We start from the raw sequence: 72,089 nt of genomic DNA, 5'->3' as shown, positions 1-72,089 counted from the left end.
ATGGGCAGAAGACATGAACAGACATTTTTCCAAAGAAGACATCCAAATGGCCAACGGACACATGAAAAAGTGCTCAACATCGCTCGGCATTAGGGAAGTCCAAATCAAAACCTCAATGAGATACCACCTCACACCCGTCAGAATGGCTAAAATTAACAAGTCAGGAAACGACAGATGTTGGCGGGGATGAGGAGAAAGGAGAATCCTCCTACACTGTTGGTAGGAAGGCAAGCTGGTGCAACCACTCAGGAAAACAGTATGGAGGTTCCTCAAACAGTTGAAAATAGAGCTACCATACGATCCAGCAATTGCACTACTGGGCATAAACCCCAAAGATACAAATGTAGAGATCTGAAGGGGTACGTGCACCCCGATGTTTATAGCAGCAATGTCCACAATAGCCAAACTGTGGAAAGAGCCAAGATGTCCATCGACAGATGAATGGATAAAGAATATGTGGTATATATATATACAATGGAATATTATGCAGCCATCAAAAGCCATGACATCTTGCCATTTGCAACAACATGGATGGAATTGGAGGGTATTATGCTGAGCAAAATAAGTCAATCAGAGAAAGACATGTATCATATGACCTCACTGATATGAGGAATTCTTAATCTCAGGAAACAAACTGAAGGTTGCTGGAGTGGGGGGGGTGGGAGAGATGGGGTGGCTGGGTGATTGACATTGGGGAGGGCATGTGCTATGGTGGGCACTGTGAATTGTGCAAGACTGTTGAATAACAGATCTGTACCTCTTAAATAAATAATACAATATATGTTAAGAAAAAAAAAGAAGAAGAAGAAGATAGCAGGCGGGGCAGAATGAAGGGAGAGAAATGGGAAGGGGAGACGAACCATGAGAGACAATGGACTCTGAAAAAAAAACGACGGTTCTAGAGGGGCAGGGGGTGGGAGGATGGGTTAGCCTGGTGATGGGTATTAAAGAGGGCACGTTCTGTGTGGAGCACTGGGTGTTATACACAAACAATGAATCATGGAACACTACATCAAAAAGCTAATGATGTAATGTATGGTGATTAACATTACAATTAAAATTTAAAAAAATAAGTGCCTTTAAGACATAGGAAAAAATAAAAATAAAAAAATAAAAGTATAGGTTTGGTCATGAACAACTGTATATAATTTTTTGATATAGTGAATTACTGAGATCTATTTTTAAGAGCCAGCTTTGTATCAAGAGCCATTCATATAGTAGATCTAATTAATAAAGATCAGGGCCTTTTAGAGTCAGAGACACCGGAGCGGGAAAATGTCATCTTTATCACCACATCCAGATGTCAGATTAGGCAAATTAATTTAAATCTGTGAGCTTCAGTTTCTATTTCTGTAAAGTGGGTTTAATTTGTACCCCATAGGGCTGTTGTGAAGTATTAAGCATTGATGATAATGTCTGGTCCTTGACAAGTACTGTTTATTTGCAATTATTTTAGTCTCACTAAATGGTTTTTCTATTTTGATTATGTATTTGTATTGGGGCATAATTTATATTCAGTAAAATCCATCCTTTTTAGTGAATAGTTCTACAAATTTTGACAAATATATATAGCCTTAGAAGCACCACCACAAATGTAAAACATTTTCATCATCTCCAAAACTCCCTTGTAGTGAATGCTTCCCTGTCACCACCAGATTCTGGAAACTCTAATTTTTGTCCTTGTAAAGCTGGGCATTTTCTAGAACAGCGTACTAATGGAATCACATGCCATGTCTCCTTTTGAGTCTGGATTCTTTTACCCAGCATAATGCCTTTGAGGTAATCTCATTTAATTTGCATACACATTACCATTCTCAGAGAAGGAAAATTACATTCAGAAAGTTAAATAACTTCCTCAAAATTATAGTTAGACAGAAATCTGGTTCCAGCTTTTTTGTTTCAAGCTGTGTGTTTCGTGTATACGATGCCATATTGCCTTCTGTTAGCCTATAGCTTATTACACTCTCACTACCAGTTCTGGAATTTATCTTCACATCCAGCCATTATTGCTCTACCTTGCCATAAGCAAAGACTAGGAAAGCTGAGGAGCCAGAAGACATCAGGACCAAAAGAAGAGTTCTGAGCAAACTGCTTGCCAGGTTCTGCCATGCTGACATTCAGAACAGGCTACCTTTTTTATCTTAATACAGTTACTATTCAGTTCTTATGTGTATATATCACACAGTTCAGGGAACGTTTCACATGTACTCTTTCATCTAATTCCTACAATGGTCTGGAAGGCTATCATTAATTCTGTGTACAGATGAGGAAGTTAAGATGCAGAAAAGACAAGCAGCAGCTATGTTAGGAGAGCCAGGAGTTATAGGCAGATGTATCTCCCTCCAAAGTCTGGGCTCTGCTTACCAGGCTTTCTGCCACCCACAGTGGAAGCTGCCATTTATTATTAGACAGTGTGCTGGGCAGTTTTATATATACTATGGTTTTTAATTCTGACAAAACTTCTGCACATAAATGGTATCAGCTCATTTCATATAGGAGGAAATTGATGTTCAAAAGGTTTAAGTAGTCTATGCAAGAGTCAGGATTCCATTCTAAGTGTCCGTGCCACTCTTCACTAGTCCATGGAGCATTGTGTAGAGAAAAAGGGAAACAGGGAAGGGAAGAATGTAACTATGTGTGCTCCCTGTATAGTTCAATAGAATGAGCTTCACTAAGTGTTTCTCTACTAAATAGTTAGAAAATATATGCAAATAAACTAAGGTCCTAATATTAAAAGTTAGTATTTCAGGGGGCGCCTGGGTGGCTCAGTTGGTTGAGTGCCCGACTCCATCTCAGCTCAGGTCTTGATCGCAGGGTCACGAGTTCAAGCCCCACGTTAATATTTTTGTAGTGCTTCCATCGCATAAGGCACTACTCTAAGCAGTTTACATATATTGACACGTTTACATTTCAGAAAACCTTACAAGGTAGTCACTAGTATTATTTCTATTTTACAGACATGAAAACTGCTAAGATTCGAACCCCACCTCTGATTCCAGAGTCTAAGCACTTAAAGCATTCTGCAGTATGAAGATTATTTTGTACTTTTCCTAAGTGTTAGAAGTAATGACCACTGAAAATCTTCATTTAAAGTAGTATTTCCCTGGGGTGCCTGGGTGGCTAAGTCGGTTAAACCTCTGATCCTTGATCTCAGCTCAGGTCTTGATGTCACGGTCCTGAGTTCAAGCCCTGCATTGGGCTCCATGCTGGTATGGCCTACTTAAATAAATAAATAAATAAATAAATAAATAAATAAATAAATAAATAAACAGTGTTTCCCTTTAAATGGGTATCATTTGGTTGTAAGATTACAAACAAGGCTCAACACGAAGTATATTCATACTGCATGTAGCTGTTAAAAAAATAAGGTAAATCTATGTCTCTCAACATAGAAAGATCTTCAAAATATTAAGGGAAGAAAAACCAAATTGCACAAGGATGTGTATAATATGATACTGTTTAATCAATATTCATAAGTTTTTCTATGGGCATATGTGCGTGTGTCTGTGTGTGTGTAAATGCTTAGTACGTTTTATAACAAGTTGGATCATTGGGACGCTGGGTGGCTCAGCTGGTTAAGCATCTGCCTTCAGCTCACATCATGATCCCAGGATCCTGGGATCGAGTCCCACATCGGGCTCCTTGCTCGGCAGGGAGTCTGCTTCTCCCTCTACCTGCCACTCCCCCTGCTTGTGTTCTCTCTCTCTCTCTCTCTAACAAATAAATAAAATCTTAAAAAAAAATGAACCTTAATGACATTAGTTGCTTCTGAGGAGAAGGCAAGGAGCCATGATCAGGACATGGTCAGAGTTTCAGCTTCATCTCTAATATTTCAGTATTCACAAAGACTGGGTATTCACATCTGATTAAAAATTTATTGAAAATATTGTTTCCCAATCTTCTTTCTATTTTCTTCATTCTGATAAATGTCTCTCTCTTGCTTTCTCTCTCCTTATATATATGCATATATACATATTGAGAGAAAATATACTTGTAATTTATATTACATAAGTATAAATTGTAGCATGTGTATTTATTATATTAAGTGATTTTGGGAAAAAATCTGGTTTGATATGAACTTATTTGTATGTACTCTCAAAAGTAAGTATTTTTTAAAGGAAAAATAATTACATATACTAATAAATTCACTATACCCCCATGATACATGAAGATAACTTGTTCAACAAAAAATTAAAGACTATTTCTTGAATTATATTATGACTCTAGGTTTTAAGATACCTGATTGTTCTTATTAAGAGCTCTTATGTGCAGGTTTCTTTAAGGTATTTGTATATCTACCAATAATCTTCTTTAAACTCTTAATCCTTGCAAATTCCTAAGGTATTTCTCATTCAAATCCTTGAAACCAGTTTCTTTTCCTTTAACAAAATTAGTCAATACCAAAAACATATGTTGCTTTCTTGTTGGGACTACGCTATCTCTGGGCTGTTTTCTTCAAACCATTCTATGCTTTGAGGCTTCTCTGTCCAGACTTGTTGAACTAGTTTCATTTCAACTATTTGTAATTTGTTTAATTTCTTTCAGCCTTAGACCTCTAATACATCTAGAGATGGCATGCAGTTGATTAGAAAGTCGAGCTCAGGAGGCTCAGATCTTCAAGAACATATTCTTCCTCCTGAAGATAATGTATAGGTAAGTTCAGTTTTGTTTAGCAAATGATTGGTTTGCTCTACTGTCTGCCAGTGGTTAGATTCTCAGAGCAATGTCAGAGCATTGCCTATGAAATGTCCTCAGTGGATTCAATCTGGTGGATCTTGTGAGATTTCTGGAATTATAGCAGCTGCATTAATCTCTGTAGTTGAAATCAATATTTTTGTATTAAAAACCATTCTTAGCATTATTTCGTGTTGCCAAGTTCAACAGATGGGATTTTAGAAGTTAATGAAAAACTGTATTACCTTATGCTCTGACTGATTCTGGTTTTGGGAGGTTGGGGAAGGTGTTCAATTGTTTTAAGGAAAGCCTCCTTTAAGCAATCTGACTGAACTTAGCTTCTAAAGCATTTCTCTTTTGCTGCTTTTCTTTATACTTTATAGTCAGTCCTGGGAACTAATGTGGATTGGGAGTTCCATAGCTGCAGAGACACCCACCTTCCTCATAGAAATCCTAGGACTCCTGTGGGAAGAAGGGAAACAGGAGATCCAGATTGGGGAAAGCCTGTCTACTTCCTAAAATTTCCCTTTTAAATATTAAAGAAAAAAAAACAATTATTTCAAGGTCTTTTTTTCCAAAAGGGGGTTTGCCACATGCAAAGGAGAGGAAAAAATAAGATTCTTTGGGATAACTTTATATGCAGTTAAAATAGCAATTTTAAACATCCATGATGTTTACTTCACCATTGCTTAGATTTATGCCACTTTCAAAACATTTTTACATATGTTATTTCATTTAATATGTCATTTCATTTACATATTTCAGAATAGGTATCATTAACTCCCATTTTAAAATGAGGACTCTGAGGGAAACAGAAATTAAGGGCCTTCTTCGAATCTATGGAGCTGTATGATGACCCAGTCCAAGAGCTGCCATCCACGACTCCTAAGTCCAGACTTCTCAGACTTTTTCAGCCTCTCTAGGTGACAAAGATTCCACCTGGGGAATTTCAGAGATGAGAATTTAACACTAGCTCAGCCACTAAGTTAATGGACTTCACTGGGCTGCCTTCCCCACTAATAAAATACACATTTGTATTAGTCCTTTAGTGAGCACACAGTAATTATAAAAAGGTTTCAGAGGCTTCACACATAATCAGCACTCCATAAATATTTGTTGAACAAATGAATGAGTACACAAATGTAAATACCTAGTATAATATTTTTGCTAGACAAAATGAATATTTAAAATGAATATTAAGTCATTGAATTCAAAAATGCATATTTTATGTTTATGGAAATCATGATATAAAACTATAAAGCAATAGTTCCAAGATTTCATATTACACATTCCCCAAATTATTCTTTTAAAAATATCAAGTCTCATGATTATAGACTACCAAAAGTCCTCTTTTCTAATGAATATTTGTGTGTTTATAGAAATGTTTTCAGTTTGGGACACCTGGGTGGCTCAGTCGGTTAAGCATCTGCCTTCGGCTCAGGTCATGATCTCAGGGTCCTGGGATCGAGTCCCACATCCGGCTCCATGCTCATCGGGGAGCCTGCTTCTCTCCCTGCCTGCCACTCCCCCTGCTTGTGCTCTCTCTCTCTCTGATGAATAAATAAATAAAATCTTTTAAAAAATGTTTTCAGTTTAAGGGAAACAATTTTAGGAGTAATATTAAGGGTCAGTGCTATTGTTCAGGGTATCCATGACACTTGGTAAAGAAAGGGGACAGTGGGAAACACTGAAGGTGTATGGTATCTTTAAGGTAACTTCACAGAACACTCATCCAGGATTTGGAGGATTTGCAGGAGAGAGCAGGTCACACTAATAGGAAGGCTTAAGGACTGGAAAAAAGCAAATGCCCAATAATAACTATGACACCCTGTGTTTTACCTACAGTATTTTTACAATATATTTTACAGCCATGCTCACCATTTTTCTCTAATAAGAAATACAATGTGTAAGCCTTCTCAAAATATATTTGATTCATATCTTCACTGTTTCTCCTACATTGAACCTGGGATCCCTTCTCTATGAGGTTTGGGACCATCTCTACATTTCAGAGATAGTCCTTGGTGCTCAGACTTTGCTGTGAATACCCATTTGCATTTGCCTTTAGCAGTATCCATACCCCTACTCTTACCTATAAATTAATTGGATGATTCATTCACTTAAAATCTCAATTATTTCTCTTATAGAAGATAAAATACCAAATGACTTCATCTGAGATTACTGTCCTGTTCCCAGAAATCTGGCATTGTTCTCTTCCTACAGCTCATTATTTTCAGCATTGCTTATCAATAAATTCAAAAATTAAGTTCCTCCTCTTCATTATCATCCTTTAGAGAAAAAGATAGTCCTGGGCAAACCTTTACAAATATTGATGATTTAAATTTTAATTTCATTTTAAATACTCATTTCAATCAACTTGTTAATTTGCCAAGTTTATTCTCTAATATATTAAAAAAAAAACTCTACAGTTTTAAAACCAAAATAATACTCCAAGTTACCTACCGATCACGAAACTTTGTATAAATTATCAACTAAATTTTATTGTTTGGTTCTTTTCAACAACTCACAGTGCCATATACTGGCTACATATTAGCTTATTTAATTCTCACAACAATCCTATGATTAGGTGCCACTATTATCTCCACTGTATAGATGAAAAGGTAGTTGGCCCTACATCACAGCTAAGGAATGAAAGAGTAGGGATTTGTGACAATCTGGAGCCAGAATCTGAGCTTAACTATTAAGATGTCCTGCTTTTCCTTCTTTTTGATAATTCTCAAGAGAAAACGTTTTGATCTTAATGTAAAAACTGAGTAAAAGATTTATAGTGCTAAAAAAGATTCACTCCATAGGGCTTTATCTAGAGTCAATAAATTGAAATATATATTCATATCATTGAGAGTTAAAGGCTATTTATAGCATCTTGTTTGTTCTGCTTTCCCTCTTTTCCAATTGTGTGGCATATAGGGAATAATATACTTGTAGATAAAGTAGGCAGGCTGGCAGATATGTATATAAAGTACTTGGAAACCCAGACGTTAGGAGTGTATGATCAGATAAGCATATTAATCCTTACTGGGTGGTAATTTATTTTTAACTATTATAATAACATCTGTCATTTATTATCTATTTATAAAATGCGAATCGTTTTCCACACATTATCTCATTTATTATTTACAATCCTCATATGAGTTAGCTAATAGGGTAATAGCTATTATCCTATTTTAAAGAAAAAGAAAGTTGCCCCGGATCATGGTTACTGACTTTAAACTCAAGCTATCCACATCATCTAATCGCCAATACATTCACAGTTGGGCCTGTGAAATATCTTGGGCAATGACAACAGATTGACCCACTGGGGCTATAAAAGTAAGCAACGTTTGAATGGTACAAAAGGCTTTCACGTTCATTATCACTGCGGTCTGGTTACAAATGGGACAGATAGCCTTGAAGTCAAACTGGTCAGGCCTTCCCTTAGCTCTGTTACCTGTGTTGTTCTGCCTCTCTGATCTTTAATTTTCTTATGGCTGAGCTGGTGATAAGGTGGTAAGGCCCACTCCACGAAACTGTGACAACTATCGTATCAGAAAACTATGAGAACTCCTGACCCGGAGTAGGAATTTGATTGTGCTAGAGTATTTAATTTTCTCTTTATTGCCTCATGTCTCTGGGTAGTATTTACTATCACCACTTTACAAGCATAAAAACTGAAATTCAGAGAGGTTTCATAAACTTCTCAAGATACATGTCAAAGAATTACAAGCAGGCACTAAAACCAAAGTCTTATAACCCTAAGAGGTAGAGCATATCCGTAATACCAGGATGCTTGGAGACGATTTGTCCAGGCAGGTGAAGACTTAAAGGAATTTTTTTAAATCTTTGTCAAAGAAAAATTCCCTGTGTTTTCCTTTACTAAACTACTAAACTCCTTTCTTACGCCACTACTGCACTCATAACACTTCTGACACCAGGTAGGTGGGGTTTTCCTCCAAGCAATTCTCCAGCACCAGCTGGGTGTCCTACAATTCAATTCCGGCATTAACTGGAGTTAGCACAGACCCCACAGGTTAAGGGCTCAGTCCCATAAGTCTGCTCCTGCCCCACTGCAGAAAGAGATCACAAGTCCAGGTTGTTGTTACCTGAGTTCCTCACAACTGGCTATAAATTGGAGCTTCCCAAAATCCTCTCCTCTGTTTTAATTAATATGCTAGGGTGGTTTCACAGAACTCAAGAAAACAGTTTACCTATTAGATTACCAGTTTATTCTAAATGATATTAAAGTATATGTATAAACAGCCAAATGACGAGGTCCAGAAGTGTCCCCAGCGCAGGAGATTTTGTCTTTGTAGAACTGGGGTGCACCACCCTCCCAGCGCATACTACACTAACCCAGAAGGTCTCCAAAACCCATACAATTGGGATTTTTATGGAGGTTTCATCATATAGGCATAATCAATTATGAACTTAATCTTCAGCCCCTCTCCCCTTCCCAGAGAGGATTATGGCAGGTGGGGGTGGAGAGAATGAAGCTGAAAGTTCCAAGTTTGTAACCATACCTTGGTCTTTCTGGTGACTAGTCCCCATCCTGAAGCTATCTGGGAGCCCACTGAGAGTTACCCCATTGGAACAAAAGACACTGCTATCAACCAGGAAATTCCAAGGGATGTAAGGGCTCTCTGTCAGGAACTGAGGTTAAAGACCAAGTATCAGAACAAAAGATGCTCCTAGGACTCTTATCACGTAGGAAATTACAAGGGTTTTAGGAGCTCTGTGTCAGGAACTAGGGCCAGAGACCAATATATAATTTTTTCTATTATTTCACAATTTTTAATGTTCATTTTTGTTACCTTAATGGAAATTTATTATTTGTGCTGTTTTAAATATTTATAGAAAAGAAGTTTACAATGCTTCATTCTTTTCAATCATATGGCACAGGTTGAGACAAAAGCATTACAGGTTGTACCATGAGCTACATGAGGGTAGAATCCATGTCTTATTCATCCATGCCTTTCTAAGCCCTGCATGATGCCTTAAAACAAAATAGAGGCTCAATAAAAGATTGTGAAAAAGAAAAATAGGTGGATAGATGGACGAACAGATGGATAATTGAATGGATAGACAGATGGACAAAGAAAAGGACAAAGGAGGAATAAGAAATATTATAATAACTAATCAATTCTTAGAAGTAGTTAGGACATATTTATGGTATACAAGGCTCTGACCTAGGCATTTGAATACAGTTTATTTTTCACACATATATAGCACCTCAGCCTGGACCTTAACCCCTAATGTGATACATATTTTACAAACTTTAATAGGTGGGACTGCATCTTGTGCTAAAAACATGTTAGGACTAAACCAAACATACACACATACAAATACACATGCACACACAGCTCCACATAACATTTGGTGCTATCTTTTCCAGTAAAGTACAACATTCTGTAATAAGTTTCTATTTTGTTCCTCAATCCCTTATTCCCCCATTAATATTGTACTTGTAAAACAGCATCTCCATTTTGTTGTCACTCTGGGACACAGTGGAACGCATTTTTTGTTGACTAATACTGCATTAAATAAAAAATATTTGGGGTATTTCCTAGTATCTTTCCAATCTGAGCTCTTTCCTGTTGGGCTTCTCTAAGATGATGCTAAAATCTAAAATGCTACTGGTCTCAAAATTACCTACCATAAATATTCTAAAATTAAATGCCCATTTTCTCAGCATGGCTGATTTCTATCAGGTGTGTAACAATAATAACAACAACAAAAATAGTGATTATAGTTCACATTTAGGGAAACCTGAGTGGCTCAGTTGGTTAAGTGCCTACCTTCAACTCAGGTCATGGTCCCAAGGTCCTGGGATCAAGCCCCACGTCGGGCTTCCTGCTTCTCCCTCTCCTTCCTGCTTATGCTCACTCTCACTATTTCTGTCTCTCTCTCTCAAATAAATAAATAAAATCTTTAAAAAAATAATTCACATTTATATAGTATTTACTATGTGCTGGTCACTTGACATGGATTAATGACTTACTGTTCATATAAATCCTATGAGGTAGGTATTAATGTCATATCCTTTTTACAAATGGGAAGACTAAACCACAAAAGAGCCAAATACCTTGCTTCATATTGCAGAGCTAGCAAATGGCAGGGCTAGGACTTGAACACAGGTAGTCTGGCTCCGGAGATTGGTTTCTTATCATTAAAGCTATACCACTCTCAGTTGGAAGTCAGTTCAATTATGTTGCATTAATTTAAACTAACATGTGATGGTGCTGTACCACTAACACAAAGTGCAAGTTCAAAACTATTTAAGGAAGGCTTTGTAGCTATAAACTAGCACCATATAAGTTCATATTTTGCTGATATCTGAAGGTAGAAGAGAGTTAAATACCTATCCTATCTTAGAATACAGCCAGAGAAGGCACTTTTACTAAATCAAGACAGGAAGATCTAGAATGGACAAGAATCTGAAATTAATTCACTCATTAGGGTTGGGTAGAAAAAAAGATAGGGCTGCAAGACTGGAGTAAATCCAGCTCAGTAAGGCAGACGTGATTAAGCGGTGAGTAACAGCGCAAGGAAGTAGCAGGAGGTGGGAGTTTCACTCCATGGGGATGAAGTATCCATGTGGAATCCAGGGAAGGTGTTCTCAATCCCCTTAGTTCATGCTTCCCCCTTCCAGCCTCAAAATTCTTTTTTTTTTTTTAAGAGAGGGAGAAATGGGGAGAGGGGCAGAAGGAGAGGAAGAGAGAGAATCTTAAGCAAGCTCCACACCCAGAACAGAGCCTGACTCAGGGCTCAATCTCACAACCCTGAGATCATGACCCGAGCTGAAATCAAGAGTTGGTCACTTAACCAACTGAGCCACCCAGGCGCTCCTTGCCTCAAAATTCTCAGTTATGCTCCTTTTTTTGCCAGTGTGCCAAATTTCCATCCCTGGGACCAGGGTGAAGACATTTCCTTAGATAGGGGAAGAAATAGAGTCTTTTCTTTTCTAGGGTCCTCATTTTCCTTTTGTGAGTCCCCTGAATTCAGCTCAGCTTGAATTTTCCACAGAAAATTTGCACTAGACTCACAATGGTATATTATTCAATTTTGCCCATCCTCCCATTGCCCCACCTTTCACTCCTACCCATAACTGGGAGCTAAACACAGAAGGAATATCAAAGTTTTCTTTGTTTCTTCTTTTTTTTCTGGAAGTTTTTTTAAAGTTATTATTTAAATTCTTGGGGCACCTAGGTGGCTCAGTCAGTAGGTGTCTGCCTTTGGCTCAGTCAGTGTCTGCCTTCGGCTCAGGTCATGATGATCAAGCCCTGCATCAGGATCCCTGCTCAGCAGGAAGCCTGCTTCTCCCTCTCCCACTCCCCCTGCTTGTGTTCCATCTCTTGCTGCTTCTCTCTCTGTCAAATAAATAAAATCTTTAAAAAAAATAAAAAATAAATTCTTATTAGTTAACATATGCAGTAATACTGGTTTTAGGAGTAGAATTTAGTGATTCCTCACTTACATATAACACCCAGTGCTCAACACAAGTTCCTTCCTTAACACCCATCATCTTTTTAACCCATCCCCCACCCACCTTCCTCCATCAAGCCTCAGTTTGTTCTCTATAGTTAAGAGTCGCTTATGGTTTGCCGTCCTCTTTTTTTACTCCCCTTCCACTACATTCACCTGTTTTGTTTCTTAAATTCCACATGTGAAAGAGATCATATGGTATTTGTCCTTCTCTGACTTATTTGTCTTAGCATAATACACTCTAGCACCATCCATCTTGTTATAAATGACGAGACTTCATTCCTTTTGATGGCTGAGTAATATTCCAACCCGCATATATACTACATCTTCTTTAGCCATTCATCAGTCAATGGACGTTTGGGCTCTTTTCATAATATGGCTATTGTTCATAATGCTGCTATAAACATCAGGGTGCATGTGCCCCTTTGAATCAGTATTTTTGTATCCTTTGGATAAATACCTAGTAGTGTAATTGCTGGTAGTAAAGTGGTTCTATTTTTAACTTTCTGAGGAACCTCCATACTGTTTTCCAGAGTGGCTGGACCAGCCTGCATTCCCACCAACAGTGTCAAAGGGTTCCCCTTTCTCTGCATCCTTACCAACATCTGTCATTTCCTGACTTGTTAATTTTAGCTATTCTGACTGGTGTGAGGTGATATCTCAGAGTAGTTTTGATTTGTATTTCCCTGATGATGAGCAATGTTGAGCATCTTTTCATGTGTCTGTTAACCATCTGTATGTCTTCTTAGGAAAAAATATCTATTCACGTCTTCTGCCCATTTCTTAACTGGATATTTTGGGTTTGGGGCATTTAGTTTGATAAGTTCTTTATAGATTTTGGATACTAGCCCTTTACCTGATAAGACATTTGCAAATATCTTCTCCCATTCTGTAGGTTGCCTTTTAGTCTTGTTGATTGTTTCCTTCACTATGCAGAAGCTTTTTATCTTGATGAAGTCCCAATAGAACATATTTGCCTTTTCTCCCTTGCCTCTAGAGACATCTAGGAAGAAGGTGCTACGGCTAAGGTCAAAGAAGTTACTGCCTGTGTTCTCCTCTAGGATTTTGATGGATTCCTATCTCACATTTAGGTCTTTCATCCATTTTGAGTCTATTTTTGTGTATGGTGTAAGGAAGTTGTCCAGTTTCGTTCTTTTGCATGTGGCTGTCCAATTTTCCCAACACATTTGTTAAAGAGACTGTTTTCCATTAGATATTCTTTCCCACTTTGTCAAAGATTAGTTGCCACACAGTTGTGGGTCCATTTCAGGGTTCTCTATCCTGTTCCATTGATCTCTGTGTCTGTTTTTGTGCCAGTACCATACTCGATGATTGCAGCTTTGTAATACAACTTGAAGTCCGGAATTGTGATGTCTCCAGCTTTGGTTTTCTTTATCAACATTACTTTGGCTATTGTGATTCCATACAAATTTTAAAATTGTTTGTTCCAGCTCTGTGAAAAATGCTGGTGTTATTTTGATAAGGATTGCAGAGAATGTGTAGATTACTTTGCATAATATCGACATTTTAACAGTATTTGTTCTTCCAATCCATGAATGAAATGCTCTTCCATTTTTTTGTGTCATTTTCAATTTCTTTCATAAGTGTTCTATAATTTTCAGAGTCCAGATCTTTTACCTTTTTGGCTAGGTTTATTTCTAGGTCTCTTAGGGGTTTTGGTGCAATCGTAAATAAGATCAATTCCTTGATTTCTCTTTCTGCTGATTCATTATTGGTATATAGAAATGCAACAGATTTCTCTACATTGATTTTGTATCCTGCAACTTTGCTGAATTTGTTTATCAGTTCTAGCAATTTTTTGGTGGAGTCTTTTGGGTTTTCTACATGGAATATCATGCCATCGGCAAATAATGAAAGTTTGACTTTTTTCCTTGCCATTTGGATACCTTTTATTTTTTTGTTGTCTGATTGCTGTGGCTAGGACTTCCATTATTATGTTAAATAATAATGGTGAGAGTGGACATCCCTGCTTTGTTCCTGACCATAGAAGCAACGCTCTCAGTTTTTCCCCATTGAGGGGGATGATATTCACTGTGGGTCTTTCATACATGGCCTTTCTGATGTTGCGGTATGTTCCATCCATCCCTACTTTGTTGAGGGTTTTTATCGAGAATGGATTCTGTACTCTGTCAAATGATTTTTCTGCATCTGTTGAGAGGATCATATTGTTCTTATTCTTTCTTTTATTAATGTGGTGTTTCATGTTGATTGATTTGCAAAGATTGAACTACACTTGCAGCCCAGAAATAACTTACACTTGATTGTACTGAATAATTCTTTTATTGTACTGTTGGATTAGATTTGCTAGTATCTTGTTGAGAATTTTTGCATCCATGTTCATCAGGGATATTGGTCTGTAATTCTCCTTTTTAATGGAGTCTTTGTCTGATTTTGGAATCAAGGTAATACTGCCTCAGAGAATGAGTTTTCCTTCCATTTCTATTTTTTGGAACAGTTTGAAAAGAATAGGTATTAATTCTTCTTTAAATGTCTGGTAGAATTCTCCTGAGAAGCCATCTGGCCCTGACTTTTGTTTGTTTGGAGATTGATTACTGATTCAATTTCTTTGCTGGCTATGGCTCTGTTCAAATTTTCTGTTTCTTCTTGTTTCAGTTTTGGTAGTTTGTATGTTTCTAGGAATTTATCCATTTCTTTCATATTCCTCAATTAGTTGGCATATAACTTTTCGTAATTTTCTCTTATAGGTTGTTTATATTTCTGTGGTGTTTGTTGTGTTGTGTTCTCTCCTCTTTCATTCATGATTTTGTTTATTTGGGTCCTTTCTCTTTTCTTTTTGGTAAGTCTGGCTAGAGTTTGTCGATTTTATTAATTCTTTCAAGGAATCAACTCCTAGTTTCATTGATCTGTTCTACTGTTTTTTTGTTTCTATATCATTTATTTCTGCTCTAATCTTTATTATTTCCCTTCCTCTGCTGGCTTTAGGCTTTATTTGCTGCTCCTTTTCTAGCTCCTTTAGGTGTAAGGTTAGATTGTGTATTTGAGACTTTTCTTGCTTCTTGAGGTAAGCCTGCACTGCAATATATTTCCCTCTTAGGACTGACTTTGCTGCATCCCAAAGTTTTGAACTGTCATGTTTTCATTTTCATTTGCTTCCCTGTTTTTTTTTTATAACTTCTTTAATCTTCTGGTTAACCCATTCATTCCTTAGCAGGATGTTCTTTAACCTCCATGTATTTGTGGTCTTTCCAAACTTTTTCTTGTAGTTGATTTCAAGTGTCATAGCATTGTGGTCTGAAAATATATTTGGTGTGATCTCAATCTTGTTCTACTTGTTGAAACCTGATTTGTGACCCAGGATGTGATCTATTCTGGAGAATGTCTCATGTGCACTCAAAAAGAATGTCTATTCTGCTGCTTTAGGGTGAAATGTTCTAAATATATCTGTTAAGTCCATCTGGTCCAGTGTATCATTAAAGCCATTGGTTTTCTGTTGATTTTCTGCTTACATTGATTTGTTCATTGATGTAAGTGGGGTGTTAAAGTCCCCTACAATGAGTTTCTTTATGTTTATTATTAACTGATTTATAAATTTGGGTGCTCCCAAGTTGGGGGCAAATGACCATGGCTGTATTCCAATAAAAAAATCAGTGGGGGTGCCTGGGTGGCTCAGTTGGTTAAGCGACTGCCTTTGGCTCAGGTCATGATCCTGGAGTCCCAGGATCGAGTCCCACATCGGGCTCCCTGCTCAGCAGGGAGTCTGCTTCTCCCTCTGACCCTCTTCCCTCTCGTGCTCTCTATCTCTCATTCTCTCTCTCTCAAATAAATAAATAAAATCTTTTAAAAAAATAAATAAATAAAATAAAGTAGTCCCAGAGTACCCAGACAGATATTCACATATCAGAGTATATTAGGTCACCAAAAAAGGTTGCTTTCTATCGCAAATGTCTGACTTAAATGGCTCAAACGGAATGACAATTTTCACTGGTAGAAGGAGAATTTGGTACTTTGGTTCTAGAACAACTTTTTTCCAGGGATAGGCACCATGCTAGGAAAAGATGAGCAAAGTTTTCTGCACCAAAGGGCTTCTAGGAATTTAGTGCACTTAGCACTTTTGTTCAGTTACATTAGGAGTTAAGTAGTCTTATACGTGGGCTGGGAAGCTAACCAATGGAGACAAAACATGAGAAATTCTGGACCCCGGGAAACAAACTGAGGACTGCAGAAGGGAGGGGGATGTGGGAATGGGGTACCTGGGTGATAGGTATTAAGGAGGGCATGTGATGTGAGGAGCACTGGGTATTATATGCAACTAATGAATCATTGAACACTACATCAAAAACTGATGAAGTACTAAATGTTGGTTAATTGAACATAATAAATAAAAAAGTTAAAAATAAAGAGTAAAAAAAATAAATCAGATAGTATATTTTAAACTTCAAGATACTGTCTTTATGAAGATTTATGAGAACATAACTCCTCTGTAAATTAGCATTTGTATAATAACCATGTTTTTACATTTGTACAATGATAACATTTACCTACAAGAAAGCAGAAGACTAATCTTGAAAATGGAAATATTTAGAACTTACAGATAAAATGATAAAGAGCACATGGTTGACTGAGGAGTGAGCCTAAGGTGCTGCCTTCAGGGAAGGCCTTTCTAGAAAAAGGAAAACCATGTGGAGAAAGAGGTCTATAATATCTTTTGTTGACCCAAACCATCTTTGAACTCACATATATAAAAGTTGTCAGCTTAGAGCTTAGTTACTGAAGAAATGAATATCCCAACTCAGATCATTAACAGTTCTACTGCTCTATATATTCCTCAAGGTGTGTATTTTTCAGTCTGCAAGACTGAAGAAAACAAAGTCGCAAAATTATTCACATTATCACCATGTTTTCATTGAAAACATCTTTGGAAATATGTGATGAATATGCCCTTTTAAACACTGAATAACCAAACTTAATGAAGATGAAATGAATATAAATTTCACACAGATTATAGGTTGTGATACTCTGAATAAGTATCACCTGTATTTGCCCTTTTCTTAAAGGAATGCAGAGTGCTAATTAGGTCATAATCAGGGATTACTTTCAGTTTTCTTCCCATTTCAAGTTCTAAGAGTTCACTTTGTATTCCCCCCAATTTTTAGTTGGGTAAAATATCCCTTAGTCTTCTAGCTGTATGTTCAACATAAAATTCCATTTTAATGAAAAGTTCTCTACCACCCCCACAAAAATTAGAAATTTTAAATCTTATATGCTTTCTCTGAAGGCTGTAGAGATTTCTGTCCATTTTCATGAAAGTCATAATATTTCCAGCTGTGAAAAAATTTTAGAAAGAACTCTAAGATTCCCATCCCCTGATGTATAAGTTTCTTCTCCCAGTTATTCAAATCTATGTGCTGCTGTAAGGGAATTTTGTAGATATAATCAAGGTCTCAAGTCAGTGGGCTTTAAGATGAAGAGATTATCCTTGGTGGGCCTACTCTAATCAGGTGACACCTTTGAAAAGGACTAGTTAGTTCTACCTGGAAAGACAGAGAGATTCAAGATGTGAGAGATTTGTTTGAGGGTGATTCTCCATTGCTGGCTGTAGAGATGGAGTGGGCCACATGCAAAGAATGTGGGTGGAATCTAGGAGCTGAGCGAGGTCTGTGACAGCCAACAAGAGGACAGGGACCCCAGTTCAGCTTCAAAGAACTGAGCTCTGGGGCGCCTGGGTGGCTTAGTTTGTTGGGCGCCCAACTCTTGATTTTGGCTCAGGTCATGATCTCAGGGCAGTGAGATTGAGTCCTGTGTTGGGCTCCCCACTCAGTCCCGAGTTGGCTTGAGATTTTCTCTCTCCCTCTCCCTCTGCCTCTCCCCCTGCTCACAAGCATGCTCTCTCTCTCTTAAATAAATAAACAAAAATAAATAAATAAATAAATAAATAAATAAATAAATAAAATCTTCAAAGAACTGAGCTCTACTTATAACCTAAGTGAGCTTGGAATATGATCACAAATGTCAGATCAAATAGCTGCCCCAACCAACACCTTGATTTCAACCTTGTGAGAGCCTGAGCAGAGAACTCAGACATGACACATACAGAATTATGAGCTAGTTCATTTAAGCCGCTAACTTTGTGGCAATTTGTGGCAATAGAAAATTAATACGCCAGTGTTTGTTTTATGATGCAAGCAGAAAAAAATGCATGAGCACCATGGTGCAGTGCATCTCTACTTACAATCAGGCTAGATTCCCAAGGCTCTACAAAGCCTATTTCTTTTCAAATCTAAAATGATATTATGCAAATCACTAGCAGGATCTCTCTAGAATGGAAAGTTGATGATGCATGTTTGCTTTCATGCATTTCTTGTTTGTATTCATAAAAGTGACACTGAGTTGAAAGTTTATTCATATAGGATTAAGTAGCTGCGGTTTTAGCCTATGGCTCCTGAAGCTTTTGTAATTTGGCATTGTACACCTGATACTCCCCAGATGTTTTCTCAAAGGAAGAAACATTAACACTCCTATTCATTGGTCTCCATTCCCCACCCCCATGCTCACAGCTCTTGTATGGGATTTATAGATATGACTGCCACAGCACATGAAGCAGTGTGTCATTGGTTATTGAACCATTCTTCTGTTGAGAGTCCTACCGTTCAGTCTGTAACAGTGTGAGTTTGTGTGCATCTCAGTGGTGGGATATGATCTTCCTGTCATCTGCTTTCTTCATTTGTCCTAATCAGAGGAACTCTGCTGTGATGGGAAGATAGATTTCAAAGCTTATAAATCTCCTTGAGGTCTAGTTTTTCTTCTTTGGTTCTCTTATTGTTTTTGAATGACTTGAAGATATAGTAAGATTCTCGGAGAAAATGATCAAATAAATGAAGAATGAATGAAAGATTGGATAGATGAATCTATAAATAATAAATCAATTGAAGAATTTTAACATGGACTCAGTGGAAAAGCTGTCTGGCACTGCAAAATAATAATAATAATAATAATAATAATAATAATAATAATAATAGTGCCCCAGGGGTTGAAGGCATGAGTTTGAGATGACTGCTAGTTCGGTTGTATCAAAGAAGTCATTTAATCATCTCTGGGCCTCAGTTTTCTCACCTGGGAAATGTGTTGAATTTTACAAGTAGCCTCTAAGTTATCTTTCACTTCTGAATTTAGGTTTGAAGCCACTTAAGAGGCTAAGTAATATTATACTCCATGGAGCTTCTGTTTGTTGTTATATTCTGGCACCTTAGCTTTTGTCCATTGGAAGACATGTTGCCTTTCCACAGCCAGTTGTCTAGATTCTTTTTAATCAGTCAATGCACACATTGTCAATATTTTCTATACTCAGCAGAATTCAGATCTTTCAAGTTCCACTAGTTTTATAAGGTAAATGTATTACTTATGCCAAAACTATCATCTTCTTAACTATTTAGGTCCATAAACTGTATCTTTTGTGCTTGCATTTACATATAAAATATGTTTATATTCAAAAGAAAAAATCCCTATAAATCAACCAATATTTATTTAAAATTAATTCAGTGCGAAACATTGCACTAAATCTTGTGAAGTAAATATGAAAAATACCTTCTGCCCCCAAAGCTAAATTCTAATGAAAGAGATAAATAAAGTTGACTACAATGGCAAGTTGTAGAGAAGGAGCACTACAGAATGAGTTAGACGACCAGGATTTTTTAAGCCACTTGACTCTAATCAAGTATCCTCTCTCTCAGCCTCTGTTATTTCATAGGTAAAGCTGGCATAATATCTGCCTCTCATGGATTTATAAAATTCCTACTCTTTACCAGGCACCTTAATGAATCTTAATAATAAAAATATGAACAACAATAGTCCAGCTCATTGAGGAGTTCACAGTTAAGTTTAGATTAATATACATGCAAACAAATACTTGACACAATATCATTAGTACTATTGTTGATCATAAGGTGCTAAGAAAAAAAGCAAAGAGTTATTTTTCTCCTCCTAAATTGTGGAAATTTCCTCTAACCCTGATGTGATAAAAATATAAAATATACAGCATCACATTTGAAGTAGTCTTGTCAAATGAATTTAACCAAAATCTAATCAAGTCTTTAGATCTGTTTAACTTTACAGGAAATGAGGGAGCTAGAAGAACAAGTTAAGTGATATCATAAGAAAGCATTCAGACAAGCAAGAAGGTGAGATGTTCTAAAGGACAACCGGTTTGATTTCTTCAACAAGTCAATGTCATTAAAATTTTAAAATGAAACAGGACTCTTCTTTAAAAGACTTAAAAGACATAACAACCAAATATATTACATGGTTCTTGATTATGTTCTAACTTGTACAAACCATCAGTAAACATAAGGCAGATAAAAGAGGGAATTTGAAGATGGACTGGATAGTAGGAGATACTGGAGAAATATTGCTACTTTTTCGGAGTGTAATGGTATTATGGTTATGTTGGAAATACCCTGTTTATAATGGTGATTTAGTGAAAAGTCATAATGCCTTATTTCATATTAAAATATGGCAACAAAATGAATGAAGCAAAATGGCAAAAATATTAACAATTGATAAAATGATGTGATAAATACAGAGGTGTTCCACTATACTATTCTTTCTAAATTTCTATGTATCTGAAACACTTCATAATAAAGACTTAGAAGATAAAAAGTAAATAAGATAAGAGATTTGAAATCACTTTGTAAACTCTAAAAGGATAGGCAGAGAAAAGAGGGGGTAAAAAGTGCTGGAGGAAGAATAGTCCTTTTATAAGCATGTGTGCTACTTTGGACCACACTGCTAAGAGAAGTCAGGACTGGCCACCACAGAGAGCCAGTGCCTCCAGAAATATAAACCGGGAGCAACATCATGGATTCTCAGATCCTGATCTTTTTAACACCTCCCTTCATACCAAGATGACCTTGATGAAAATTGAAGACAAATGGCTTCTTGCTGGGAAAGGTAGACACAAGCAACTTGATCTTATCCAAAAGAAAACCAGAAAGGCTGTAACCATTACCATGTAAGAATAACTGGTGAGTTTTCTTTTTCACAGAACAGTAGGATTTGGCACCCAAAACAGAGGTTTGAAACCATGGATGATTGCCCTTCTCATTGTGTTATTACTGACAGTGGTGGCAGTGACTATTGGTGTTCTGACTCACTTGTTAGTCTCTGGTAGGTAAAAATTATGGATTTCATCCAGTTTGTTTTCATTTTTCTGTAAACCTTCATTTGTATATATGTATATGTAATTTCATCCAAAAACAGTTTTGTACTTTTACCAGCAAATGCCCATATTTAGAATTTTTTTAATTTATTCAGTATTTTATTAAGAAATAATTACTGACTGCCTAATTATATATGAGTACTTTTCTGGATGACTCAAGATACAGCATTAAGTAAAGCAGACCAGTTTCCTATCTACTTAGAGATCACAATCTAGTATTCTTTTGAGATTCTATACAAAATATCAAAAATAATAACAAATTTACTAGCAATCATAACTCTAATAACTCAAGTGAAAAAATTTGATAAATTAGTTATTAAATAAGTTGGCTCATTTACTTATCCATCTTATGGATATAAGTTGGCTCATCTTATCCACCAACATTTCAAAGGCAAAAGAAAAACACGTCCAATGAAATAATGAATTTTGAAATAATTGGTAAACTATAGATATGACAGAATGTTGTTACTTATTTTTAGAGAAAATTTTATTCTTTCCAAAATGATATTCAGGTATTTTTAAATTGCCTAAATAAATAAATAAAATTGATATATTTATAATCACACAAATACTGCATTTTAGAATTCTTTCTAAATTGCATCATTCTCTGCACAGACTGCAAACCATTAACATTTTTTGACAAATCTCCACAGTGTCACTCACACAAATGTATATGATAAAACAACTAGCTCAGGTTGCTTCCTTGAATGGTCTCATCTATTGTCATCTTCCACAGATTTGATGGGGAGTGATGAAGACTCTATCAGGAGCTTTAAAAGTTTTAAGGAACACAGTTCTGGGCTTCCTATGACAACCTCACCTGTAGTTAATGCCAATGGCCAAAGATTCTTAGGTCAGTTAATTTGACTGCATAAAAGCCCCTTTATTATGACTATAAGGTTTTATAACAATATGGATTGTATAGATAAATATCAGAGGGGCCAAAAAAGCACTCCTGAGTCCAAGATGTCCCACGTAGAAGATGTACTATCCTGAGATCCCTCTTTCTTTCCTAGGTCCATAACTGGGAAACCCATTTTATCTTCCCTGAGCCAGGCTCCTCAGGGAGAGATATTGTTCTGTGGTTGCTCCATTCTCTATCTTTAGTTCTTTGTAGCTTTCTTGGCCACCGCGCCCCCAACAAGGACATACTCCTAAGATTACCAGATTTCCCAGGAGTCTCCACTGCTTTCTGTTTTCTTACCTTTCCCAGTAGCCAAGCAGAGATCTGTCCGATTCACCCTAGTTACACAGTGTTCTTACCTTCCACCTCTGACAGTTTTTCCCCTTTCTTTTCCTGTCTTTCTTACTGTTCCTGGCTCTCTGATTACAAATCAAAATTCACAAGGACGTTCATTTACATCTACTTCCAGTAGAGTATAAGGTGGTATACATTTCATTGTCCCTCAACAAGGGACAATATAGGAATTAATAGTTCTAGCTCTAGAGTCACACTGTCTAGGTTTAAACTCAGGCCACTTGCTAGTTATATAGCATGGAGCAAATTACTTAAAACCTCTGTGCCTCACTTACTTCACCTATGAAATGGAGGTAACACCAATCTTAGAGAGCTAGAACGAGGACCAAATGAATTAATACATGTAAAGTGCCCAGAACAATATTTGGCAACATAGTCCACACTAAAAAAATATCAGCTATTATTAACATAAAACATTAATCATTATTTTCATTAATATTATTATGAAACTAAATTTTTAAAAAATCTCATCAATAATTTAAGACTCTATATTAGCCCCATTATATTTGTTTGTGCCTTAGATCCTGAAATCTATGCCCATATCATGTAATTTTCTACTTTTCCTTTGTATCACAGGCCAGAAAATGGAGTATTATCACAGCACCTTTAAAATTTCAGATCTACCAGTCAATAGTAATTCTGGACAAAACAGCACATACCAACTTAAGGACTTACGGGAGATGAGCGAGAATTTGGTAAGTCACACAATATCCTTTCTGTTGTAAAATAATGTAGATGGAAGGGATTTGTGGATCATTTCCCTCAATATTTCACAAAAGATGATTTTTCAGACACTTGCATCAAAATCACCTTGAAGATTCCTAAGCGCCGCCCCCCCAGATTCCCTGAATCGGTGTCTAATGAGATGGGTAGGCAGGGCTGAGGGAGTAAGGGAATCTGCATTCTAACAAACAGTGATTCTGACAAGCCACTCTTTCTTACTCATTCATCTCATCTAAAGGTGAGAGAACTGAGGCCGACTGTATCACAGGCTATGGCTTCCCCCATTGCCCCATAATATCACCCAAATGGTAAAGTTTAGCCATATCAGAAATGGTTATCTGTAAACCCACATGCTTTTTTTGTAGGACCACATTTTAAGATTTAAAATATTTTAAAAATATATGAGAGAAGGAAAGATAATCACAAATATTCATTTTATCTCACAAACATGCTAATAAAGATAAAATAGCCAGTGTAATGTTCAAATGCAATATTAATAATTTCGTTAAAACTAAAATACAGGATTGCCCCCAAAAAGGAAAAAGGAAACTCAGTTATATAATAGTTCTCCTCAGTATGTATGTGAACCATCACTCAAAAACTAAGCTCAGTTTAACTTCTTTGACAAGGAAGCATGTCAGTACAGTTATTTCAAAAGGGTAAGAATGGCAGATGTATCGGTTTGTTTTAGTAGTCAAAGAACCTTTTTTCCTTTCTTTCTCAAATCAATTTTCATGTTTTCATATCACCATCTGACCTTTATCCGTATGCATACTCAATTGCAACATACTTGCAATAATATCATGGAGTTTATAACCTATATTTTCAAGCCTCACTAAATGATGCATTTTGTTCCATCTTGCAGTCTTGTCCCTCCAAATTATTAATTAACATTTACAGGCTGAAATATATTCTTCCATTCTTTTGTATCTACAGCACCTTAGAAAACAGCATTTGCAATACTTTCTTGAGGAATACCACAAAAAAAAAAAATCTTGGATACATGCCCTAGTACTTCCTTTATCCCTTTAATCCTGAGTGACTCCACATAACTTCTTCAATATGAAAACAATAATAAAAAAAATCTGTCTTCAATGTACAAATTCTTTGAACTTGGGAAATGTTTACAGTAAGTCGAGAAAGTTTAAAATCTGTTTTCTTTATGTTTTATAGCCAACATTGTTGTTGATGTTTTAGTCTAACCAAGACATTGTCTTTACTGAAGTAAATGGACAGGAATGCAATAGATCTTTTAAAAGGAAGTGAAGAAATGCAGAAGTGCTTTTATAATAGCAAAATTGTGTTTGAAAGTGGACTTTTAGGTTTCAGTAAAGCATGCATCTCTAGAAGTGAAGGAGCCTCAGGTGCAAAGGCTGAGTTAAATAATAACACATCATGAGCACAGGCAAGGCACTTCTCTGGTCATCATTATTTTTCTCATAACACATTCCCATTCACCTCACTTTGCAGGCAACCATTCTTTATTTCATGTGTATTCTTTTGTTTGCATTCATTCATTCATTCAAAAAATGCATTTTGTTGTTTTGTATGCACATGCTTTAAATTTATTCTTTGTGTTATAAATCACTTGTCTTAGTCAGTTTGGGCAACTATATCAAAGTACCCGACACTGAATGGCTTATAAATACCAGAAATTTACTTCTCAAAGTTTTGTAGGCTGGAAGTCTGAGATCAGGGAACAGCATGGTCAGGTTCTGGTGAAGACCCTCTTTCAGGTTGCACATTGCAGATTTCTAGGTATATCCTCACATAGCAGACCTAAAGGGCTCTCTGGGTTTCTTGTTATAAGGGCACTAACCCCACTCATGACCTAATCACCTCTCAAAGGCCCCACCTCCTAATACCATTACCCTGAGGGTTAGCATTTCAACATACGAATTGGGAGGTGGGGGGCAAATATTCAGTCCATGGCATCACTTCTTGTTTCATACTTTTTTACTCAGATGTTTTTAAGTTCTATCCATGTTGCTAAATGTACATTTAATCCATTGCTATTGGCTGCCACAGAATGATTCATAGTGTGTATCTACCATATTTTACCTCCTGCCCATCAACCCAAGAAATGCTATACTAAACTGCCTCCGACTTGTCCCCTATGGACCTGTGGAAAGTTCTTCTGAAGGCAGAAATACTGGGTCATTAGGTGTGCATCCACTTAATTTGACTAATTAGTGCGAGATTGCTCTTCAGAATGGCTGAACCAGTGTACACTCTCATCAGCAGTGCATAAGAATTCCTATGTCATCTTTGCCAGCACGTGGTATTATTTGGCCTGCTGATTTCTGCCAGACTAATAGGTAATAAGTTATATCTTATTTGTGATTTAATTTACATTCTTCTAATTACTAATATGCTTGTGCACTATTAAATATGCTTGTTAGCTGAGTTTTCATTTTCTATTAATTTTATTTTATTATGTTATGTTAGTCACCATACATTACATCATTAGTTTTTGATGTAATGTTCTATGATTCATTGTTGGCATATAACACCCAGTGCTCCATGCAGTATGTGCCCTCTTTAATACCCATCACCAGGCTAACCCATCCCCCCACCCACTTTCCTCTAGAACCCTCAGTTTCTTTCTCAGAGTCCATAGTCTCTCATGGTTTGTCTCCCCCTCCAATTTCCCCCACTTCATTTTTCCCTTCCTATTATCTTCTTCTTTTTTTTTTTAACATATAATGTATTATTTGTTTCAGAGGTACAGGTCTTGATTCATCAGTCCTACACAATTCAAAGGGCTCGCCGTAGCACAAACCCTCCCCAGTGTCCATAACCGAGCCACCCCAACCCTCCCACCCCCCACCACTCCAGCAACCCTCAGTTTGTTCCCTGATATTAGGAGTCTCTTATGGTTTGTCCCCCTCACTGGTTTTATCTTGGCTCATTTTTTCCTCCTTTCCCCTGTGATCCTCTGTCTTATAGATTTTGGATACTAGCCCTTTATCTGATATGTCATACAATTGGTTTTGTTGACTGTTTCCTTTGCTGTGCAAAAGCTTTTCATCTTGATGAAGTCCCAATACTTCATTTTTGCCCTTGCTTCCCTTGCCTTTGGTGCTGTGTCTAGGAAGAAGTTGCTGCAGCTGAGGTCGTAGAGGCTGCTGCCTGTGTTATCCTCAAGGATTTTGATGGATTCCTGTCTCACATTTAGGTCTTTCATCCATTTTGAGCCTATTTTTGTGTGTAGTGTAATGAAATGGTCCAGTTTCATTCTTCTGCATGTGGATGTCCAATTGTCCCATCACAATTTGTTGAAGAGACTGTCTTTTTTCCATTGGACATTCTTTCCTGCTTTGTCAAAGATTAGTTGACTATAGAGATGAGGGTCCATTTCTGGGCTCTCTATTCTGTTCCATTGATCTATGTGTCTGCTTTTGTACCAGTACCATATTGTCTTGATGATTACAGCTTTGTAATAGAGCTTGAAGTCTGGAATTGTGATGCCACCAGGTTTGCTTTTCTTTTTTCAACATTCCTCTGGCTATTCGGGGTCTTTTCTGGTTCCATACAAATTTTAGGATTATTTGTTCCAATTTTTTGAAAAAAGTTGATGGTATTTTGATAGGTATTGCATTGAATGTGTAGATTGCTCTAGGTAACATTGACATCTTCACAATATTTGTTCTTCCAATCCATGAGCATGGAACGTTTTTCCATTTCTTTGTGTCTTCCTCAATTTCTTTCATGAGTATTCTATAGTTTTCTTAGTACAGATCCTTTGCCTCTTTGGTTAGATTTATTCCTAAGTATCTTATGGTTTTGGGTGCAATTGTTAAGGGGATCAACTCCTTAATTTCTCTGTCTTCTGTCTTGTTGTTGGTGTATAGGAATGCCACTGATTTCTGTGGATTGATTTTATATCCTGCCACTTTACTGAATTCCTGTATGAGTTCTAGCAGTTTTGGGGTGGAGTCTTTTGGGTTTTCCGCATAAAGTATCATATCATCTGCCAAGAGTGAGAGTTTGACTTCTTTGATGATTCAGATACCTTTTATTTCTTTTTGTTGTCTGATTGCTGAGGCTAGGACTTCTAGAACTATGTTGAATAGCAGTGGTGATAGTGGACATCCCTGCTGTGTTCCTGACCTTAGGGGAAAAGCTCTCAATTTTTCCCCATTGAGTACGATATTCCCTGTGGGTTTTTCATAGATGACTTTTATGATATTGAGGTATATACCCTCTATCCCTACATTCTGAAGAGTTTTAATCAAGAAAGGATGCTGTACTTTGTCAAATGCTTTTTCTGTTTCTATTGAGAGGATCATATGGTTCTTGTTCTTTCTTTTATTAGTGTATTGTATCACATTGATTGATTTGGGGATGTTGAACCATCCTTGCAGCCCAGGGATAAATCCCACTTAGTCGTGGTGAATAATCCTTTTAATGTACTGTTGGATTCTATTGGCTAGTATTTTGGTGAGAATTTTTGCATCCATGTTCATCAGGGATATTGGTCTGTAATTCTCCTTTTTGATGGGATCTTTTTTCTGGTTTTGGGATCAAGGTAATGCTGGCCTCATAAAATGAGTTTGGAAGTTTTCCCCCCATTTTTATTCTCTGACACAGCTTCAGAAGAATAGGTATTAATTCTTCTTTAAATGTTTGGTAGAATTCCCCTGGGAAGCCATCTGGCACTGGGCTCTTGTTTATTGGGAGATTTTTGATGACTGCTTCAATTTCCTTACTCTTACGGGTCTGTTCAGGTTTTCTATTTCTTCCTGGTTCAGTTTTGGTAGTTGATACATCTCTAGGAATGCATCCGTTTCTTCCAGATTGTCTAATTTGCTGACATATAGTTGCTCATAACATGTTCTTATAATTGTATTTCTTTGGTGTTGGTTGAGATCTCTCCTCTTCCATTCATGATTTTATTTATTTGGGTCATTTCTCTTTTCTTTTTAATAAGTCTGGCCAGGGGTTTACCAATCTTATTAATTCTTTCAAAGAACCAGCTCCTAGTTTCGTTGATCTGTTCTGCTGTTCTTTTGGTTTCTATTTCATTGATTTCTGCTCTGATCTTTATTATTTCTCTTCTCCTGCTGGGTTTAGGCTTTCTTTGCTGTTTTTCCCCCAGCTCCTTTAGGTGAGGGTTAGGTTGTGTATTTGGGAACTTTCTTGTTTCTTGAGAAAGGCTTGTATTGCTATATACTTTCCTTTTAGGACCGCCTTTGCTGCATCCCAAAGATTTTGAACAGTTGTGTTTTCATTTTCATTGGTTTCCATGAATTTTTTAAATTCTTCTTTAATTTCTTGGTTGACCCATTCATTCTTTAGTAGGATGCTCTTTAGCCTCCATGTCTTTGAGTTCTTTCTGACTTTCTTCTTGTGATTGAGTTCTAGTTTCAAAGCATTGTGGTCTGAAAATATGCAGAAGTGATCCCAATCTTTTGTTACCGATTGAGACCTGATTTGTGCCCTAGGATGTGATCTATTCTGGAGAATGTTCCATGGGCAATAGAGAAGAATGTGTATTCTGTTCTTTCAGGTGCAATGTTCTGAATATATCTGTGAAGTCCATTTGGTCCAGAGTGTCACTTAAAGCCTTTATTTCCTTGTTGATCTTTTGCTTAGATGATCTGTCCATTTCAGTGAGGGGGGAGTTAAAGTCCCCTCCTATTATTGTGTTGTTGTCGGTGTGTTTCTTTGATTTTGTTATTAGTTGGCTTATATAATTGGCTGCTCCCATGTTAGGGGCATGGATAATTACAATTGTTAGATCTTCTTGTTGGATAGACCCTTTAAGTAGGATATAGTGTCTTTCCTCATCTCTTATTATAGTCTTTGGTTTAAAATCTAATTTGTGTGATGTAAGGTTTGCCACCCCAGCTTTCTTTTCATGTCCATTAGCATGGTAAATGGTTTTCCACCCCTTCACTTTCAATCTGGAGGTGTCTTTGGGTCTAAAATCAGTCTCTTGCAGGCGGCATATCAATGGGTCTTGTTTTTTTAATCCAATCTGATAGACTGTGTCTTTTGATTGGGGTATTTAGCCCATTTACATTGAGGGTAACTATTGAAAGATATGAATTTAGTGCCATTGTATTGCCTGTAAGCTGACTGTAACTGTATATTGTCTCTGTTCTTTTCTGGTCTATTTTACTTTTAGGCTCTCTCTTTGCTTAGAGGACCCCTTTCAATATTTCTTGTAGGGCTGGTTTGGTGTTTGCAAATTCTTGTAGTTTTTGTTTGTCCTGGAAGGTTTTTATCTCTCTTTCTACTTTCAATGACAACTTAGCTGAATATAATATTCTTGGCTGCATATTTTTCTCATTTAGTGTTCTGAATATATCATGCCAGTCCTTTCTGGCCTGCCAGACCTCTGTGGATAGGTCTGCTGCCAATCTAATGTTTCTACCACTGTAGGTTACACATTTCTTGTCCCAAGCTGCTTTCAGGATTTTCTCTTTGTCTCTGAGACTTGTGAGTTTTACTATTAGATAATAGTAATATTATCTAATAGTACATATATAAGTTTTTCTTTCTTTAAAATTTTGGAAGGCAGTTGGTTGTCGGGGTGTTGACCAATTTTTATTGATTTTGAGGGGGGTTCTCTGTGCCTCCTGGATTTTGATGCCTATTTCCTACCCCAATTAAGGAAGTTCTCCACTATAATTTGCTCCAATATACCTTCTGCCCCTCTCTTTCTTCTTCTTCTGGGATCCCAACTATTCTAATATTGTTTCATCTTATGGTATCACTTATCTCTCAAATTCTGCCCTCGTCATCCAGTAGTTGTTTATCTCTCTTTTTCTCAGCGTCTTTATTCTCCATCATTTGGTCTTTTATACCACTAATTCTCTCTTCTGCCTCATTTATCCTAGCAGAGACTCCAGTGTTGATTGCACGTCATTAACAGGCTTTTTTATTTCGACTTGGTTAGATTTTAGTTCTTTTATTTCTCCAGAAAGGGATTCTCTAGTATCTTCCATGCTTTTTTCAAGCCCAGCTAGTGTCTTTATAATCGTCATTCTGAACTCTAGTTGATGTCTTATTAATGTCCGTATTGATTAGGTCCCTGGCAGTTGGTACTGCCTCTTGTTCTTTTTTTTTTTGAGGTGAGTTTTTCTGTCTTGTCCTTTTGTCCAGAGAACAGATGAATGAGAGAACAAAATGCTAACAGGGTACAACAACCCCAGAAATATATACACTAAACAAATCAGAAGAAACCCAAAACCGGGGGGAAAAAAGGGAAAGAAAAAACAGAAAAGAATATGATCAGGCTGGTGAATAGATCAGAGCCACACACTGGAGTTTGGATATTTTTGGTCTGTTAGAAGAAACTGCCTCCCAAAATTTTAAAGAAAGAAAAACTTACATATGTACAAAAATAAGGGTAAATACAATGAAGGGATGGAATATGACTGTAAAGATGAAAATTATAAAAGATTTTATAAAAGGAATTGATAAGAAGTTGGTTGAAAAAAGAAAGAAGAAATATTTAAAACAAACAAACAAACAAAAAAACCTGGAGAGAATGTGATCAGGCAGGAGATTAGAACAAAGCCATACACTAGAGATTTAGGGTATATTTTGGTTTGTTAGAAGAAACTGTATCCCAAAATTTTAAAGAGAGAAAAACTTATACATATGTAAAAAATAAGGTTAACTACAATGAAGGGATAGAATATGACTCTAAAAATGAAAATTTAAAAAGATTTAAAAAAAAAGAATTGATAAGATGTTGGTTGAAAAAGGGAAAATGAAAAATTCAAAAAAAATAGAAAAAGAAAAAATAAAGAACATTTTAAAAATTAACTTTGAAAGACTAAAGAATCATGGGAAAAAAGCCATGACTCTATGTGCTATATTCCCCTAGTGCTGGAGTTCTGCCGTTTTCATTGATTGGTAAACTTGGTCTTGACTGGCTGTTTTTGCTGATCTTCTGGGGGAGGGGCCTGTTGCCATGGTTCCCGAATGTCTTTGCCCAATACGGTGTTGCCCCGCCCTTGCCAGGGGCCAGGCTAGGTAATCTGCTCAGGTTTGCTCTTGGTAGCTTTTGTTCCCTGAAAGCTTTCCATACAGCTTTGGAGGATGGGAGTGAAAAGGGTGGGCTCCCAATCTCTGCCTGGGAGGAGCCCAGAACTCAGGGCCCCACGCCTCAGTGAGCCCCCAGAGAAAAGCAGTTAGTCACTCCTGTCTCCCTGGTCTCCGGCCGCACTCCGTGCTCACCTGGCCTGTGACCGAGCATTTCTATCTCTGGCACACGACCACCGTTTGGAGTCTCCAAACCCAGCACATTCCTGTGGTGCACTCCCACGCCACTCTTCCCAGGGAGGAAGGGGAGTCTCCCCAGATCTGCCGCTTGTTGGGTCCCTGCTCAAGAGCAGTGGCCAGACTGTGCTGCAGATCACAGTTTATGCAACCCTGAAGGGAGAGCCCACTCCTCAGCTCCGTCTCTGCAGCCGGCTTCCCCGCTCTGATACCTGGGAGCTCTGCCACACTCAGGCACCCCCGGTCTTTCTGTGACCCCAAGGGTCCTGAGACCACACTGTCCCAGCGAGGGTTCCACCCCCTGCTTAGCCACTGGAGCATCACCCCTCAATAGAGCCGACTTCTAAAAGTTCCCTCAACAGAGCCAACTTCTAGAGTGCTCCACTGCTCTATCACTTGCTGGTAGCCGGCTGACGAAAACTCCCTTCCCCCGTGGTTTGTCTTCCCAAATATCGGCTCAGATTCATTTCTCCGCATGTCCTACCTTCCAGAAAGTGGTCACTTTTCTGTTCAGAGAGTTGCTGCTATTCTTTTCTTCAATCTCCTGTTGAGTTCGTTGGTATTCAGAATGGTTTGATACCTATCTAGCTGAATTCCTGGGACCAGACGAAATTTAGGTTTCCTACTCCTCCACTATCTTACTCTTCTTTTCAGTAATAATGATTTCTCTTGCTTCCCTCCATTTCTGACTTCCAAAACATAAAAAGAAACTGGGTGGCTCAGTCATTCAGCATCCAACTCTTGATTTCAGCTCAGGTCTTGATCTCAGGGTCAAAAGTTCAAGCCCCATTTTGGGCTCCACACTGGGTTTGGAGCCTACTTTTAATCTGTATGAAAACTGATGTGAGTTCTTGAAAATGGTCCAATCAGGAGACAATGGTGTGATGTTACAAATATAGAGCTTGAACTGGGGGCACGCCCCCAGTGCCACCCCAGGTGGCACACTGGGCAGGGGTACCAGGGAAGCCTCCTTACCACTATTCAAAGCAGACCCCACAACAAAGGCAAGTGCTAAGCCTGGGCTGGGTGCTCATCATTTCCTATTTTTCCCACCGTGAGAGTCCAAGAGAAATTTAACACTGCTTGCTCCTTCCGGGGCTCAGAGACCCAGCCTTAGTGTAATAGCAGCCGCCAGAGATAATCAACTTCCCAGCCAATGCCAGTAGCTCCTGGCAGCCCCACGACCAATGTCAACGTGTGCAGGGGGACCCCGAGTTTTCATTTTTACAAACTGCAGGTACTTATCCTTTACATGTTTCTCTATTAGAGTTATTTTCCAGGAGTTCCTTATATTTTCTAGATATATACAGGCTGCTATTGTAGAAATTACAATTATCCATTCTGTTTTTTATTAATTTGGACCATGTTGTGCTTCATGAAATAGAAATCCATAATTTTGAAATAATCATCTTCATCAATTTTCTTTGCCTTATGTTCATGTTTTTCAGTTTTTTTTAAACAGTCATTCCCTCTCTCTAAATCATAAAAATATTTTACTATATTTTCTTCTGTTAATTTACAGTTTTACCTTTTATATTAGGTCTTCAATGTATCTAAAGTCCACCTTGTATGTAATGTTAGGTAGGGACCCAGGTTTTATTCTGCATATAAGTGATCCAGTTTTCTCAATTTAACTAAACAATCTTTCTTCCCAATATATGGTATGATTGTTCAATTCTTTACGTTTCTTTGCACTTGAGTCTTGCAGAAAAGGAAACATGATCTATCTCCTCAAATTGCTTCCAATCTCTTTGGAGAGCTGAGAATAACACACATGAAACTGAACAGCATGACATAATTGAGAACTAAATTGTATGTTGAGGACCTTAAGAGCAGAATAACTTCAAAGAAAAGGAATTCAACTAGGTTTCCCATGGTCAAAAAAGACTTTGCATTATTTAGCCTTGTTTAAATGAGACAGGTGTCCTTTTTTCTCCATTCACCACCAAGTTACCTCTAGAAGAATTACACAAAGCATTTATGCCTCATTCTGAACCACTCCTGTTTATTGTTGCTAAATCCCAATGAATAAAACCAGATTCTTCTCTCTGCCCTATATGGGTGCTTACTAGACAGCCAAAAAGATAGGTTGCAGGTCCTGTTCTTCCTCATAATTGGGGATTTACTGATTTGAATGCAAATGGAAGTGCAAAAGTAAAATGAGTTCATGCTCAGATACTGCTAAAAGAACTCCAGTAACCAGACACCAGTAATTCGTGACACTCCCAAATAGGTAGGTCACTTTCTTTAATTATTGTAAGTTTGGGTCGGGTCACTGGCTGAGGTAGTACTTTATTTGAAGAAATATATTCTAGCAATATCAGGAAATATTTTTAAACTATAAGGTCATTACAAATGTGAAAGCTATAAGCTTGTAATACCATAACAGTAACTAACATGTATTGAGTGCCAAGCACTATATTAAACATCCTATATGTATTATTTCAGTTAATCCTCAAAAACAATTTTATGAGTTAAGTGCAATTACTATCACAATTTTACAGATGAGAAAATCAAGGTACAGAAAAGTTAATTTACTCAAGATCATACAGCTAGTAAATAATAATAGTTAAAATATCAAATTACATGTTCCTAATAAATTTCCACTATCCCTAAGAATCATCTGTGTGATTTTACTTCCCATCTACAATCCCACAAAATTCCAGAAATCAAGTAATTATCCCTGTTACATTAGTCTCTTGCAATTACACTGTCAATGTTGGCCGGCAAGCATCGTTTGCATTAACAATGGCAATGGTTGGGAATTTTCTTAAGGTTGTCTCTCCCTAAAAAACACTGCTTCTGTGCCCAAGGAGCACCCAGGGATACTTGAAAAGGGCCTAAAATGATTCTCAAAATATCCTTGATACTATGTCTATACAGTCTATAGCTGTAGAAACAAGGAACTTGGGAACAGAAAGAGATGCAAGGAGATAAACTAATGAGAAACACTCTCTAAAGGAATTAGAAGACAAAAGTGAGAGACTTGGCTCTGATCAACACTGAGGCAGGAAATGCTTCTACCAAGAAAAGGCAACTGAGTCAAGGTAAAATTAAACTTGGCAAAGGTATTACTCTTAAAGTTTGGAGTTGCATAAAGTAAGAGAAGTAAAAGATGCTCCATGCTTGGTGTAGGGCTGTGGCCCTACACCTAGAGAGAGGAAACTGGATTTGGAAGATTTGAGAAAAAACTAAGCAGACATTATCAAGAAACTTCTATTTCAGAGGTTAGAAAGATTGGATGTAGAGTATGGCTGAGACCTTACGTGAGAACACAGACTTACATTTATTTTGTAATTAAAGATTAGGTATATCTGAAAGAGGAAGATGTGTTTCACTGCACCTCGGACTTCAATGTATTTAATTTGAATCCTGGAAGAAAAAGATAATTGTTGTATATTTCATGTCTAATCTGCAATGTAACACTGCAAAGGAGACATGATTATCCACACTTTATAGATAAGAGAACTAAGCCTCTGAAGTTAAGGTCCACAGCCAGTAAATGACAGGAGGATATGTGAAGCCAAAGAGGTAATTTGAACATGTGCTCTTTCCATTAAATTGTTCTACTTGTCAGGAAGGAACTCAGCTAAGATAGGAAACTTAGTTCTACATCAATTTTTCTCCCATTTAATATTTAAATTTATTATTTTCCTATTTTTTTAATTTAAATTTTGTTAGTTATAAATCACATATGTTGTGCTAGGTAACTCTTACTTAAACAACACATTGGGTTTATTTATTATATAAGTATGTCCTCCGCCATAGTTTCCTCACTTCCCGGTATTAGTTTTGTGTTCAGCTTTATTGAGATATAATTTACAGATAACATTGTGTCAGTTTACAGTATAAAACATGTTGATTTGATATACTGCAAAATGATTACCACTGTAATACCTCCATCATGTCACATAATTACCCTTTCTATTTTGTAGTGAGAACATTTCAGATCTTATTCTCTTAGCAACATTCAAGTGTAAAACATAGTATTATTAGCTATAATGCCTATGTTGTACATTAGATCCCTAGAACTTATTCATCTTATAATTGGAAGCTTGTACCCTTTCATCAACATCTCCCTGCTTCTTCCATGCTCCACCCCCACCCCCAGCCTTGGTAACCACCATTCTATTCTGTTTCTGTGAATTCAGCTTTTTAGATTCCACATATAAGTGATATCATACAGTATTTGTCTTTGACTTACTTCACTTAGCATAATACCCTTAAGTTCTATCCATGTTGTCCCAAATAGCAGAATTTCCTTCTTTCTTGTGCCTGAATAATATTCCTCTGTGTGTGGATATTCCTCATGTGCACATGCACACACACACACACACACACACACACACACACACTTTTGTATATATACCCATGGGATTGCTAGATCATAAAGTAGTTCTAGTTTTAATTTTTTGAGAAAATTCTGTACTGTTTTCCACAGTGGTTGCACCAGTTTACATTCTTCAGAAGAGTGCACAAGGGATTGCATCCTCTCCAACACTTGTCATCTCATCTTTTGATGATAGCCATTCTAAAAGGTGTGAGATGGTATCTCATTGAATTTTGATTTGCATTTCCCTGATAATTAGTGATACTGAACCCCTATTCATGTACCTGTTGACCATTTGGTATGTCTTCTGTGGAGAAATGTCTATTCAGCTCTTCTACCCATTTTTAATCAGACTTTTTTTTTTTTTTTTGCTGTTGAGTTGTATAGGTTCTTTATATATTTTGGATATTAACCCTTTATCAGATATATGATTTGTAAATATTTTCTCCCATTCCATAGGTTTCCTTTTCATTTTGTTGGTGACTTCCTTTGATGTGCAGGAGCTTTTTAGTTTGATAGAGTCCCACGTACCAGTTTTTGCTTTTGTTACTTGTGCTTTTGGTGTCATATTCAAATAATTGTTGCCACAACCAATATCAAGAAGATTTTTCCCTATGTTTTCTTCTAGAAGTTTTATGGTTTCAGGTCTCATGTTTAAGTCTTTAATCCATTTTGAATTATTTTTGAGATGGTGTACAGGGGCCCTATTTCATTCTTCTGCATGTGGTTATCCAGCTTTCCAACACTATATACTGAAGAGATTATCCTTTCCCCATTGAGTATTCTTGGCTGCCTTGTTAAATATTAGCTGATCATAAATGTGAGGGTTTATGTCTGGGCTCTTGATTATTTTTATCGGTCTATGTGTCTGTTTTTATGTCAGTACTCTGCTGTTTTGATTACTATAGCTTTGTATTAGTGTTTGAAATCAGGAAGTGTGATGTCTTTGGCTTTGTTCTTCTTTCTCAAGATTGTTTAGCTATGCAGGGTCTTTTGTAGTTCCATACAACTTTTAGGATTTTTTTTCTATTTCTGTGAAAAATGCCACTAGAATTTTGATAGAGATTGCATTGATCTATAGATGCTTTGGACAGTATTTATCTTTTAACAATATTAATTGTTCCAGGGCGCCTGGGTGGCTCAGTTGGTTAAGCGACTGCCTTCGGCTCAGGTCATGATCCTGGAGTCCCGGGATCGAGTCCCGCATCGGGAATCCCTGCTCAGCAGGGAGTCTGCTTCTCCCTCTGACCCTCTTCCCTCTCGTGCTCTCTATCTCTCATTCTCTCTCTCTCAAATAAATAAATAAAATCTTAAAAAAAAAAACAATATTAATTGTTCCAATCCATGAACACAGGATATCTTTCATTTATTTTTGTCTTCTTTGATTTCCTTCATCAAAATGTTATAGTTTTCAATACAGAGATCTTTCACTTCCTTGGTTAAATTTATTCTTAAGTATTTTATTATTTTTAATATGATCTTTTTTTATTTCTTTTTCAGCTATTTCATTGTTAATGTATAGAAATGCAGCCATTTTCTGTATGCTTATTTTGTATCATGCACTTTTACTGAATTCATTCATTAGTCAACAGTTTTTGGTGGAATCTTTAGGATTTTCTCTATATAAGATCATCTATCTGCAAATAAAGACAATTTATTCCCTTCTGATTTGGATGCCTTTTATTTCTTTTTCTTGCTTGATTGCTCTGGCTAGAACTCCAGTACCATGTTGAATAGGTGGTGAATGTGGGCACCCTAGGTGTCTTGTTCCTGATCTTAGAGAGGAAGAGTCCAGCCTTTCTCTGTGAAATATTATATAAGCTGTGGGCTTGCCATAGATGGCCTTTATTATGTTGAGGTATGTTCTTTCTATATAAAATTTGTTGAGGATTTTTATCATGAAAAGATGCTATGTTTGTCAAATGATCTTTCTATATCTATTGAGATAATCATATGATTTTTATCTTTCATTCTATTAATGTGTGCATCACATTTATTGATTTGTGTATGTCGAAGCATCCTTGTACCTCAGGAATTAATATTGCTTCATCATAATGTATGATCCTTTCAATATATTGTTGAATTTGACTTGCTAATTTTGTTGAGAATTTTTATATCTCTGTTCATCAGGGATTTTAGCCTGTAGTGTCTTTATCTGGCTTTAGTATCAGGATAATGCTTGCCTTGTGAAATGAATTTGGGATTGTTCCTTCTTCATTTTTTTTTTTTTTTGGAAGAGTTTGAGAAGAATTATTGTTCATTTTTCTTTAAATGTTTGGTAGAATTCACTAGTGAAACCATCTGGTCCTGGGTTTTTCTGTATTAGGAGGTTTTGATTACTGATTCAACCTCCTTACTCCTTTTTTATTGATCTGTTCAGATTTTCGATTTCTTCATGATATAATCTTGGTAGGTTGTATGTTTCCAGGGATTTATCCATTTATTCTAGGTTATCCAGTTTGTTAGTATATAATTGTTCACAGTAGTCTCATATGATCCTTTGTATTTCTGTAGTATCTGTTGTAATATTTCTTCTTTCATTTTCTGATTTAGAGTCTTCTCTCTTTTATTCTTAGTCTAGTGAAAGATTTGTCATTTTTTTTTTACCTTTTCATAAAACCAACTCTTAGTTTAGTTGATCTTTTCTATTGTCTTTTAGTCTCTATTTCATTTATTTCTGCTCTGACCTTTGTCATTTCTTTCTGCTAACTCTGGGCTTTGTTTTTTCTTCTCTTTCTTCTTTTTTAAAATTTTAATTTTAAAATTTTATTTAAAATTTAAAATTTTAAATTTTAATTTTAAATTAAAAATTAAATTTAAAAATTTAATTCCCGTATAGTTAACATAATGTTATATTAGTTTCAGGTGCACAATAGTTTTTCTTCTTTTCTAATTCCTTGAGGTGTGAAGGTAGGTTGTTTATTTAAGGTCTTTCTTTTTTCTTAATGTAGGCATTTATCACTCTGAAATTCCATCTTAGAACCGCTTTTGCAGCATCCCATAGTTTTGATATGTGTTTCCATTTTCATTTGTTTCAAGATTTTTTTTTGTTTTCCTTTTTGTTTCTCCTCTGACCCATTGGTTGTTCAGAAGTGTATTGCTTAATTTACACATATTTGTGTAGCAAATTTTCTAGCTTTCTAGCTTTCCTCCAGTTACTAATTTCTACATACCATTGTAGTCACAAAACATATCATGATTTCAGTCTTAAATATTTGCTAAGACTTGTTTTGTGACTTACAATGATCTATCCTAAAGAATGTTCTGTGTGTGCTGGAGAAGAATGTGTATTCTCTTGCTGTTGTGTGGAATGTTCTATAAATGTCTGATTAGTCCATTTTGTCTAAAGTATGGTCAAGTCCAATGTTTCCTTGTTGATTTTCTGTCTGGATAATGGATCCTTGCTAAAAAATGGGATACTGAAGTCTTCTACTATTATTGTATAGTCTATTTCTCTCTTTCAGATCTGTTTGTTTTTGCTTGATTTATTTAGATATTCTAATGTTAGGTACAATATTTATGATGGTTATATCTTCTTGATGAATTGACTCCTTTGTCATGATATAATGACTTTCTTTGTCTATTGTTACCAGTTTTGACTTATGGTTTCTTGTCCATATCAGTTTTTGAGGAGGAAGACAACTGAAACAAACAACTATAATAGAGGAAGGAGGTTGATGAAAATATCTGCATGTATATGTTTAGCATAAACAATCTATGATTGGAGGAAAATGTGGATGGGTGTTTTCTGAGAGAAGTTTTTTTGAGAAAGGAAACAATCTGAACTATCTCCAAACTTCCTGATAAAGTTGTGACTATAGCACAGTCTTTACTGGATAATCTACTTAGATTATTGTTCATCATTCAGGAAGTATAAGAGATTCTAAGAGTAATGATTCATATCCTCTCTCTCTCTTTCTCCTTCTCACCGAATAATTTAGAGATTTCCAGGACAACACACCTGGAGAGCACAGGAACCTTCTAAAAAACGACCTTCCTTTGCCTCAGGCATTCTAGTTTAAATATCTTTAGTACAACTTTAAAAAGACACAAATTAGGGGCGCCTGGGTGGCTCAGTTGTTGGGCGTCTGCCTTCGGCTCACGTCATGATCCCAGGGTCCTGGGATTGAGCCCCGCATCGGGCTCCTTGCTCGGCGGGAAGCCTGCTTCTCCCTCTCCCACTCCCCCTGCTTGTGTTCCCTCTCTCACTGTGTCTCTCTCTGTCAAATAAATAAATAAAATCTTTAAAAAAATAAAAAAATAAAATAAAAAAATAAAATAATAAAATAAAAAGACACAAATTATATATATTCCTCTTCTAAAATGGTAATTCAGAGATCTAAGCCTTTGTGTTATGCTGAAAGTTAATAATTTATCCTTTACCACCTTAATTGCAAACATTTCAATTTATTGAATTTACTTTGGCTCTCAATCTCAGGAATATAAACCAATTTGGGATAAGGTTATCCAATATATTGCTACTTGCTATGTGTGATCAGACAGTTACAGATGTCCATCTGTTTCTTTCTGATGTCATACAAGGAAACACTGAGAAGGACTAGTGCAATCAAAGAAATAACTTTGCTAATATCACATAATGTCACAACCTATTTGTTGATATCATTACCTCCTGGTTTAGAATAATGAGAAAGTCACACTTCCATGGCACTCCACCCACACACCCCACATGACATTGGATCCAACTGTCATCTCTAATAGACACAGCACTGGGTTCAAAGCTGTGGCAGTTGTTGTTTTTTTTTAAAGAACTTTTGTGAACCCAAAGTGACTTAATACCCAGAAGGCCACCAAGCTTCAGAATCCCCTAAACACCATCACTGTTTGAGTTGGCCACACTCTATGTAGGTTTAGAAAAATTATTCATAACTGACTTTTTGATTCTTGTTTTGCCAAAAATCTAGAATTTTAAATAGATACAACTTTAAAAATTGCAATAAGAACTATCAAGATTATAGTTCTCATATTTAGAAGGCAAAGAAAACAGACTGCCTTTGGAGAGGGATAAAACAGTTTCTTCACCCCTTACATGCTGCCTACTACACATCAATGGGTAGGAGTTTTTAGTAAAAACCCACATGTGTGCTTATCCCAAGGTCAGCTGGCTCACTGCTTTGTCACCTTGAGCAAGTAATCTATATAATGCAGACAATAATAGTATTCACCTCAGAGGGTTGATGAGAAAAGCAAATGAGCTCAGAAATACAAGGGAGTTAGTGCTTGGTGCACAGGATACACAACTATGATGACTATTCCTACTATTATATCTATCGCATTGTTACCATGGAGGGGCTTTCCATAAGCAATCAAATTTCCTGAAAATGTCCAAAAGGAGAAAGAATTCCCATCAGTAATTCATAGTCAGTTTGCTTTTTTCTCCAGAAGCATTGGTCTAAATCTGACGAAAAGCTCATTAAAAACTCTTGCAACTTTCCTGGTAAATGCAAGACTTTCTGATAAATTTTCGCTTTCTTTCATTCATTCATTCATTCAACAAAACATGCTGTATTCCTACATATTGTAGAGCATGAAAAAACCAACACTTACAGCTAACAGGTGTACAGTGTAGTAAAGGAGATAATACACTTGCATAAATAACTATATTAAGGAGGAAGTAGAAGGTATAGTAGGGATAAGAAAAATTAAGACAGAAAGAGGAAAGATTACTCTGAGGTTCAAGGAATAACCACAAAGAAGATATTATCTGAAATAGACCTTGAAGGAGAGTTGTGGCTCAGAAAAGCAGAGCCAGTAAAATGGGGGAGGGTGTTACAGATTCAAGGAATAGCCTGTAAAGGGCAAGTACACAGGAAATAAGGGTTAAGCCTGACAGGTACAGGTGGTGTTGAAGACCAGACGGGATGGAAGATGGGCAACAGAAGGTGAAGCCCTTGAATATCTGACTCTGTGACCAGAGACAAAAATGAATTGTGCTTTATTCTCTATTTTTACCTTGAGGTGAGCCCCTAATTTCAGTTAAGTCTTTTAAGGCTAAACGTGTGTTGTTGTTTTTTTTAAAGTATCTCATACTGTTCTTTGTGTGCTACTCTTATAATTAGGAGAAAGCAACAGAATCTGAAGTCTTCTTCATGGCATGTTTGTGGGTCCTTTAATTCTCAGGGCTCATCTGGTGTAACATTGGAAGAAACTGTTTTTATATTCCATTGGCCGATCTTTGGTGGCATATCTATCTGAAGTTTGCAGTCTCAGCCCTGAAATACCTCCTACGTAAATACTAAAGATTGCTGAGAGAGAAGCCAAGTTGGGAAGCCTCTGATGGTGAAAGGCGGGTGACATGTGTAAACAGATTTTGTTCAGGAATGAGAGCCGAATGGTTGGGCGCGTCTGTTTGTTGGAGTTAACAGCCTCTCCCTAACTCTTTTATTAAACACTACACTAACTTTCAATTGCCCTTTTAGAACTTAATCTCAGTGCAACTTCCAGCATTTCAAAATCATCAAACATAAAGAGGTACTACCCTGAAAGGGGTGGGGTCTGTGTTTAATGTTAAGTGACTAATTACAACTAGTAAACTTGGCAAATGCCCCAGAATGGGAGGTGGGCTAGATTTATAAATCAGTATCTCTATTAGTTTGTGTAAATAATACATTTATAACAAACTGGCACACAGTTTAGAAAAAAGTGTTCTTCTAAAACTTCTAAAAATTTAAAATGCCAAAGTATCAGCAGAAAGTTTCTTATGAGGTAAGCCTTCATCTTCTAGGAAAGAGTAATCATGATTAATGATTAATCATTATTTTAGGGTCTCTAGAAAGCTAGTTCATACATAAAATCCATTCAGCAAGAGTTTAGGTTCCTGTTTTCTCTGATTCCCCCTGCTGAAAATTCCTTTATTGTAGAAACCCTTTTAGCCAGTCCCTGTGCCTCAGCATTTCTCAGTGTTTTCCTCAGGCTACCTGATCACCTGGAGATCCTGGGCCTCACCCCAGGCTAAGCAAAGAGGCTTAATAGGGGCAGGGTTCTGAGATTTGTATTAGAAAGAAGAAAACTTTATCTCTATGATTATTGAAGCCACTTATACTTAGATTCTTCTTATGATATTCTGCCCAGACAATTGAAACCATCTCAAGACCGGATTGATGCTGGGCACAGATATTTTTCTTAGCAGCCATGTGAATTTAGAATGATGTCATCTAAAGTCAAAAACTTAATCTAATACCTTCACCAACAAGTTACAGACAGCGAAGGGAACAATTGTGGGTGGAATTTCAGAGGATAATTACAAACCAAACTTCTATAAATACTCAACTGTTATTTACTTTTCTTCCCTTTAATATTTGACACCTTTCTTCCTGTTGGGTTGGCCTGAGTTTTTTGTTTTGTTTTGTTTTGTTTTTTTGCCATTTCTTTCCTTTCAGATTTCCCCCAGATACTGAGTAATAAGACTAGCTGTGTGTAACAAGAGAAATCATTACAATGCCACTCCTGCAAAAACACACCTTCCAAAACAGTTCCATTTCTAGCTTATAAACTCATCTCCTCAGCCCATTTAAGCTCTTATGTAAATACAAATAAGTGTGTATATTTTGGATACTAGCAATTTTTCTGCTTTCTAAATACTGCCTTTGATCTTCAGGTTTACAAGTATATGACCAATTATATCTTGACTAGTTCTATACTTTAAGTCAATCAACCGTTTATTTTATGACTTATTGTTTTGTGTTCTGTGAAAGAACTTGAAGCAAAATGTACATCACATATAACAAGGAGGCTGTGCAGTTAATGAGAAGAGATGGCCCTGCAAACAGAAGAACTAAATTTAAATCCCAGTTATGATCCACATGATGCCAGGGAAATTTACCTAATGCCTCCAAGTTTCCTCTTCAGATAAAATACAAATCAAGATAATTTTTATTCCATACCAGTTATTGTAAGGGTTAAAGGAGATCAGGAATATTTTGTGTCCCAATTAAGCACTTGTGAATGCCTGGTAGTGCTAAGGAAGCCATGACTTGTTCCCTGATCTCTGATACAGCCTTTAATTTATTTTTATGTTTTTGCATTTTTCAAAATGAGTTGGTTTTCTTGCCCCTTCCTTAAGGATTTAGGACATGGTTTTTGCACATTTGGTTCATCTATGATCAAATGTGAAATGCAATGCTTAACGTTTAGTTTAGATGACACTGTTGCCACCAAGTGGTCACTAGGAGATACTGCAAACCAAAATCCAGGTGTAAGCCACAGCCGCATGATGCTGGATCAGGCAATTAAAATTCTGTGCAAATGAACCCAAAGCAATAGCTTATCTTCTCCTTTCTTGGTGATATAAACTGAGTGATACAACTTTGATCTAAATCTGCAACGCCATCTTACTCTTTCTTCCTCTGATTTACCCTAGGGCCCACAATCAACAATTTAAAAATCATTGGCTCTCTCACAATGCCGGTTCTCCGTACTAACAGCCAAAGATTTGCAGAAAAATCTGAGACCTGAAATGCTGGGATTGGGGGTACAGTTCACTACCAAAGTATACCCAACATCTTATGTGTGTTTAATCTTTATACCCTATGAGTAGCATACCAATATCTTTTTTTTTACAGGTTAGGAAACTGAGGCTCAGATTGGTTCAGGAACTTCCAACATTGCCCAGTTTATTAGCAGCAGGATAGGCTTCAAACCCAGTACTCAACCAAGGTTCTCCTCACCATCTCTCAAAACCTCCCTCCGTGTCATATCTTGGCTCTGTGTCTTTTGGCTTCACCTTCTATAGAATTTTAGGAAGATACTTCAAATTACCTATGTCAGCACGTTAGAATCACCTGGGGAGGTTTTTAAAAATATGAATGCCTAGGTTCCTGGTTCCCTCCTAATCAATTATAACCAAAAATCTGAGGGGCTTCCGTATCTATAATTAAAAAAAAAATCTGCCAATAATTGTTTCACAGTGAAAGCTGAGAACCGTTGGTTTAAATAATATTATTCATTTTAAAACTCCTTTCTATTGTTTTAGCATTTAATCAGAAGGATATTCTTATTATAAAATATCTTATTAACAGAATTTTTCTCTTGTTTTAATAACAGGTGGATGAGATATTTATAGATTCAGACTTGAACAAGCATTATATCAAGAACCAAGTAGTCAGATTGACGTATGTATGTTTGGGCAAAGGTGGGACTCCCAGCCTGGAGGGACATAGAGCAAAGGAGATGGGAACTCTCATATGTTGTTGCCTCTATGAGCTTGGCTCTTGCCTAAGATTTCTCATGAAGAGTATCTCTACAGCAGTCTGGAGATACAGGGTTGACCACCATTTTCTAAATGCAAAAACTAAGATGCAGGGAAGTTAAGTGATACATTCAAAGTTCCCCAAGTGAAGAATAAGGATTCAAACCCCATCAACTGGGGTGCCTGGGTGGCTCATTTGGTTAGGCGACTGCTTTTGACTTGGGTCATGGTTCCAGGGTCCTGGGATCGAGCCCCACATGGGACTCCCTGCTCAGCAGAGAGCCTGCTTTGCCCTCTCCCTCTGCCTGCCACTCTGCCTACTTGTGCTCTCTCTCTAGCTCTCTGTCAAATAAATAAAAACCTTAAAAAAAAAAAAAGTTAAAAAAAAAAAAAAACCGTCAACTGATTGTAAGGCCCAGGACTACCAGAACCTGTGGCCTTGGGAAAACCCACCAACTTGTCTTGACAGATGTAACAGTTCAAAAATAAGAAGGCAAAGCTGACTACAAAATTGGTTCATAAGTTTTACCTGTAATGAAGTCCTGGGAGGCATGCCCCCCAAAAAAGATGTTCCTGTTTTAATGAATTTTCTGTTTGTTGTGGTAGAGGGGGAAGCCTCATATCAATTGCAGAAATTTCTCAGAGGTTTCAACTATGTTATTTGGAAAGCACGTAGCAAAACATAAATACATAATAGGAGCAAACCTATGGGCCCATAGGACGCATCCTCTTAAAAAATGAATATGTTCAGACAGATTTATATAAAGGAAATAATAATAACTTTTCTCACCAACCAACTAATGCCTTATTGGAAGACTTATTCCAAGTTCCTTACACTTTACTAAATAGCTAGTGACCTCCAGAAAGATTTTATAATATAAATTGGATAAATTCTACAATGTTTAGGAGATAAAAAGCACATATTTGCTGAAATTCTCTGGATTTCATATCCTTTCTTTTCAAATTCTGATTTGCCATAACATTCTAGAAATATTATCAGTCTTGTGAACTCCTTTGAATTTATAGTCATTATAACAATTATAATATAATTATAACATTATAAGCTTTTGTGTGGATCCAGAGAAATTCCACCTCATAAACAGTGTTTTCCTTCTGTTTCAAGAGGGAAAATTACTTGGTCATACATTTGCCAGTTTGACATAAAATTCTGATTATTTGTATCTTCACATCCTAGAGCCTAAATGGACCACGATATATAAAATGCTTCAGAATCAATATGATTTCCTGTTTTTAGCCAAAGGATTCAGGAGAATTAGGCCTGTAGTGCTTTTCAGAGTTTGGGTCTTTTGAAGTGTAAAAATAAGAGACATGGCAGATCAATACATAGAGTTCAATTTTTTTTAAAGGCCTTTAATTGTTTGGTTTTCCTAATTTAAAAGAAAAACTGAATACTACAGGTAGAGGGTCTTGAACTTGCTTATATGAAAAAAATTCAAGGAACTGGACATGTTTAATGTGGAGAAGACTCAGGAACCAAGAATGTCACTGTCTTCAAATATTTTATGTGGGAGAGGAACCTGATGTTTTATATATATGTCCCAACTGGTGGACCTAAGCTTAACATAATGGAAGATATAAAGAGACATATTTCAACTCAAAATGAAGAATTCTTTTAAAATTAGAGCTGACCAAAGAGAAACAGCTTCTGGAGGGAAGTAAATGTCCCATCATTTTAATTACTGCATGGGGCTAGAGGGCCATGGATGCTTAGAGTGATGTTGGTATCAGATACATGAGAGACTGGCCAAAGAGACCACTAAGGTTTCTTCTGATCCTCAGACTTTACAATTTGGATGAAATTTTGTTGATATCTGAGTCTCACCCAACTGCTGTAATAAGCCTTCAAATTAATGGGGAAAATTTACTCAAAACATGATGGAAACTTAAAGAGGGAACATACGAAATGATATTGGGTCAGACAGTGACACACAGATGAATGTCAGTGTAAGAAGATTAGTCCTCGACACTTTTAGCAATTAAGGCAAAATTCAGGGGCATTAAAATCCAGGAAAGAGTATAAGACCCAGTGTATTCTTTCAATAAACACCTTTCTCTGGTATGTTGCAGTCCAGAGGAAGATGGTGTGAAGGCAGATATCATTATGGTGTTCCAGTTCCCCTCTACTGAGCAAAGGGCCTTAATAAAGGAGAAAATCCTTAGCATCTTAAATCAGAAGATAAGGAACACAAGAGCCTTACCCATAAATGCCTCTTCAGTTCAAGTTAATGGTAAGTCAGTACACCTTTCTATCAGATGTGAAGTTTTCTATTAGGTCCATTTTATGTCTAATCTTAAACTTACTTGCCATTACTTCCATTCCAAATAACAGCTAGAATTTAGATGGGAAAATTTTTTCAAGTTAAAAAAGTGACATTTCAAGGATTTATGTTTCTCTGATGAAAGCATGTCTGAAGTTAGTTGTCAAGTGGTTTTTCCTGTAGGTATTGACTGACACTCATCCTTAAATAAAGGCAAACCTTAACCACTAACAGAGAATTAATCTGACCCAGCCACTGCCTCCATGACTAAGCTAGTGAAAATACCAAGCATTTAGCAACAACTATTTTTTGGGGTGGGACCTTCCTAAAACATAAACTCACTTGTTGCCTTTAAAAAAATATGTGTGATTTCTGTATATAGTGAAGTTTCTCTTAACGTTTTCTCCTGTGGGCATTTGGAAAGATAATAAACCAGCTTTGGAGCCACTAAAGCCACCTTATAAATGTTTTAAAAATCAATGAGCTAGAAAAAAATCACTGGAACCATTATACCATTATCATTGCTCTAAAAAGGCAAGTCAATCTTTGTCAAGGCCCTTTTCTATGCCCTTCACATGCAGCATCTAATTTCTATATTCTTAGGGAGTAGGCAAATTCACCTTTATAAATATAAAAGAGAGACAAAAAGTTGACGATGCTAATAAATAAAAGGATGTAAGCTTCAAATCTAGATCTCTAATTTCTTGAGAGGCTCTATATAAAAAAGTGTTCTGTGGTCAAACACATCTTAGAAATTCTGTCTATGATATTCATCTCTTATATTAGCATATTAAAGGCTCTGCAGAGTCCAGCTAGACAGAAACCTGTTTACCTTTGTGCATTGAGCTGCTTCCGCAACACCTACTTCTGGCACACAAGTGCAGATTTCTCCTACAAATTCCAGTGGACACCAGACTTAAAAGAGTCTCAGAGTAAGTGATTAATATCAGAGGTGAAACAGGATGCCCTACCCTTGCAAGGGTCTGGCTGATTCTTCAGGAGGAAACCTGACCAGGAAGCGAAAATCTGAGGGAATGGGATGGGCAAGAGTTTGCTGGTGAAGAGTCAGCTACTCCGGGAATAAAGCTGGGGACCTCTCCCAACTCAGGAAGGAAGAACCTGTCAAGGGCTTAATCCACCTTGTTAGGTGAGGAAACAAATGAATCAAGGTTGTGAAATAGTGGCAATTCTGATAAATTATATGATGTGTTGTGTGTGATTTCCAATAACCAGTTAATTTGCCAGAAATTTTAAAGCTTTGAGCTATCTGAAACCAGCAGTGAAGCACGAAATGGTTATCAGTTGCCTGGCCTTTTTGTTTTTTACAGGATTAGTTTGTGTGCTATAGCTTATTTGAATGACTACTAGCTTAAAAGGCAGGGTGCTGATGGAGAACTTGATTTGAAAGTTACCTAATTCTAACCCCACAGAGTCACTTCAAGACCACCCAAGTAATTGGCCCATGACTTTACCTCCATTCCCTCATCCGTAAAACTGCAATGATTCTTCCTGTAATCATAGAAATACAGGAGTATATACAAGAAAATAGAAAAGGTGAAATGTACATAGGCCATTACCATTTAGAAAGCTTGTAAGCTCTACATGTGCTTTGGAAACCTAAAAGCATAATGCGAGTGATTGGTAGTAAAAAAAGCTGGATAAAAGGGTTTCCCTGAAATGAGGAGGGACAGGTCGGGCCAGTGGAGGGAAGCTTCTGGCTCTGCAGGAGCCTCGCTGAGAGGTGCGCTGGAAAGATCCTCGGGCTGGACCTCACAGATTCCCAGCCCGCTAGCGAACCTTAAAAGTTCCCAAATTTCCAAATGTAAAAGGAGCAGTGTTTAGTAACACTTAGGAAAACCCATTTAGTGAAAAGCTCAGCAGAATCCTCAGGGCAATTCTTTTTTATTATTATTATTATGTTATGTTAATCACCATACATTACATCATTAGTTTTTGATGTAGTGTTCCATGATTCATTGTTTGTGTATAACACCTAGTGCTCCATGCAGAACATGCCCTCTTTAATACCTATCACCAGGCTAACCCATCCTCCCAACCCCTTCCCCTCTAGAACCCTCAGTTTGTTTTTCAGAGTCCATAGTCTCTCATGGTTCGTCTCCCCCTCCGATTTCCCCCCCTTCATTCTTCCCCTCCTGCTATCTTCTTCTTCTTTTTTTTTAAACATATAATGTATTATTTGTTTCAGGGGTACAGATCTGTGATTCAACAGTCTTGCACAATTCACAGCGCTCACCATAGCACATACCCTCCCCAATGTCTATCACCCAGCCCCCCCTTCGCTCCCACCCCCCACCACTCCAGCAAACCTCAGTTTGTTTCCTGAGATTAATAATTCCTCATATCAGTGAGGTCATTCTTAACAGGCAAAATCACAGCTCTCCAGGAACTCTCAATCTGGGCGGCTCCCAGACTAGAAAACTGTCAAAATTCTAGACCAAGTCGAGAAATAACCCTGCAGCCCGAGATTATCTGTTATTTGTCAAGAACCTGTGGGTTGGTCTTGTTTTTTTGTTTGTTTTCTGGGGTTTCTTTTGAAAAACAAAAACTGTGTGGCATGGATCCTTTATGGGATGCAACATGTCAAAGCAAAGCTAAAATCAGCTTCTTTGCATTACAAACACCATTGCTGTGAAAGATCTGCTCACTGCCTACATTTGGTTCATGTGTGCTCCCGTTCCCCTTATGCTACTTACAGCATGTAGTATTCCCCTGAATATTACCAACTCGATTACTCTCAACCCAAAAGTATATTGGAGGGTCATTTTCATGACTAAGGTGTTAATGTTTATTTCACTCCTACACATGAAAAATAAAATTATTTGGTAAAAATTAGATATCAACAGCTAGTTACTTGCATGGGGGTATTTTAACTCTAAGTGTAATCATTCTCCCTAAAAATTCAATCCTCAAAAATCCAATTACACTCACAACCATTTCAAGCAACCTGGTATCCTTCCTGGAAAGGGGCAGTTTGCATCTTGCTCAAACTAAGATGAAGTTTTAAGGAAGAATTCTAACATTATACTATTTTCCATTTTAATTCAGTACTATTATGGGGCATATTAAATTAGTTTTTAAAAAAATGAAACAAGAAATTTACCTATTTAAAACTACATTTGACAGAAAATTGAGTTCTTCCATAGAGTAAATACTGAGACTCTGTCCTGAGCAATTGATTCTTCAGCATATAATGACTTGGGCATGCATGTAAGGGTATTCTTGATTTGGATATTTTCAAATTTCCCACTTCACAGAATTCAACATTACTAGTTTGCCAAGTGGGATCTATAGAAGGTGAGTAGAAAGAAACATTCTTATTTTGCACAATGTAAAATTAGAGACGGAGTATGATTCTGAGAACCATGGCACTGGTTGAAATAAGTAAAACAGTTTATCCTCAAAGTGCTCAGTAAACTTTTTATCTGGAAAATCATCAGTTTTCAAATAGCCTTCCACAAATTTGAGTTGAAATGCTCGTGTGTCCTTTGTCAGATTCCTAACTTTGTTGGAAATTGAGGGAACTTAATTTTAGATTCTGTCCAATAATTGGTCTTTACCATTCAGCAGATGTTGGATAAGAATACATAATAGTTTATTCTTCAGAAAAATAATTTTGATAATTTAGTAACTGTGTTTTAGAAATATTTTAAATATAGTTTATGTGGGTGGTTTCAAAGATTTTTATCATTCCCAAACCCTTTGACTAAAGAAAGGCTTATGTGAATTCTTAAATAGAAGAGATAAAAGCAGAGCTGCTCTGACTGAGGCTGGGTTTGAGCCTGGAGACCCCATCTAATGGCTTCCTCTTTCCCCATTTTCTCTACCTCCTGAAGTGAAATCCAAAGAGGTTATATCTTGCACCATTAGGAAACCACTGTTCTGTATTAATACAAACTATTTGTGGGTTTTAATCATCTACTATTTGTGCCTTAATCACCTACTGCTTGAGCATTTATCTACCTAATTAGAGGTTGCTTATGAATCTCTATAAAAATTGTATATATATCTTGTTTATTGGGATGCTGTTCTCCTGATTATATGCTCAACTGTCTAGAGTCCATATATAGTCAATATACTCTGAAAGACCAACTAAGAGAATATCACATTATCATTCTATATTCTATTTTGTTTTTCAGCAATGAGCTCATCAACAGGGAAGCTAACTGTCCAAGCATGTAAGTCTAGTTAGCGCATAAAAACAAGTTCAATTTCCACATGAGAAAGGACATATCTTCAAGTATTAGCTCATAATTTCCCATCCATGTCACACATTTTCTTTGGAAGAGAGTAACAATTGGACAGCAGATGGACATACTTTTTTCTAACTCTGAGACTGATCTTTTTCATCTTGTTCAAGAAAAACATTTTACATGGTAGGAATTTGGGGGCAATTTGAAGAAATTATGTATTTCTGTCTTGGAGTAAATGGGCTTGCTTTTCTAATTTTTAAAAATGCTATGAAATGTTCTTTCTGCTGAGAAATAAAATCACAAGAAAGCAATAAATGGGAAGGAAACAGACCCTATTGTCTGTGACTGAGCTATAAAATTTGCTTAATACGTTCATTTTCATGGTTGACAGCAGCTCCTCCCACTCACTTCATATCACTGTGGCCTAATTTTGAAAGATTTTATCAAAGTGGTGGTGAATTTGAGCAAAAGTATTCATGCATTTGCCTCTCTGTCTTGCAAACACATTATAGATTTCTATTCATTTATTCATTCATTCAATGAGTATCTTTTTCACATCTACCAAGTGCCAGAAAGTGAATATACCACTATAAATAAGACACGATCCCTCCTCTAAAATGAAGAGCTTGAAGGTAGGGGAAGACATAAATAAATCAAGAAATGTTAAAATAGTGTGATAAATGCTACAGCATAGAAAGTGCAGTCAATCACAGAGTCAGCTTAACCTGGTCTTGTAGGGTCAGAAAGTGATCCCTGAGACAGGAGAGAGAGAAGTCAAGTGACAAATGGAATGAGTGCCCTGAGCAGGAGCAGTAGTACGTAAAAATGTCTTCAGAAAAGCAAGAACATGGTCATTTCTTGTAACTGAAAAATGTCAGTGTAACAGGAACATTGAATGGGAGTTGGTGAACATGGGAAATGGGTATGATTAATAGTGATCAAGGACCAGAAGCATGCTGAAACATTCTCACTTTGTTTGGAAGACAATGGGAAGTCCCTAAAGGGTTTACACATACAAGAAAGATCAGTCAGTTTTCAGTATGGAGAACAGATTAGGAGAGCAGGACCAGAAGCAGGGCAATGAACTAAAGCTGTTGCGGTCCTCCAGATGAGAAAAATGATAGTCTAGACTAGAGTAATGGCAGAGTGGGGTAGATTTCTAAAATGACTGGCCACAATGCAGTGTAGTCAATATCAGTAAAATGTGTTTTCTTTTTTGATACCCAATTAGTTGGAACAATAATTGAATCTACCATATTTTCTTTATTAGCACCATGTTTGGTATATGTGCTGCCGAAGCAAGCACTTTAGCACCATGTTTGGAACAGACTTAATTCTTAGGAACCCTAAGCAGCAAAGTAATCTCTAATCTGATGCACATAATACAGTACATATTTATTCCCACCAATAGTGAATGGGATGTTTATGTGGAAACATGGAACTCTCCATCCTGCAGTGTGAGAAACTGGTCATTATACATTAACCCATGCATACCTTAGGAACTAGTCATGCAGAAAAATATATGGGAGAAAGAGTTCCAACAAATGGACAATTGCTTGTCTGAGGAATTCTTCTGGTGAAGACTTCATGTCAAAGTAACACACTGGATCATCTGAAACTGGGAAGCAATAGTCTTAGTAGGAGCTCCCAGGACATCTAGACAATGGATACCATAAATCCTCAAGACACATACTTTGTGATATGTCAACCCTTCATAGTTGACATAGCTTTAGTAGGCAATATATACCCACATCTATAAATACAGGGATGAGCAAAACATCAACATATCAGGAAACACAGAGGACAGATATTAATATTGTACATGTTTGTATATTGATAAATATCAATACTACATTACAGTTCTCTATTAGGTACTCTGAATCAAAGACTATAGGGACATTTCTTATAACTTAATGATCTTATCTCTTCAGGTTGTGGTAAACGAGTTGTTCCATTAATAGTCAACAGAATAATGTCTGGAGACATCGTAGCGAAGGCTGCCTGGCCTTGGCAAGCTTCCCTTCAGCGTAACAACATACATCAGTGTGGGGCCACCTTGATCAGTAATACATGGCTCATCACTGCAGCACACTGTTTTATGAAGTAAGTTATTGACTGTAAGCTGACCTCCATTATTGTTAAAAAACTAAGTTTTATTATGTTCTGAGTAATAACCAATGCCCCCAAATATTACTGAGGTAAATGAGAAATTTTTCTTTCTGGTTCTTTTCTAATATAATGTTATAGTTGCATACTTCTTTGCAAAATTAGTGGGGGTAGTAGTCATTATCCAGCACTCATTGGTCATGGCCTCACAGGTTTTGGGGAGGGGTGTTGGAGTATAGTTGACACAAATGTTACATTAGTTTCAGGTGTACAACATGTTGATTCAGCTTATCATAACATGTATGTTATGCTGTGCTCACCACAAGTGTAGCTGCCATCTACCACCACACAACACTATTATAGCATCACTGACTATTATTTCCCATGCTGTGCCTTTTATTCCTGTGAGTTATTCATTCCATATTTTTCTCATCCTTCAATCCCCCTCTCCTCTGGCAACTACCAGTATGTTCTCTGTATTTATAGATCTGATTCTACTTGTTTATTCCTTTTTTTTTGGATTCCACATATGAGTGAAATAATATGGTATTTGTCTTTCTCAGTCTGAATTATTTATTATTAGCATAATACTTTCTAGGTTCATCCATGCTGTTACAAATAGCATGATCTCATCTTTTTCATGGCTGTGTAATATTCGTGTGTGTGTGTGTGTGTGTGTGTGTGTGTGTGTGTGTGTGTGTGTGTGTACCTCACATCTTCTTTATCTACTAGTTTATCAGTGGATACTTAAGTTGCTTCCATATCTGGGCTATTGTAAATAATGCTGCAATAAAACATAGGAGTGCATATAACCTTTTTGTTTTAGTTTCTTTTTTTAAGTTTTTATTTAAATTTCACTTAGTTGGGTGCCTGGGTGGCTCAGTTGGTTAAGTGACTGCCTTCGGTTCAGGTCATGATCCCGGAGTCCCGGGATCGAGTCCCTCATCGGGCTCCCTGCTCAGCGGGGAGTCTGCTTCTCCCTCTGACCCTCCCCCCTCTCATGCTCTCTCTCTCTATCTCATTCTCTCTCTCAAATAAATAAATAAAATCCTTAAAATAAATAAATAAATAAATTTCACTTAGTTAACGTACAGTGTAATATTAGTTTCAACTGTACAATTTAGTGCTTCAACACTTACATACAATACCCAGTGCTCATCATAACAACTGTACTCCTTAATCCCCACCACCTATTTAACTCATCCCTCCATCCACCTCCCCTCTGGTAACCATCAGTTTATTCTCTATAGTTAAGAGTCTGTTTATTGGTTTGCTTCTCTCTCTTTGTTCCCCTATGCTCATTTGTTTTGTTTCTTAAATTCCACACTTGAGTGAAATCATACGGTATTTGTCTTTCTCTGATTTACTTCATTTAGCATAATACTCTAACTCCATGTCAATGTAAATGGTTAAGATTTCATTCTTTTTTTATGGCTGAGTAATATCCCATTGCATATATATACCATATCTTTTTTATCCATTCATCAGTTGATGGATATTTGGGCTGTTTCCATAATTTGGCTATTGTAGATAATACTACTATAAACATTGGGGTGCATGTATCCCTTTGAATTGGTATTTTTGTATTCTTTGGGTAAATACCTAGTAGTGTGGTTGCTAGGTCATAGTTCTATTTTCAACTTTTTAAGTAACTTCCATACTGTTTTCCAGAGTGGCTGTACCAGTTTGCTATTCCCACCAACAGTGTAAGGGGGGGTTCCCCTTTCTCCACATCCTGGCCAACACCTGTTTCTTATCTTTTTGATTTTAGTCATTCTGATAGGTTTAAGGTGATGTCTCATTTGGTTTTGATTTGCATTTCTCTGATGACCAGTGATGTTGAGCATCTTTTCATGTGTCTGTTGACCATCTGTGTGTCTTCTTTGGAAAAATGTCTATTTGGGCCCTCTGCCCATTTTTCAATTGGAGCACTTGGGGGGTTTTTTTGGTGTTGAGTTGTATAAGTTCTTTTTGTATTTTGAATATTAACCCCTTATCAGATATATCATTTGCAAATACATTCTCCCACTCAGGAGGTTTCCTTTTTGTTTCATTGATGATTTCCTTCATTGTGCAAAAGACCCCATATAGCCAAAGAAATCTTGAGAAAGAATAGGGCTGGAGGAATCACAATCCCAGATTTCAAGATATACTACAAAGTTGTAATCAAGACAATATGATATTGGCACAAAAAATAGACACATAGATCAATAGAGCAGAATAAAGTTCCCAGAAATAAACCCACCATTATATGGTCAATTAATCTATAACAAAGGAGGCAAGAATATACAATGGGAAAACACAGTCTCTTCAACAAACGGTATTGGGAAAACCCGACAGCTACATGCAGAAGAATGAAACTGGACCACCATCTTACAACATACACAAAAATAAACTCAAAGTGGATTAAAGACCTAAATGTGAGACCTGAAACTATAAAATTCCTAGAAGAAAACATAGGCAGCAATCTCTTTGACATTAGCTGTAGAAATATTTTCTAGACATATCTCCTTGGGTAAGGGAAACAAAAGCAGAATTAAACTACACCAAAACTACACTACTATTTTGGGACTACACCAAAATAAAAAGTTTTTGCATGGTGAAGGAAGCCATTAACAAAATAAAACAAAAACCAGCCCACCAAATGAAAGAAGATATTTGCAAATAAAATTCTGACTTATGATACCATAGTAAATTCCACCTACCTGAGTCTAAATCTGTTTAGAGACAGATTCTTAAAGCTTGAAAGACATCAGAGCTCAATAGGTAAATATGTTAGAACCCACAGAAATCCCTTATGCAGGTGCCTAGTTTGGCATGAGTAATGGAGAGCTTACTATCTCCAAAGTTTGCCAATTTTGTGGTAGATGGTTTTACTTTTGCAAATATCTTTATAACACTGAACACCAAATCTGCAACCTAATAACTTCCACCCACTGAAATTTGTTCTTTCATCTGGAGCAGCAAGGATCAAATTTATTTTTTACCCCATAGAACCATGGAGAGAACTAGTTCCTTATTTTCTCTTTTTGAGGCCAAACAATATAAAATGAGTGAGAATCTCCAAACCATATGTGAAAATAAAATCACTACTTTATTTCACAGCATCAACTTCAGATGTCCTACAATCTTGGTTCTTCTCCTCTAAGCGTTCTTGATTTTGTCAGTGACTCCCTTGAAATATTCTTCCAAGAACTAAATACACTTCTCAAAATAGATAATATGACCAATGTCATAATGACAAAGTAAAATGGGAGGGCTTCTGAAAACATAAAACAATATAAATTGAATGTGACAATAATAGGTAGCTTGGTAACTAAACAATTCTATCTAAAGTATCATGATTAAGAATTGTTATTAAAATGCTGAAGATGTTTTTTATGGCCCACCAAAGACCTTAATCCTGCACCCTGTCCAAGACAGTGTATTTTCTAGGCTTGGCAGATGATGTGGAAGTTATAATCAACAAAGTAGCTGATGACAGATGCTGGAAAGGATAACCAATGTTTGGGTAAGAAAAACAGAAATTTCAAAAGGACTTTAATTATGTTAGAGTAATAAGCAAGAACTAAATGATTAATTTTAGTAGGTGTAAACGTAAAGCTCTAAATGTGTCCAAAACAATTGACGTATATCAGTACCGAAAGCATATTTGTGCTTTAACATGTGAAAATTGCTTAGAAATTCTTGTCAGAAAATAACCCACTATGAAGTCAGTTGTTCACAAAACTACTTTGTGATTTAAAGTGAATTAAAATAAATGCAGATTTCAAATAAAGGAGATATTAGACTCTTTGTTGGTCAAATTCTGGCTGGGATAGTGAATTCTGTTCTGGACAACACACTGAAAAGAAAACTTGACAAAATGAAATATTCTTAGAGTATAGAGTGTTGGATGATAAAAAAAAAATAAAAGTGATAGTATAACCATACAGCCTTGCCTTTCAAAACCTATGTCTGAGACGCTTTCCTGTGGAACAGAATTAGGGAATCAAGGAAGAACTTGTCAACAGGTAGAACTGCTCAGACATGCAAGGGATTCCAAGGTGAAGAAAAAGACTAAGGAAAGGAGAGGTCCCCGCCTGCAGAAGGGTTCAAGTGAAGACAATTGCTACTTGAGAGTGTGTTCTTGCAACAGCAACTATTACCATATATTAAGGTCTGGTGTGCTACAAATTTTTGGTTAGATGCTTAAGATTTGTTTTATATAATTCTTACACTCACCTCATTAAGTAAACCCTACTTGATAAGCCCTTTTATGCTGAGGGAAATAAGAAAAGTTAAGTTGGGGTGCCTGGGTGGCTTAGTCAGTCAAGCATCTGACTCTTGATTTGGGCTCAGGTCATGATCTCAGGGTTGTGAGATCGAGCCCTGGCATCAGGCTCCATGCCCAGCACTTATGGTTCTCTCTCTCTCCCTCTCTCCCTGTGCCCCTCTCCCTGCTCACGTACATTTTCTCTCTCTCTCTAAAATAAATAAATTAAAACAAAAAGAAAAGAAAAGAAAAGTTAAGTACCTTGCCCAAGGTCACAATGTTAGGGGATGGTGAAACTGAACATAAGCATATATGTCTGCCTCATGCAAAGTCCCATCTTTCAAGCACTGGATCAGTGAGAGGACCAAATGACTTTTTATGGCTTTCTCTACTCTAGGATTATTTGATATCATTGCAGTCTTATACGAAATTAACACTTTAAGAACTCTTTTCATGTGATTGATTTTCAAGCTAATAATCAACAAAACTCCCAGATCCTTTCTACAGGGATGGTTTCCAGACCAGGAGTCATACTTCGATTTTTTACATTTTAGTTGAGGATCTAAATTACTGTTTTATACTTATCACCACTAAATTGCACCTTTTTTAAAATTTGGGCCTAGATTAAAAATTTAGAAAAAGTTTATCTGTAATCTTCACTTAGTATCTCTTATATCAGGTGTTTTTTTGGGTTTGTTATCTACAAATATAGCAAGTACAAGCTGTATTAAATAGTATGAGGGTGTTGTTTGAAGGCTCTAGAATGTTACTTTCATTTGAATAAATACAATTCAAGTTCTGTTCTTTGCATTCCCAAGTTCAAAATACTTGATTTATGTTAAGTTTATCTAGGCATGATTAAGTTGAAGGAGCAAATTTACATCAATAAAACTCACAAAAGACTTGATTCATAAACAAAAATGTCAATATATTTATACTATATGAACAGTTATGTTCACAAACCAATTTTTTTTTTTAAGAGAGAAAGGGAGCGTGAGCAGGGAGGGGCAGAGGAAGAAGGAGAAAGAGAATCTTAAGCAGGCTCCATGCTTAGTGCAGAGCCCAACATGGGGCTCAGTCTCACAACTCTGAGATCATGACCTGAGCCCCAATCAAGAGTCAGACACTTAACTGACTGAGCCACCCAGGTGCCCCCACAAACCAATTTTTATTTAGTTTTTCTCATTAGAGTATTTTTGCACATCAAAATTGTGTATAAAAACACAATTTCAGTTTTAAATTTTAAGTTGCCTTAGAGAAAAAAATAATAATCCCAGCACAATTACAGCTGTCAAATTGGACTTAAACCCCGTTATATGTTTATATGCTTCTTTCTCTAACTAAAGCTACCTATTAAGAAATAATTAGGTTGAGAAACAAGTACCCATGTGAGCAGTATCTGTCTCTGCTTATCCCTCATGGATGATGTTAGTTCAGTTATTTAGTTAAGGACACTAATCTTGCTACTAATAAATAGATTTTGATGGGAAACCATGTCCAATAAAGAGAAGAGCAAAGAGAGGCAAGCAGACGTGATACTAGGCAAATAGTTTAACCCATCTAGACTTTATTTTCCTTAGGTATAAAACAAAGGCTTTACTAGATGATCTTTTATTACTAGATGACCTTTCCAATCTCTATACGTACCATGATCCACCAGTTGCTCAAGCCCACAAGCTAGAAGTCACCCACAAGCTGGAAGTCACCCACAGTTGGTCATCTTTCACAAGACTTCTGACAACTTTTACCTTGTTAATTCTTGCCCTCCAGGAATCTATTCTCCAGAAAGAAGCTATGTGATTTTTTTTAAATGTACATGAAACTACATTACTCATGGCTTAAAATTATCCAAGGAATTCCCATATCACTTGAATAAAACCTAAACACTTTATTCATGACCTATAAGACACTCTAAAATCTGGTTCCTGCCTACCTTCATGCCCCACTGTTCTTCCCTTGTGTCTCGAACTGTAGCCCATCTGGTGTAAGACCTTGGGAAGTTGTTCTGGAAACTTGTCTCCCTGTCTTCTCACAGCTGGCTCCTCATCAATCATGTCTCAGTCTAAACACCATATTCTCAAAAGAGAATTATCTACCTACCCCCCATACTCTATTCAATTACTCTATTTTATTTTATTCATAACCATTATTACTGCTTGGATTTATTTAATGTTAATTTGTTTTGTTCTTTTTCCTTCACTGGAATTGAATACAGCCTGCAGCAGGCACTTTTTCTGTCTGGTTCACAACTTTAACCCCAACATTTCAAATAAGACTCACCATGTAGAATTTCAATAAATATTTGTTGAAGAGATAAATGAATGATAGTTTATATGCTTTACAGTTCTAGAATTCAATAATTCTTTTTTGGATTTCAGCTCTAAGATATTGTTTGTACACAGTTTATCTTTCAAAATAGCAATAAACTATATTTAAAGGTCAAAGGAAACTATCATTACAGCCAAATATTTTTAAGATGGAATTTTTTATTAACCTTTATGCAATTATTATAGTGCAGTTTATATATTCTGTTCATTTCTAACCTTTTCCAGTAATGCAAATCCACGTCAATGGACTGTTAGCTTTGGGACAACAATCAACCCTCCACTAATGAAAAGAAATGTCAGAAGAATTATTGTCCATGAAAGATATCACTCTCCAGCAAGAGAATACGACATTGCTGTCGTGCAGTTCTCTCCCAGGGTCACCTTTACTGATGACATCCGCCGGGTTTGTCTGCCAGAAGCCTCTGCATCCTTCCAACCAAATTCCACTGTCTATATCACAGGATTTGGAGCACTCTTCTATGGTGGTAGGTATTTCAAAAAGGACCACAGAGCACTATGTCCAATTTAGGACAGTGTGATTTAATCTCCATCAATATTATCCTGCCAGCCATTTCCACACAGTTTGGTTGGATTAGTTAGAGCTCTTATTTTGTAAGTGACAGAAACTCAACTCTTATTAAAGCAAAAATAATAAGAAAATGGCAAATTTTGCCCTTGTAATTTAGAAGTCAAGAAAGATGGGAAGAGTCTGCTTTCAGACATAGCTGGATTCAGGAGTATGAAGTATGATGTCATTTGATTCTGAATCTCTGAATCTTCCCATTTCTGACTCTGTTTTCCCTGAGGTTGCCTTCATATGGAGGGATTCTAGCTCCACATAGTGTCAAAGATGGCCAACAACATCAGGGTTTACATCATCTTCCCCTAGTAGCTGCAGAGGGAAGAACCTGCCCTCTTTGCCAGAATCTACGTTAATCCCTGAAAAGGTCTCTTTTGGTCCTGTTTGTGTCCAGGGGTACTTGGGTTGACTGGCTAACTCAAACACTCATTCCTGTGTCTATACGAAGAAAGGCAGATGTGTGATAGACAGGCTGGTCAGAATCACATGGAATAAGGGAGAGGCAGTTCCAAAAGGGTGGGCTTCAAGGAAGACATGAAAGAGCAATGTTCCCTCAGCAACACTAGAGTCTATGTGCTCTCCTCTATGCAATGCCAGGTGTTCATCAGGTGTGCTGTCAACCTCATGCCCACCTTCACTCCAAGACTCCCTCCCTCTATGCCCCATCTTTGTGAGCCTCCCTTGACCCTTTTCATCTCCTCCTCCCCTTGGTTTGCTCCACTACTCATTTTCACCTTCCTCAGTCACCTTACAAGTTTTCCCATTTCTCAGCTTACAATGTCCAGTTGCAGCAAAATCTGCTGCAGAACTACAGAGGTTAACTTAAAAGGGATCAAGAACAGTAGATTCTGTGTAGAGATAGTCTCTGATAACAGTAGATAGAACAGTAAATATCTGTGTAGAGATAGTCTCTGATAACAAAGCTTCCATGGCCCTCTCTAAAATGATTTAACTTGATATACTAACTTAAACTTCTAATAAATAAAAATGATTTTGTTTTTGAATGTTTTTGGTCATACTTAGATACACTCTGGATCATAAAATCTAGTGTAGGTACATACATATAACAACAGCAAGAGAGTTTGCTTAACTCTGGGAAATGTTTTTCTTCCTAGGATAGGTATTTATAAAATGTGATAAAGGATAATAATTATCATTTAAATGTGCCAGATTTTAAAGGGGAATTTATTCTCTAGAAACTGCTTACCTCAATCTCATTCCGTATTGACAATTTTAGTATGAAATAGATTAGATTGGGAAAAAAATTCCACTCACTTCATTCTAGCTAAGGATGTTGATTGTAAACACTAACCTGACTTTGTTTTCCCTGAAGGGGAATCCCAAAATAATCTTCGAGAAGCCAAACTGAAAATCATAAGTGATGATGTGTGCAAGCAACCACATGTATATGGCCATGATATAAAATCTGGAATGTTTTGTGCTGGATATCTGGAAGGAATTTATGATGCCTGCAGGGTAGGTGGAGAGGGATTATTTTAATATCATTAACCCAAAACATTTTTATCTCTTTCAAGAAATATTCTATGTTCTTTATGGTAGTACCAATACAGATATCTTGTCAGTTCAATAATTTCTAAATGCAGATTTCACAACAAAAACATTTTTAGATGTTTTATTAAGCAAAATGTTATAAACAGAGTTTCTTTGATGCTATAAAACAAACTACCCAACAAAATTAAATTTTCTTAATACCAGAAGTCCAAAGGTTCATAAAGCAGAGTCCCTTTTCTTAAAGTGCTCTCATCTAGAAAGTAAATAATCATGAGCAATGAACTATGATGAGATGTTTCAAATGATATAAGGGATAACAAATATTTTTAGCATGAAGGGAACATTTTTCAGCAAGTATCAGAGAGATCATACTGAAGGATATGAGACCTGAGGGTAAATGGCTCCTACCCAGTTATAGAATAAGAGAACAGTATTATTTTTCTATATATAGAAAGAGCATAGCAAAAATTATGAAGGTGTGAAATTAAAATTCATATTTGAGGGAATCCCAAGTAATCTGTTGGGTCTCAGCATAAGGAGAAGGAGAGGCTGTTACGCTAATTGAGAGGGTGGATCAGACCATGTTGGGACTACCTGGTGCCCTTTCCAGTGCCTTCCTCTGCTGTCCAATAGCTATCCTGCATGTATGTTTTCTGACAAAGGTAGAAAGTGTATTTCTTCCTGGACGTACTTGCTTTATAACATGAGATTCTTGAAAACTCCAAGGAGATGACATATCAAGTATCAAATGGTGAAATATCAAAATTGTTTTGATATTGGGTGACAGAAAACTCTGCCCAGAGACTCACAAATTACACACATAAACTTCTGTCAGAAAAGAGCAAGGAGTTTTGTAACCTATAGGCTGGGCAAGAGCAGAATCTGGTACATATCCAGCCTCAGTTGCTGAGAATGTGGAGGAAGGCAGCTAGAATTCAGAGAATGCACAGAGAGGTCCAAGCCATGATGGACAAGGGGAAAGTAGTGACACAAGTCCATTTGCAGATAGCACATGGGAATCTAGGCAAATGGTGAGATTAGTGATATGCCTTGGGGAGGAGGTGGTCATAAAGAGATTTCACTGAATTGGGGAGCAGAAGTAAGATTCCTGCTTCGTGACTGCACAAGTGAGTGGTAAGACAAAGCTCTAGCCATAGAAAAATTGGGGAGAATATCAAGAAAGTGGCTCAGGGACACGGTCCAAGACAGGAATACAGTGATTATAACTGAGGCTCATGGTGAGGGGTTTAGTCTGTCCAATAAAACCGAGGTCCAAGCATCCTGTTTGGAGTCAGAAAAAAACCAACACCAGCTAGACTTTCTGTTTGTGTACTTGAAATTTGCCAGTAGACCTTAGTCATTCTTAACACATACACACACACACACACACACACACAGAGTAACTGTTTGAGGTGATAGATGTGTTAATTAACTGATTGTTGTAATCATTTCACAAAGTATATGTATGTTAAATATCATGTTTGTACACTTTAAATATACACAATTTTATTTGTCAATTATATGTCTATAAAGCTGAAAAAATTAAAATGTGGAAATTGAAATTTAAAGCTTTTATAGCTTTTGAAATCTATGTTTCAATTAATTATTCTATAGCTGGTAATCAACACATATGCTATCGAATAATAAAATATGTGGTTCATCGAATATTTTAAGTAATAAGCTTTATATTTAGCTAATTTTCTTTCTTTTATTTTCAGGGTGATTCTGGGGGACCTTTAGTTGTAAAGGATCTTAAAGATACCTGGTATCTCATTGGAATTGTGAGCTGGGGAGATAACTGTGGTCAAAAGAACAAACCTGGAGTCTACACAAATGTGGTTTATTACCGAAACTGGATCACTTCAAAAACAGGCCTCTAAATCACTGTAAAAGTTAAATATTGATATCAGTAAGGGGGCAATACATGTATGAAAATTTAAATATTCAGTGAATGTAGTATAATAAAGTGAGATTAAATGACATTACTTGTTTTAGAATCACTTCTATCAAGCAATAACCCATAGCCAATTTAAAAGGAATTTAAATCCTTATAAATTTGTAAAGTAGTGGGTCAGTTTAGCCTGACAGGAAGAATACAGCCGAGACACTCAGTTCTTTACATCATGCAAGTTGGAGTGTAAAAGAGGTGTAATGCAAATTTTGAAAATAATCCATGATTTTTAGAATGTCTTTGTCAAGAAGGTCCCCTTAAGTGAGAAAGTTTTTAATCTCTTAAAGAGTTCAGGAAAACCTTATACAATTCCTTATCATTTCTCCTGAGCTCACCAATACTTTTTTAAAATTTTTCCTTATTATTCCAAGTTTTCCAAAGAGATTTTTTTACCATAATACATTTTCTACTTATAAACCCTTTGCAAGGATCCTTGAAAAAAAAGTTATATCTAGGAAACAAACTATGGTGATAAATCAAGCCAGAGATCTTCTAACCTTTCTCTGTTGTGAAATCTCCCTAATTTTTTGGTGATTTTTTAAAACACAAACACTAGAGAAAGAGAAATACTGATTTATATATCCAGAGAAATCCTGATTAATAAATGAATATACATAATATAATTAGCTAATCAAAATGTATCTTTGTTTACAAAAACTGGGGGAAGATGATGGTAACTTCATGAGTCATTACAAAACAATGGCACAAAAATTTGACATTTCATAGATGCATTTATATGTTTGAACCACCAGGACGTGGCTCTGTACCTTTCTATAAGGTCAAATTGAGATTTTGCTAATATGTTGAATAATCAATGAGCTTTGTCTTTCTACATAGAAAGAAACATTCATACCTCTGAATTGCTGCAGCTAATTATCTCTTAAAGCTTGTGTCAGTAGCCTAACTATTGCAACCATGAAACACTAGTTTAAAAAAATTTTAATCGGGGCACCTGGGTGGCTCAGTCTTTAAGCGGCTGCCTTCAGCTCAGGTCGGGCTCCCTGCTCGGCGGGAAGCCTACTTCTCCCTCTCCCACTCCCTCTGCTTGTGGTCCCTCTCTTGCTGTGTCTCTGTCAAATAAATAAAATCTTAAAAAATAAAAATAAAAAAATTTTAATAAATACAAATTTTAAGGACCTAACACAGAACACATGACCAAAGTGATCTGAAAAACCAAATGTACCCCCAAAGTAAAGTGTCTCCCGAAGATACTAGGAGAGTCAGGCTTGTGTATTCCATGATACAATTAAATGAAGGCTTTGTAGAAACAGTTACTCTGTGACAATGTCAGCTAAACATCAGGCTTATGGTCAGGGTGTCATTTATTCATATAGTCCAAGTATAAGCCAAACCATTGAAAAAATTGAGTTACTTTATAACAATGTCTCCCTGTGGGCTATTGATAAGGCATGAAAATAATCCTACAACAATCTAAAAGACACTAACAATTTATTCACACTCACAAAAAAATATCCATAACCTAGACCCACAGAATTTTAAAGCTTAGGAAAGACTGCAACTCATGCAGGCCAACACACCTATGGTTCAGATAGCTGAAGCTGGGAGCTGTAAATGACTTGGTCAACCTATAGGTAGTTTGTATCCCCAGTGGGCCTAGAACCTAGGTACCAATTTCACATGCCCTTTCCCTTACAAAGTCCCTTTCTGATCACCTCTATTTACTAAATAATCAGATCTATAAGAATTTCAGTGACTTCTATTGAATCTATTTTAAATTAGAAAACAAGATCTTAAGATAAGAATTTTCAGTGATGTGATTCACTTGGGCAGCTGGCTGCCAATTCTCTGAACTCATTTCAAGATAAAGTTGCTTCTTCACATATAAAAATACACATAGGCTTATAAATCAGTTGATATGATGGTGGTAAGATATAATTCTGACTTTTAATGTTAAGATTCAAGAAATGATCCTAGAGTTATAAACTTTGTATTGCTAAACTGTTCCATGCACCATTTCATTCTTGTTCACATATAAGCAAGTACTGATATATCATTTTAAATCTAAAAATAAAGTTGATGATCAGAGCATTCTACAAATAATATCACTGAATCTGTGTTAGGCCAAATCTTAGCATGAATTTTACAACTACTGTTAGGGATTGCACTTCTTTTAAATAACTATTTTGGGTCATTTTGGTTATTGTGATAACCAAAAATATCTCCACACATTGACAAATGTCCCCTGTTGAGAACTATTGCTCTGAAAGCATCTGATCTTTTTTAGAAATGCAAGAGATGGGAAATGCAAGCCACCTGGGTGGCTCAGTCGGTTAAGCATGCTACTCTTGGTCTGCTTGAGATTCTCTCTCTCTCTCTCCCTTCCCCCATTCTCTCTCTCTCCCTCTCTCTAAAATAAATGAATAAACAAAATCTCAAAAAAAAGATAAGCATGAGATATCTCAAAATTATGACACTGAGTATTCAAAAATTATGGTCTCCTGATCAAACTGAACATTCACTATCATCTTTCTGAAAGAAGTAGCAGAATAAGACAGTGGCTATTTCAAATACAGACTGATCTCCTTGTACACAAGGAGATGCTTGAAGGATTTGTCTCATACCCTTGCCTAAACTAGGTAGAGTATATTCATGGAGTGCCATTAACCATTACTTTGAAGGTAGTCTTTTATAAATACATCCTCTAGGAGAGTTTCTCTGTCTTGACCACAATCACAGTAGAAAATATATTTCACAACACAGCTCCATAAAAACATAACAAAATACATATATGTTAAAATATTAAAAACTGAACGAGAAGTTTCATCAAACAATATTTATCTTACTGAGTGCAATAAAACCCAATATTTTCTATTCTATTCTATTTCAGTTTTTTATAATGCTTGCCCCACCAAGTAAATTCATTTCAAAACCTAGTGGGCCATGACCTGCAGTGCCCATAGAACATTCTAGAATAATAGCCCACAATTATGAACACCATATTGTTATTATCTCACCTATTCCTACTGCTCTCTCCACCTTCAGCCTCTCCCCACTCTATCCATTTAGCAAACTGCAGCTCAGTTATGACGTTATTCAATAATATTGTTCCCATGCACTCAAATCTTCACTGGTTTCCCCTTTGCCCAACAAATAGTCTAAATCCATGTTGCCATAGCTTTTAAGTCCCTGTACAATCTGCCAACAACCAACAGACTTTTTGTTTTGCTTGTGCTCAGTGCTCCTGTAACACTGAATGTTACACTTCATTCCCTGAATACATTCTCCCCTCTGGTCATGCAATATTCTCTTCACTCTACGAAATCTAGTCCAAATATCACCTCTACCAAGAATACTTTTCTTGTCCCAGATAAATTTCCTCTCCATTCAAAATCTTTTTGAATTTCTTTGTTCCTCCTCTAAAGCATTTCTCATATTTTGCATTGTAGTTTTAAAGTACATGTATTATCTTTAAAATATACTTTAAGTTCCATAAGGCTAAACACTGCTTTACTCATTTTTGTATTGCCCACAGTATTATAATATTCTGTATATATTATGTTTAGTGAAAGAATAAATTCACAGAGGCAAATTACAATTCCTATGAATCATAATGAATCTTCCTTCATAAGAAGGTAAGACACCTCAGTTCTCAGTTATTAACTGTTTCTCCCACGTCACTTTCCTTTCCAACCTGTGCTCATCCTCCTTTGCATATTCCTGAATGTTCCTAAAGACCTCCTGCTCCCCATCTGAACCAGAAGTGATCAACGTACAGTAAGGTATGCGTGATAGTGGCCCTTCAGGAGACCCTCTAACTTGAAAACTGTTCCCCATATTCCCTTAAATGAGCACATCCCAAACCCATAGGGATATTTGGAAGTAAGGTTAAAAATTTCCCTTTCCCTTTCATCATTTTTATTTGATCTGCTAGGACTGTCCTTTCTTCCTCTTTCTTTCATGGACCTCACAAATCTGAATACTTCCAAATGGCCACGTTAGATGACTATACTCTACTGATTGAGGCCCTTTTCTGTTGAATTTGCCTAACAGAAGACAATGGAGGTAAAACTAAAACTCATATGCAGTACATCTACTTTTCTAAAAGTTCACAGAAATAAAGGAATTTGAATTTCAAAAAAGATGATATTTGACTTATTGATTTTAGTTATCTATGTAAGACTGTCATTTTCATCTCCAATAATAATCAAGATTTAACTGATTAATTTTTTAAAACTGTTTTTGCTGTTTTCCAAGTTTGGGAGACTCCTTCCACACCAGAAGTCACTAAATTAAATTCAGGGCAAAAGCCCAAAACAACAGTTCCTCAGATTACAATAATCTGTCCCTAGTCTTAAAACAGGTTTTATTGGTTTAGACATAGTAGATGATGTTATGTGGTATGCAGTTACTGAAAATCCCTGCGTAACCTGTTGAATATTTTGCTTGGGCTATAATGATCACAGGGTAATATCGTGGTACAGAAAAAGCACTAGGTTGAGCACCTCCCTGACTGTTATGTGGTCACTTCCTTCACAGAGTGGACTACATCCGCACTCTGGGTCTCTTGGGGCCATCCCAGAAGGTTCTGGCATTCAGTTATGCACTATCATCCACTATCATCTGTAAGAATTCTCCTACTATCCTTGGAAGGATCATCTGCGTTAGCTGGAACCTGACAGCTAGAGGACTTCAAAATTCTCAAAATCTTCTTCTACTTCAGCAAAAGCAACACACTCAAAGAAACGGCAGCAGTAACCATGGGTAGTAGAAGCCATGGAAGTCTAGACACATGGTTCCATGACACCGGTTCCCTTCAAAGGAATATTATGCTTAATGTTGAAGAAATAATATTTCTTCAAGGTATTTGATCCTTTTGGGAATGCTTTCCTGAAGAACTGGATATGAATGAAGACCCCTGAGAAAAGATAATTCCAGTTTCAGTGATAAAAGCCAGGGTTAGTTTACGGGAGGAGATTGGAGGAATCCCTGCCATTATCTATAGATATTACACAGTTACCTCTGGGGTTCCAGATAAATCTCCCTCCCATGGTAAAGTTTGTTTTACTTTGTTTGAGTGGCCAAGGCATTAAAATATGAAATGAATCACTGTGGAACCTTAACTGTTAGTTACTAACCTTGAAAATTCCCACATACAAAATCATTGTATTGATTATCTTGCGGGGATCATGTCTAGACAGAGAAAGCATTCGAGGTTCCTCTCAGTGCTCTTCTTGAAACTATACTAAAGGTGGTAACAGTGTGGCTCCATCACATGCATATGGTGGGGGTCTAGCACAAGCCTGAGGCTGAGCCTCCAACTCTCAAAGCTCCTCCTTCTTTCCGGGCTGTCTGGATGGACATCGAGGAGCCTCTTCTAGGTCATGAGTCCAGCCCACAGCAGAACACAGCTCTGTCTCCTCTCTCCCACTGTGTCTGAGGCAATGAATACTACCCCTGCTGCAAAAGCACAAACATTACTCTTGGTTTTTCATGAAAACCACTCTAAAGGGGCTCAGTTGGTTAAGTGTCTGCCTTCAGCTCAGGTCATGATCTCAGGGTCCTGGAATCAAGCCCCGAGTCATGCTCTCTGCTCAGCGGGGAGCCTGCTTCTCCCTCTCCCTCTGCTGCTCCTTCTGCTGCTCCCCCTGCTCGTGCTCTCTCTCTCTCTCTCTCAAATAAATAAATAAAATCTTTTTTTTAAAAAAGGAAGAAGAAGGAAAGAAAACCACTCTAAAAACAGCCTTGCCCTCACATTACCTTTCACTGAGTCATTTTTTTTTAAGATTTCATTTATTTATTTGAGAGAGAGAGAGACAGATAGTGACAGAGATAGCGAGAGAGAGCACAAGTGGGGAGGAGAGGGAGAAGCAGGCTCCAGCTGAGCAGGGAGCCCAATGTGGGACTCGATCCTAGGACCCTGGGATCATGACCTGAGGCGAAGGCAGACGCTTAATCAACTGAGCCACCCACGCACCCCTTCCCTGGGCCACTTTTAAAAAGAACTTAACATGCTCTGATTACACCATCTCCTACATCTCCTATTTGATCCAAAGACCATATTTCCTTCTCATTAGGTATCTCTGAAAAGATCAGATCAACAGATTAGAGCATAAGACAAGAAATACACAGACACAAAAACACAGACTGGATTCTCTTTTTTATTTTTTATTGTTACGTTAATCACCATACATTACATCATTAGTTTTTGATGTAGTGTTCCATGGTTCATTGTTTGTGCATAACACCCAGTGCTCCATGCAGAACGTGCCCTCTTTAATACCCATCACCAGGCTAACCCATCCCCCCACACCCCTCCCCTCTAGAACCCTCAGTTTGTTTTTCAGAGTCCATCATCTCTCATGGTTCGTCTCCCCCTCCGATTTACCCCACTTCATTCTTCCCCTCCTGCTATCTTCTTCTTCTTCTTCTTCTTTTTTCTTAATATATATTGCATTATTTGTTTCAGAGGTACGGATCTGTGATTCAACAGTCTTGCACAATTCACAGCACTCACCATAGCACGTACCCTCCCCAATGTCTATCACCAGCCACCCCATCCCTCCCACCCCCAACCACTCCAGCAACCCTCAGTTTGTTTCCTGAGATTAAGAATTCCTCATATCAGTGAGGTCATATGATACATGTCTTTCTCTGATTGACTTATTTCACTCATTATAACACAGACTGTATTCTAAGGTGAGCTAGATAGCTCCTCTCTGTTCCTTAACTACGGACTATTTCTAATCCCAGACAGCTATCATAGTATTAAAAGTATTAATCATGGTATTAAATGTTCACAAGCCTTGGAAAACAAATCAGGATGAATCAGTGGAAATGCACCAGTATTACTGAAAACAAAAACAAACAAAAAAAGAACTCAAGTACGTGATCTTCCAACAGTTAAGTGAGAATTGTTATCTTTGCATCAGAAGGATTTGTGCTGCACGTTCATGGTTCCAAATGGCCTCAAGCCCTGTTAAGTACCTCTCTACAGTCTCGTATTTCACAGTTCGGTGGAAGAGTGAGACACCAATACAAAACCTGGCCATTGATACTCATTTGAATCAACTGGACAATCGAATAGAGGTTCAAATACTCTTTTACGGTATTTGTAAAAGATTACACTATCAAATCACACATTTGCTGAATGGTAGATAGTGTAACACAGAAGTAAACAATATGAAGTTTGGTGGAATGTATTTGAATCCCAGTCTTACAACCTACCAGCTGAGTGACAGTAGGTCTGTTATTTGTATTTCATGAAGTTTACATACTTTTATATGTCATCTTGACTGGGCCATGGTACTTAGTTAGACGTGTGGTCAAACATTATTTTGGACATTTCTGTGAGGTTGTTTTGGATGATGTTAACATTTTTTCCAGGTTTAAGATATAACTGACACATAAAATTATATATATTTAAACTATAGAACATGATAATTCAATAATACACATACATTGTGAAATGATTAGCACATTAAGTTAATTAACACAACCATCACCTCACAGTTATTTATTTACTTATTTATTTGTAGTGAGGACACTTAAGATTTGCTCTCTTAAGAAAATTTCAAGTATACAATACAGTATTATTAACCATAATCACCACAGTGTATATTAGGTTGTCAGGGGCTTAATGGGGAGATGTTGGTTAACAGTGCAAACTTTCAGTTATAAGATGAATAAGTTCCAGGATCTACAGTACAGCATGGTGACAACAGTTAGTAAAACTGGATTGTATACTTGAAAGTTGCTTTAAGGGTAGAGCTTTAATATTCTCATGACAACAGCAACAACAATAAAATGGTAA

The 72,089-nt window shown here is 36.9% G+C and overlaps 1 protein-coding gene across 1 annotated transcript; it reads left to right on the top strand.

Annotated features, from left to right (window-relative positions):
- Positions 1–18,708: 18,708 nt before the first annotated feature.
- On the top strand, positions 18,709–64,247 carry LOC113925574 (transmembrane protease serine 11A). The gene is made up of 10 exons (XM_027600110.2): positions 18,709–18,794; positions 21,155–21,291; positions 23,178–23,296; positions 44,953–45,020; positions 47,186–47,346; positions 51,534–51,572; positions 53,519–53,690; positions 60,501–60,760; positions 62,189–62,331; positions 64,086–64,247. Exons 1-10 carry the CDS (start codon positions 18,709–18,711, stop codon positions 64,245–64,247), a joined length of 1,347 nt encoding a protein of 448 aa, XP_027455911.1.
- Positions 64,248–72,089: the final 7,842 nt, after the last annotated feature.

Source organism: Zalophus californianus, chromosome 2 (genome assembly GCF_009762305.2).
Source record: "Zalophus californianus isolate mZalCal1 chromosome 2, mZalCal1.pri.v2, whole genome shotgun sequence".
Classification (NCBI taxonomy): domain Eukaryota; kingdom Metazoa; phylum Chordata; class Mammalia; order Carnivora; family Otariidae; genus Zalophus; species Zalophus californianus.
The sequence above is the reverse complement of the archived record's forward strand: the minus strand, read 5'-3'. Positions and strand labels throughout refer to the sequence as shown.

Excerpts from the sequence above, each read along its gene's own strand:
- LOC113925574 (XM_027600110.2), top strand. The coding sequence starts at position 18,709 with ATGACTGCCACAGCACATGAAGCAGTGTGTCATTGGTTATTGAACCAT. Across the intron at positions 21,292-23,177 it reads GACTCACTTGTTAGTCTCTG|GCCAGAAAATGGAGTATTAT; the intron begins GTAGGTAAAAAT and ends TTTGTATCACAG. Across the intron at positions 51,573-53,518 it reads GAAGCTAACTGTCCAAGCAT|GTTGTGGTAAACGAGTTGTT; the intron begins GTAAGTCTAGTT and ends TTATCTCTTCAG.